Source organism: Trichoplusia ni, chromosome 11, assembly GCF_003590095.1.
Source record: "Trichoplusia ni isolate ovarian cell line Hi5 chromosome 11, tn1, whole genome shotgun sequence".
Lineage (NCBI taxonomy): Eukaryota > Metazoa > Arthropoda > Insecta > Lepidoptera > Noctuidae > Trichoplusia > Trichoplusia ni.
The window spans coordinates 6,327,534-6,399,622 of record NC_039488.1 but is presented as its reverse complement, the minus strand read 5'-3'; the positions used below and the strand labels follow the sequence as shown (position 1 = coordinate 6,399,622).

Below are 72,089 nucleotides of genomic sequence, written 5' to 3'. Positions count from 1 at the left end.
ATAACATTATTAGGTATACACAAATACATATTTTGTCTTCAACAGTAATCGAACTCTCAACACATCGTGTAGCGACCTTCACCTTAAGGTCAACATCGAAAGTCATTACGTTAAAATTGACCTTATTGACCTGAAGTTTCTAAAATTAATCAATGGAATAATCACTTCATCATCTGTCAAAGTAAATGTCAAATGTTAAAATAGGGCTGATTAATCATGCGTATTTTGATAGACCAAGTACCTTGGAAAACCAATATATAACTCTGCAAATTGAAACAGCATTTTAAGAAACGTAAAATTGATAATATTTTAACAATACACTACAATATTTTTTAGATCAAGTCGTAGTAAAATTATTAATTATTACTTTTGCCAGTCGATTTGTCTCTAAACCATTAAGGGCGCAATTCAAAAAGCAAACAACAAACAAAAAATCGAATCGGTCCAGCCGTTTAAGAGTTCAGTGACAGACACACATACAGAAAATTAAAATATAAGATAGGCCTAATTATCTACGTAAAAAATCATTATAAATTTTAATTACGTCATCTTCAGTGCATTACTTATTTTATATTTAAATTTCATACATTAGAAATTATACAAAAATAAATATTTATTTAAATACTGGTAATAAAAAAATTATGACACTATAAAGAAGTCTTAAATTAAAATTCGCGTCATTATTTAGAACCTAATGATCATTAATTTTGATTGCTCATATAAAAATAATTATAACTTACAACTCAAGTAGGTACTTTCTGTAAAGCTAAGAGATTAGTTTGGGTCATAAATTATTCTTAATACATAGTTAGATAGCAATATTAAGAGTAATTTAATTTATAATTTTCTGTTTTTTTTTATGTATTTGACAAGCAGGCATTGTCAAAAACGGTCAAGTATCAAATATGTATCCGTGTAAAGTGCGAATACGCTTAAGAAAAACAAATTGACGTTCTATCATTGAATTTGTAAAACCCTATAAATTTTTGACCCTTATTTTTTTCATCATCATCATCTCAGTCTATAGCTGTCCGCTGCTGGACATAGGCCTCTCCATACATTCCATTCTAATTTTTTTAACCACGATTTTTTTGTTCTGTACTTGTTTTTGTAGCTGCTACAGTCTAGCTATCACGGTTCATGAGATACTTCGGAGAGCCTCAGTAGGTTTTACACTTTAAGTACTTACGAAACAATAAAATAAGGTTATTTATCTGCTAGAAGACAAAGTATCTTCTAAAATAAATACAAAGAACTTACTATAAGTAGTTTATGTCTTAATATAAAATCTTTAGACAAATAATTAATTACCTATTCAGTTTTAATCGCTCTTATACCTAATTATTATGCTAACAATAATTAACATTAATTTGCATAAATTACGAGTATTCTGCGTCAAGTAAATATCACAAAGTAACATTTTAAAGATGGATTCATAATAATTTATTTTGACAACGGTTTAGTCACCCTTTATCATAGAAATGTAAATATATTATTAGATTTCTATGCTCTTTATGCATCTTAATTCGAAATACATCTTTTCTTTCTTTACAAAATATCAAAAGAACATTCAATGTTGTAACGTCGACATTTAATCGTTTTTACTGGCTCTGTCAAATCCATTTTTAACCGACTTCGAAAAGTAGGAGGTTTTCATTCGATTATTTTCGTTATTATGTTGTATATCGATAACGCCATGATTTTATCAAAGAAGCTTTTCTCAATTTCAAGTGTTAAAAAAAGACTAACAAAAAGTTTAAAATTTAGAAAAAAAACTAAAAAAGTAAATCAATGCACGATCAAAGTAAAATTTAAATTTATTTTAATTATTGGCAAAGGAATTTCAACACTGCCGTAAAAAAAATTATTTCCTTCGAATTATCCCAACAGACATTAATTTCATGGATTAAATATTATTGAACAGCCAATGTTTTATTATGAAAATAACTTAAAAAATACATCTACCTACCCATTCATGTAAGACATTTGCGTAACCAACATAACCTCACTTTTTGATTGACAAAGCAAAGAGTATTTATTTATCCAGCCTCTTTTGAACGAAGGCTGAACACATATATGTATAACAGCGGCCATGTTGGCACACATTCAATGTCAAATTGACTCAATAACGCTAAATAAATAAGAGCAAACTCGCTTTGCATATTTATTTATTATTCTTTTATTGATATTTATCTTGAATCTATGATTAAGACAACAAGTAGGTAATTAACCGTGAGTCGCGTCTTCGGTTTTTGTTTAATATTTTGCGAGATTCTTAAAATACTTTTCTATTAAGAAAAATTTCGAATCATATATTATGCTCTGTAATTCTTCCTATATACCAGTTAAAATTAATTATTGTCTGTCTAGCCTTTGTTAGCTGCTAGAGACATTCATAATATTAATGTGACCTAGTTCACACTATATTATGCTTATTTTTTTTATTTTATAGCAAAAATCTTTGAATTTCAATATGCATCTTTTAAACATTATTTGACTTTTTACCACATTTGAAGTGATGGTTAGGGGTTCCCCAGATTTGACCTAGTTTAGAGACCATCCAGATATCGTCCGGGGCTACATTTTTTTGTCCATTTTTAAACATTTAAAGTTTCCACTCACCGTACTCTTGACCACGATCAACCGACTCAATGACTATTTTTAGAAAAACCTGTCCAGGATCCGGACTTTAAAATCCAGGGCTTTCACGCGTCTCATCCTGGTTTACAAACTAAGAGATGTCAATCTTCTTTAATGTAACTAAAACAGTATAAGTGGGACGACTTATTTAGTTGAAAAAAGTTCAAAATTCAATTTGGTTTTAGTTGAATGCTTACTTTTATACAAAAGTACCGTAGCTACACAATCGGACAAGCTTACTTCCAATCGAACTAACCGATAATTAACTATACAGTTCTTATCACAATGGCGATTCGATTCTTCACAGTTAAACCGATCTTTCATAGAAAAAGAGATCTATGAATAAACATTATAAGAAAAAGTACCCCTTGAATCATCACTACCCTACCCTTTTCCCATATGAATAACAGCCGGGACCCACAATCCAACACGTGCTTTCCGAAACACTTCACGGTCACCCATCCATGTTCCGTCCGTGTCTAGCGTAATCGTCTTAACTTGTGCAGTTCTACTTTAGCCACGAGCTATCCGATTCAAGTGACCTTAAATAACTATAATATTGTCAATTTCTATATCTTTGGGATAAGAAATGTTAAATAGCTTTTGCTCTCAGCTTCGTTGGTTATATATCTAAAATCATTACTCTTCTTTAACGAAGTAGGATAAAAAAAGCCTGTATTAATCCAAGGTGACAGCAACCTATAGCATATAATTTCTAATATTAGTGTGATTATTTTTGAGTTTATTTTAATATTTCATTTTGACAGTAGAATTCTGTTTAGATATTTTTAACAATTTGTCTTTAAAAACGAGTCACCATAAACTATAGTTTCTCACCAATCTTGTTAATGACCTCTGCGAGCGTTGCTTTGTCTCAATTAAGCAATTTTCCAACTACGAATGTTTAACTATTTGAGTTTTTATCTGGAAAACATTCGGTCGCCAATCCACAAACTAAACTGACCCCGCAATCTTCGCTTAACCTGGATTTAAATCCAGGTTCCAGAATTAAGTAAAATACACAGCAGAACACAATAATTTATATATCTACGAACGAAAAAAGAATTAGTCACCATCACATTTCCAACCTTGACTCACATTGCTTAACTTCTCTATACATAATCCATAATTATTATCGATGGCCCTAAAAGTATGGAAGATTTTATATTCTTACCAAAATTACATGGCTATTAGCAATTGAGCAATACGCAATCAAAATGGTTAGTGGGACGCAAAACATGGAAAAACACGGACAACGTTACAAATTTACAATATAGTAAAATTCCATGTTATATTACCATATTTTTTTATGAAACAAACATAAAATTGTTATGACAGGTTATGGCAATGTCTATTAATAGATTAAATCTATTTATGGATTTTTGCGACATACCTATCAATGAATTTATTGTTTTATTTTTATCAATATCGCAGTAATTCTAGTATACATATAAATGAGTATGAAAGTTTATATGTATGGATGTTCCTATTTCACGCAAAAGCCACTGAACGGATTTAGATTTTAGACGAAACTTGGTATACAGATAGTTTATAACCGGGATTAATACGTAGGATAGTTTAGATCCTGATTTTATGTTACGTCAGTGCCGGCGTTAGGGGGGGCGTGATGGGGCGATGGCCTAGGGCGACAAATTCTGGGGGGCGCCAAGGTCTGAAGTTGGAGTGTCTTGCCTCTCCTGGCGCAAACCCTCAGAACTGTGCTCTACGCTAGAGGTGGAATACTTCCACCGCCAAACGTAACGCTAAAGGAAAGATGAAATTCTAAATATAATTTTACTTGGGATCAGCAAAAAACAAACACTTGATATTGCTTCCCTCAAGTGGGCGCCACAATATTTTCGCCCGGGGTGTCAGTGGCCCTTACGCCGGCACTGGTTCCCGTGGATTCATTTTCGATTTCTAGCGGACGGGCCTGTGGGCAATATAATAGGTAATAGCTAATAAGTTAAGTTGTGCCTGACTTTTAATGTCAAAAGATACAAAATGGCGGACAGGTACTTTCGTTTTTCGTAACATTATTGAGTAAGGAAAGCACTTTCTCTCTTGCACTTAGGTACTTACAGAATATAGGTAGACCAGGTACCTGGTACAAGTAGTTACCGAAGTCGTAATTACATAAAAATATTCTCTCATAATATTCTCGCACTAAGTGTGTTGCAACCTTTTTGGTAATTTTAAAACATTACTGTACTTGAATAAGTAAGTATCTGCTTAAGCATTTAAATGACAAAATAATTATAAGTAGAAAGTTTTGAAACATATCTAATTAGGAACCTACTTATTCATAAAATAAGAAGAAAAGTTAAAAATTCAGACCATTTTACACACCTAAAAACTATTCAAAAGAATAACCGCCTTTAAACTCCCTTTACAACACTCAAAAGGGAACGGAAGATAAAAACCTTTTTGCATAACGGTACTCTAAGGTTCTATAACATAAAACCTTTTTGGTTTCACTTGAAAACGACACGGATGCGTATGAGAATACCAACGCGTACTATTATACTGTGCGGTCGATGAACTCGCATAATTGCGTACGACTTTGATTTTAAGACTTTGGACTTCATTTGACTATGTTTTGCATGAAAACCGTTTAAGAAAAAAAGATTTTTTGGTATAAAATTAAGATTTATGATTTTAGGTACCTATCAATTGTTTTCTAAAACGGAAAGATAGTAGTAGAGTTTACGAAATAAAAGTTCTATCTAAAGAGGGTTATTTTCTTGAATCGTATTTACTTTTTAATTGAATTTAAGACTCGTTGAGAATTATTACTTATCAACAATGTTTCAAATAAAAATAACTTTACGAGGGTTATGTTTTCTAACCAAAGAAGACGCTTAATTTAGATTGTAACATGGGATGTATTTTTATTATTTTTAACTATTCTCAGTAGAAAAGGCCAGAAAAAAAAACATGCAAATCCATCAATTTACTACTATATAAAACTACTAGCTGTTGATCGCGACTACGTCCGCGTGGTTAGAAGATATAAACTATGATTTAAACCTGCCTCGTTTTTTCCAAATTTTCCATTGTATCTTCGCTCCTATTAGTCGCAGCCTGATGGTATATTAGACTAAAAAACCTACCTCGATGAATGGTCTATTCAACACGAAAAGTTTTTTTTTAATTTGAACCAGTAGTTTCTGAGATTAGCGCGTTCAAACAAACAAACAAACTCTTCAGAACTATAGAAGCAAAGATGTTTCATTATTACATTCTAACGTTTGAGACGTGAATGGACAGGTATAATTTATAGTGATGATGCATCTTATGAAAGTTTAAAAGTTGAAAACTGATCAGTAACCGTGACTTGACATTATTGCATAAGTACATTTCACTAAACAAAAAAAGAACAAACTTGTAAGATGCGGTGCATACCTATAATTTCATAGACTAAATCTAGACAACAGAAAAATAAGAGTGGTCCGCCGTTACCCGAAAATAAGTTACACAAAACGTTTGATTGACGTATGTACCTAATGTAATATATTTTAGATAAAAAAATGATGAGAAATATTATTTCTACATTCCCATATTGATTTGCTAACGTCCTTTGAAATTTAGAGGCTAGAATGTCTGTGTTAATAAATTATAAAACTAAATAAATATTGTGCCAGCTGTTTATGTGCTTACTTGGTTAAACATGACATGAAAAAAAAAATTCTGTCTTCTTGACTCCTTGATCCATTTTTATTTTAAATAATGTTAATTTAGTATTTTTCAAAAACGGAATTAACGGAAATTAAAGTAATCGTTACGTGCACATAAATCTTAAAAAAATATATCATATTACTTCGCCTGGTTTTACTCGGTAAACTTAAACTCGGACAAAGTTATGAAAAACATCACACAAAAAGTTTTAGCGTTTTAGTTTTTTCTGCTTACAGTGAATTTCCGAGCATTCATGATCAAAAATAATTCTCAATAACGTAATATTAAAATTGTCAATGTAAGTTTGTTTGTTACGCTTTCCCGCGAAAAACACTTAGGTAATCGGTCGTCGTCAAACTTTGCACGCAATATTAGTTAAATTGGGTTTATTTTAATCAACTTATAAAAGCAGTCCCACTCCGGCGGACCCACGGGCTACCACTAGTAATAAATCTATTGCCACAAACAAATCAAAGATAAAAACAGAATTAAAATCTTAAATGCATAGGTATTACTATTAATTATCGTGTGTCAAAACCGTATAAACATAGACTACGTAACATCATTCAATAATGTTTGCACAAAGCCACGGCCGTCGCCATTCAGCCAAAGAATTACGAAACGTTAACATAACCTTTTATTATTTCTCACGTTAAGTACCGAGCCAAAGTGATTTGTAATGATGACGAATGATTTTCAATAATTTTATTACGTAAGTTTATTTTGCTGACTATAGTTCAAGTTTATGCTTTAAGAGCTAAGTAAACAAGGTTAATTAAATTACTAAGGTAATTATTTACATTTTAAATTATGTTGTCCATTGGGAAAATTTGGGATTGTCCCAATGAACTATGAAGGCTTCCATTTTTTTTAAGTTTTATATATTTATTTATTTTACATGTTATTTAGCAAGATTACCCTATAGATGTTAAATATACTTACTTAATACCTAAAAATATAATATAAAACAGTTAGAAAACCCAACCATACAATAATTTTTAAATACCACATTATAAAACCTTGGTTTTACGTCGATCTACATTATTATAAAACCTGTCAGTACTAGCGTTACACAATAGGCAGTCGTTCCACAAATTACATATCATTTAGCAAAGAAACCGTCGATTGTTTCATTTGAATCCGTTAAGATTGGAAGCTGAGTCCAACATAGCTTGGAAAAAGACTACTCAGAACATAATTATAGATTTATAAAATGTAAATACTTACCCACGTTTTTAAATTTAATCACTCCATTTAAATTTAATCAAAATCGGTCCAGCCGTTTTTATAGTTGTAAATTGCATTGTCATAGGGTTTGAAATTACCCTGAAAATTTCAGCCTGCTAGCTTATCGGGAAGTGCCACAAAATTTAGTTGCAATAAAACAACTTTAACGACAAACAAACAAACATACAAGTGGAAAAAGTAGGACGAAGCAAATACAACATAATTATGTAGATTATAACCCAACTTCTTAGAGGTCTCTTAGACGCCGTGTAGAGAGCCATCCTTCTTCCAAAATTCCTAAAAAAATACTTTGAGCGTTGATAATGGGCTACCTGGCCAGTTTTCTAAAATTCCACATTTTCATTGATTATTTTTGCAAATATCCTGTATTATTATTCAAGGTATTTTAAGTGGCCATGTGCATTATTTGTTTACTATTAGTATAAACCGGTTGGATAATGTATGGAAACGTAGTGTCTCATAGTAATTTATGTAAAACAAGAACATTTATAATGATTCACCCGTATAATTATACGTGTGCACTAATATTTACCCTTTATTATTAAGTGGCAACTCAAGAGTGTTGCAGTTCAACTATTATTCTTGTTAAACAGATCACACTGAGTTATTAACAGTGTCAGTTAACTACAATCTTTACAAAGAGTTGTAATATCATTGTATGTATGTAGGTAGAGAATTGTCGTTCCTCTAGCTAATAGACTGTTCCCACTAAATAATATGCTGAACTGGAAAAAATAGTTAGCGATTCAATGTTCTACTTTATAATTTACATTCTAAAATAAACGCAAGCCTTAAATGAATGCGTCAATGGATGTCTGAATAAAATTCTGCACGCCAAAAAAAACATTGGACTTCAAACCGTTAATAAGTTTTTATCACAGTTCAGCGTACTATAATAGAGGCCGGTGCGTCCGAATGAAGATGAGTCCAAAGATAATATGAGAAAGTGACATTGACATTCAGTAGTAAAGTTTCTCCTGTCATGTCAAATTTACTAAACTTATTAAACTGTGCAAAAAGTTAACAAAACTCTTATTTACTTGCATGTTAAAACGTTTATTAATTTAATTACGTCTCTCTTTTCAGAATTTAGCTTAAAACTGGTTACGAGACCCTGAAAATGTCGGAAGAATCACAAGTGCGAGCGTTTTACGCGGGCAAAAACTTTTTTATTACCGGCGGCACGGGTTTCGTCGGATTATGTCTTATTGAGAAAATTCTGCGATGTATTCCTGATTCCGGCAAGATATATCTTTTAATGAGACCGAAGAAAGGCAAAGAAATATCGGAGAGACTTCAAGAATTCCCCAAAAACCCTGTAAGTTAAAAAAATATATCTCCAAATTAAAAAAAATCACTTTTTAATTAATAATTCATTTGGCATAGAAAGTTAGAAGTTAAGTGACGTGTAAAACAATTCTGATCTATTATTAGACAGAAAAAAATAATAAAGAAGGAACCAATCAGAAAGTTTAATTTACTTTTATGAGTATTTTATCTGCTTTATTGTGTGTATAGTTTTTTAGATTAATATATAACACTGAAAAAGACTACTGACAACAATCTATTACTAATAATACATAGTAAATAAATCATCATAACCAACTAAACACAACAGTAGACTAAACAACCATAAAACATTCATTATTATCAACAGCCTGCCTTTCAGCTAATAGTAATTTCCTTCCAAGGGTGTCACCAAAATCGAATTAATCCCTTCCTACTTGCAGGTCTTTGAAAAACTCCTAGAATCAAAATCTACTGACATATTTCAAAAATTAGTCCCCATTGCGGGGGATGTCGGAGAAGATGGACTCGGCCTCAGTCCTCAGGACCGGCAGACGTTGGTGGAGAACGTAGAGGTGGTCATCCACTCCGCAGCTACCCTGGACTTCCAGGAGAGCCTAAGGCCTACTGTGAAGATAAACTTACTAGGGACAAGACGAGTTATGGAGCTGTGTAAGGAGGCAAAGAAATTGAAAGTAAGAGGTTACATTTTATTTTGTAGCTGTATTAGGAATGTTATTATAAGTCATGTACAGTGACACACCTAACTTAGGTGCCACCCAGTGCAGAAATTGGTAGTAGCACCTCATCGAACGTAAAAAGCAATAAATTCTCTATAAAAGGTATGCACTGTTTTCATATTGAAGAAAACTGGAAGTATAAAATTTAACAATTCTACATAGAGCTGAGCTGAGCATGGATTACCCGACAAAATGCATTTTTGTGCTACAGTTTTGTTACAGCTGACATTATCACCTTTTTGAACATTGACTTATATTTGCAGGTGATGATCCATGTATCATCAGGCTATGTGAACTCGTTCCTCACGGAAGCTCATGAGAAGGTGTATGAGGCACCGGAAGACGCGGAGAAGGTTATCTCCCTGGTGGATACCTTATCTGATGATGCGTTACTGGAGATTGAGAAGAAGTGAGTTTTTTGGTAGTTTATTATATAATATAGTATAGGAGATATGTGTAATGCTCATGATAGCGACTGCACTAATTTGGTCACCACGCCAATTCACTGGCCGCGGGTTCAATCCTCAAGTGAGACATGTGTTTGTGTGATCCACAAATGCTTGTCCTGACTCTAGGTGTCTTTGTGCTTGGGATCTGAATGTTTGTAAAACCGCAATATAAGGTTTATAGACCTTAGTCCTTGCGCTGTTCTTTTTACAAATAAAAATACAAAATATTGAAACCTAATTAATGAAATTATTTCATCCAGTATCAGATCCATTATATTAAGCTGAAATAACAGAATGCCCAGCAAAAATACAAAATAGGTTCTACAACCACTGCGCTTTGAAAAAAATAATGTTTCAAAGATTCATAAATTTTTACTTAAGAGTTTTTATTTTCTAAATAATATATGTATAACAGAACTGAAAAGCAGAATATACTGATACCATTTACTATTCAATCATTTGTATGTAAAGCCATACTTCACAAATAAAGTGTTTGAGTTAAAATCGTCATCGACATAATAATATTATCATAATCACAATTTCTTCCGCAGACTACTGAAAAGCCACCCCAATACGTACACCTTCACGAAGCACTTGGCTGAACATGAAGTGGTTAAGTGTTCAGACCACTTCCCATGCACTATTGTCAGACCTACCATGAGTAAGTATGGAAGATAATATCAGACAGTTAAAATTCAACCATTATATATCAAAAAGCTTGCAAATTCATCCATTCCGGTAATACAGAATTAAATTAATAGAAACCCAAGTTTTTAAATGTCACTCCATTCAAAATCCATCAAAATCGGTCCAGTTTTCGTAGTTCTAAATTTCATTGTCATCGACTTTGAAGCTACTCTGAAAATTTCACCCTGATATCGGAACGTGCATCAAAATTAAGTTACAAAAAATATTGGATACTTATTAGTGGTTACTTTATTCCTTTTTACAATTCATTACGGAAATGTACATATTTTATTTATTTAAAGAATTTGCAAAGTTTCATATTATTAATGTTGGTTAGAAAGGAAGACACATACGGGCTTGCGGCAAATAAAGCAATTTATCAAGATCCATGATTACACAAACAAAATGTTTTGTAATTTTTTTGTTATAACATTAGTTTTATATGTATGTTGGCTGGTATTATTATTAACAATGCTGTTGTTATTGTTTTTCAGTTGTGGCCTCGTGGAAGGAGCCGGTACCCGGTTGGACTTGCTCTAAAGTCGGACCCCAAGGGTTCCTTATGGGAGCCGCTAAAGGTACATAGTATTTGTTAAAATAATTTGGACGTTTAATAAATAATATACTTTAATAGTAACTATCGTGAGAATGATTCATTATTAAATAATGGAATGGACGTATTTATCGGGGGTGCCCGACTAGATTCGGACCCAACCGGAGTTCTTAATTTTGAGCTGACGCGGCGGCAAGCGAGTCGAAACTCGAATAATATACATTCTACAACTTTAACACAACGCCATCTAGTGGCAAACTAAGCAAAGCATGTATTATGAGTACTGGACGACTGATAGAGATACTTATATATATATCAAAATACATACATATTCTAGATAAATTACACCCAGATACAGAAAAAACATTTGTCCTGAGTGGGGATCGAACTCACGACCTCTGGTATAGTCAGGACTACCAATCACTAGACCAAAAAACTATCACATCTGAATCATTCACCAGTACATCGAAAATTAAAGTGTTTTTTGTTTTAAATTCTAAATTCCAGGTGTCGTTCGTCGCTTACCTCTAGCTGAGAAGAACGTAGCAGACTATATACCTGTAGATGTGGTTGTAAATGAGCTGTTGGTCGCGGGCTGGGAGGCCGCCAAGACCAAGTGAGTTAATATGTAATAGGTTATTTGCACACATGGTATTTGAGGGTATACAAGTAACATAGGGTTTGTTTATATCAATTTGAAAAAAAAACACGATTATGCTTTTGAGTGATCTGATAATCTACGCGGGTAATGCCGCGGGATACAAGAATTAAATTCCTTTACGAATAAAGGTATTTAACGTTTTCCTTTTATTAAAAACTAGCTGTTGCCCGCGACTTCGTCCCCGTGGGTAGAAGATATGAGTTTTGATTTATACCTGCCCTGCTTTTTCCACATTTTCCATTGTATCTTCGCTCCTATTAGTCCTAGCGTGATGGTTAATAGCCTAAAGCCTTCCTCGATTAATGGTCTATTCAACACAAAAATAATTTTTCTATTTGGACCAGTAGTTCCTGAGATTAGAGCGTTCAAACAAACAAACAAACTCTTCAACTTTATATATTAGAATAGAGTATAGATTTACAAAATATTATGTTATCTTCGCCTTTATTATGTTAACCATGCGAACAAAGGTACTCGCTACACCTAGTCAATTATTCTAACTATTCCAGATCCGGTCTATCCGTTTATCACTGTTCTTCGTCCACCTGCAGACCGTTCAAATGGTCAGTGCTCGGTAACACAGTCAATGAAATGTTGCACAAACATCCCTTGAAGAGCGCTGTGTGGTGAGTACATTATTTATTTTAAAGGGTTTACTTAGTTTATCTTGTTCCCTTTGCGTGAAAACCATTTAAAAATATTTTTACATAACTGTCACAAGTTGTTACTACTGTATCTTTAAACATGACTGCACCTTAGGAGATGAATTTCGAAAAATCCTTTCTTAGTGCTCACTTACTTAGATAGATCTAGAAATTTGAAAGTCTGACAACCAGTCTAAGAGGTATCATGATGGCCAGGTACCGGGGGTTAAAGACGACAGATAGGCAGTCGCTCCTTGTAAAACACTGGTACTTAGCTGAATTCCGGTTAGACTGGAAGCCGAACCCAACATAGTTGGGGAAAGGCTAGGCCGATGATATATAGATTTTTCTTAATGTTCCTTGTTGTCATCAGGTACCCTCACCTCTCGTTCGTGCCGTCGCTACTGATGTTCCGTATCTCAGCTATATTCGTGCACTTCTTCCCCGCCATACTACTAGACATGATGCTGCGCCTGTCCGGCAAGAGGCCCATGTAAGTTTGGACTGCACGGATAGCCGAGTGGTTGAGGTCACACACCAAACCCACTGAGCGCGATTGTCGCGGGTTCGATCCCCGCAACCAAGCATTTGTGTGATCCACGAATGCTTGTTCTGAGTCTGGATACCTTGTGCTTGTGACTTGTATGTTTGTGAATTATTTAAATTATTTAAAAAAATAATGTTACATCATAATCGTAACTAAATTTTGAGGCACTTCTCGGTAAGCTAGCGCGCTGAAATTTTCAGGATAGCTTCAAACCCGATGACAATGCAATTTACATCTATAAAAACTGTCAAAATTTGATAAAATCTGTCATTTAAAACGTGGGTGTTTAGATTTTTTTAATCTACAAATTTTTTACTAATATTCTAGATTATTCCGTCTCCACAAGAACGTTTGGAACTCGCTGAACCGTCTGGAGCGGTTCATCTTCAGCGAGTGGAAGTTCTACAACCCCAACACCCTGGAACTCGCCAAGAAACTGAACGATGCTGATAAGAACCTGTTCTACATCGACATATCTACTTTACAAGTGAGTGTTATGCTGTATTTGGTTACACGATCCCCGTAATAAGGAATTCAGTCCTTGTGTTCCGGGAGTTTCACGAATTTTTAGTTTTAGTTACTAATTAGTTCTAGTTTTTGTCTAGATTTTATCAAAGCGCGGTATTTAAATCACTGGTTATAAAATGAGAATCTTTGGTAACGCGTAAAAAAAAAGATTTTCTTACTTTAATAAACACATATTTGGTATAGTAATGATATAAATCTATACTCTATACTAATATATAAAGCTGAAGAGTTTGTTTGTTTGTTTGAACGCGCTAATCTCAGGAACTACTGGTCCAAATTGAAAAATTCTTGTTGTGTTGAATAGACAATTTTAAATGTTAATCGAGGAAGGCTTTAGGCTATAAACCATCACGCTGCGACTAATAGGAGCTAAGATACAATGGTAAATGTGAAAAAAATCGGGCAGGTATACCTAAATCACAACTTATATCTTCTACCCTCGGGGACGAAGTCGCGAGCAACAGCTAGTTTATAAATATGAGAAAATCTGTAATCTGTCTTTAACTGTATTTTAGCAACACTTAACGATTTATGAAGCTCTTCAAAAGTCAAACATTTTTAACCATAATTTATGATATTTCAGTGGCTAGACTACTTCCAAACTCTTCATTTGGGAGTCAGACGGTATCTAAACCACGAGAAAGAATCCACGCTACCAGCCGCTAGGAAGAAGGATATGGTGTAAGTACACACACATCATTAAATGTTACAAGAAGCTTGAAAGTCTGACAACCAGTCCAACCAAGAGGTATCGTGTTGCCCAGGTAACTGGGTTGAGGAGGTCAGATAGGCAGTCGCTCCTTGTAAAACAATGGTACTTAGCTGAAACCGGTTAGACTGGTAGCCGACCAACGTCAGATATTACCAAAAAATATTGGATACGTATTTTTCGTTTATGTCTGAAGCTAGAACAGTTATTTTAAATCTCGTTTGACGTCACTTACCAGTGCGCTTTCTACTAGCCCCCACTACCGTTATCATCTTAAGTGCTTTTAACCTTTAATTTTTAATGTGTACAATATTTACACTGTTAGAAATTAAGAAATTAATCTATTTAAGATTCTGAAATATAGAGAACACTTAACTTGAAGACCTTGACTTAATTTAATTTTGTTTCAGCCTCCTAATGTTCCACGTTATCTGGCAGCTGTTCGTCCTAGGAATTTCGTGGCAGATCTTTGCCTGGACAACAGGCCTGACCCTCGCGCAGTCTGCCTGGATCGCACCCATCATATACGTTCTGTTCACTTATCTATAAACTTGTCTAAACCTGATCATATCGCTCAAATATATTGAACTGACAAGTCAAAGTCACTTGAGAAAAAGGAATGGAATTGATTCCATACTTATTTTTAATTGTTAAATTGACCAAGAATCTAAAAATGAATCTATATTTTTTTAGTATGTTAGTGAAGGATTTCTGAATTGATATAGGCAAATATATATTTTTTATTATTTTTGAACAAAGCTAGTAGTAAACTTCATTTTAGACAACTATTTAATATTTTTGTATTGATTAATAATGTAAGTATTATTGTTTATAAGGATTTATTATTAAATTGATTTAGAATTTTGCAAAGAAAGAAATATTTTTTGAGATTTTATATACAAAGATTGTAATGTATTACAAATGATAGTATTATAAAATCTTTTAGTTTCATAATCTACCCTAAAAACCTACTTTTAAAGTAAGACTTGCATTTGTGGGAGCGAGAAAGCACGCTTTCAGTCGTATAACCTCTCCTTTCCACAATAGCAAAAAAATCTTTCTTCACTACCTTGTATTAAGGATCTGATTTTGTATTTAGATATTAGGGTAGTATTTTTCTTTAAAATACCAATATCATTATTGTCTCTTAAAGCAAATAAATCCGTTATTCCCCATTATTATATATATCTTTGACAGTAGCCTTCGACCCGAAATTAGCATAATGTTAAGTGCAAAACATTCCCGTTGCCAGGGCCCCAATTCTGCTATTTACAATGGCCGATGAATGAATGAAAATTGGCTTAAAATGACACTGTTCGTATTCTCAAGCATTTTTCCTACACAATAAATATAAATTTATAATGGTACACTCAAGGTCAATACAATGAATTTTCGATTATTTTGTTGGCATAATCCTTAACAGAGTAGGAATAATTTTAATCCAATTGCCATTCGTTCATCGGCCATCGTAAATAGCAGAATTAGGGCCCGGGTAAATAACATTTCTACAAGTATTGTCAACAATAGAAAATACTCAAATGACATAAAATTGACTTTTTTGGTTAGTATTTAGTGCTTGTTGAGTTAATTGCCCTGCGCAGTATTGGTGGTATAATGTAAGCAATAAAGGTTTTGTTAAATTATTTTATGTATTGGTTTTATTTTAATAATAAGCGTATTATTTCAGTTTCTTTTTTCATCAGTTTGATAAGTTACTTTTCAGGTATAATAAGTATTATATTTATTTAAAGGTACCGCCATGCCAAATACTCTATTAATTCTTAGTATAATTTATTGATTTTTTCTTAAAGGCATAAAATTATCAGAAAAAAATATGCGGTTCGGCCCGGGCAGGATGTATCAGGATGGCGGCAAAATTGAGAAAAGGCGGCAAATTATCATGTAAAATTTCGATGTTCCGCGCGTGAACGAAACATCAACAAAGAGGTGTAACGTTACTTCGTGACACATTGAACGAGCTTTTTTAAATGCCTAGTTTGGGCGCCATATAAGCCCTTGGTACCCATATAAGCCTTTAAGGAGACCAGGTATCTTCCTAGAAGTTATCCCGTGAACAGTAAATGAAAAGCAAATATGTACAAATAACAACGAAAATAAAAATGCAAGAATAGGGTATACGGCCTTATTTAATTTTCTCACAATACATTAGCATAGTCACTCAATATTTTCATTTAACAATATTTTCTTTTATTTAAACTAAATAATAAATTGTGACAGCACCCTTCACACTTGAAATATATACAATTGACAACTTTTAATTGTTGTTTTAAACAAATGGAAAAGAATTATACTTCAGTTTTTACAAAAAAAAAAGAAACAAAAAGGTGTTTTTTTTACAGACAGAAATTTATAAATACTAGAATTTGTTAGCAAAATAGTCTTTAATGAGTAGTCGTTTAAATAAACCGCTTTTAATTACTTTCGTTAGGCTTTAACTTTCATTGTGATTATAATATTAACAAAGAGCTGTAAAATAAGCTTATAGTAATAAATTTCAATATAATTCATTTCCATTTGTTATAAAAATACTTTTACAACCAATAATAATCAAATACTCTCAAATAACATAAATCAAGTCATTAATTACTTATCCACTCTTCATTTATACCAAAGCAGTTGTAATACTAATCGCGTCGACTATTCGCAGCGATTGTCGCAAATTAAACTTATCCTCATGTCTTTTCCAAAGCATATTACTTTTATCTTAAATCTAACGTTTGTGGCCTGTATTATTATTTAGGATATTTTGGAAGCTAACTAAAATGTTAACAATTTAAAATGAGTAAATTGTGATGTTTTAAATGAATTATGCATATTTTTCAGAAAACGGTGTATTTTTAATTGTTTCTGTACATAAATTATTACATTACTACATATTTTTAACTTCTATATTTGTAAATACATAAAAACAATTATGATATTAGACTATTATTTCCATTTATTTATTTATTTATGCTTATACATGTTGGTAAGTAAGTTTTCTAGTAAGCCTTATTGCAAAAAATGATGAGGTCAGCTTCTAGTTTTATATAGACAACTGTTTAATTCTATTATTTAAATGTAATAATCTAGATTACCAAAAATAATGTTGTAAATGGCAAAAAAACCTGAAAAATAATATCACAGGCCTGAATTATTAAGTGAAAGCTTTGGGAAAGAAATAGTCAGTCAATACAACGGACTGTTAACCGAACACTGAAATACAACTCCGAGGATCTTTGAGATGGTTACACCGAAATTTAATCAAACTGAAAGTGATTTCCGTCAAACACCTTTTTATTCGTGTTTAAGCTAAACAAATTAAGTATGTGTCTTTGTGTAACTAAGGTTCAGAGAAAAGCGAAATGTTAGAGTCAACTTTTTGATCAGACAAGGGCCTACTTATCAGCTATTATAAGACTGTCTATCTCTACGTTAGATAGAAAGGTATGGAAGAAGAAGACATGTTGCGCCGACCTCAAATAAAATATATGGGATAAGGGCAGGGGAATGACGATGATGATCGCAGAGTGATAGAGATATAATATCATGTCATCTCTGTCACTCTAAGGCAACTTAAAACTGAGTTATATTTCAGAATTCGGTCATAGAAACAAAAAGTCAACTAAAAACGTCAATTCTACAAAAATCTGTTAATTTCACACATTGACCGGTTATTTCTAACAAATCTATACAAAAGCGTTTAAGTAACATTATTATTGTTTAAATTAATCACAACTTTCGGTAGTCTTCATAGGCTGTTAAACTTGCGATTATTTGTCACAAGTAGTTTTATTCTATTGCATGTATAATAATATATTTTATCTGCACACATATTATGTATTTTGCAAAAGCGATTTGAAAGCAAAGTATGACGATTATTGCAAAAAGTTTATAACAAAAAAGAAAAATTTAATTTTCGCTCGGTATTACGGATTGCAATAAACGACTTAGTAATAATTGTAGATGACAATAATTGTACAAATTTTGCTAACACATTGCTTCGACATTGCCTTTGCAAGTTACCTGATACATTTGCTAGTTTCTATTGAACCTGTTGACAAGTATTCTGATCAGAACTGTTATTGATTGATCAGTAATCTTTCATTCAGTCACAGCGGTTTCCGTGAGATTTTATTCTATCATTTTTGTATCAATTTATATTAAAGAAACAGTTTGTGAGAATAGCGATTATTCAATGTTTTATTGTACAGTACTATTGATATTTTAAATAATTTTTATTACCAGATAGATAAGGACTACATAAACACTATAAATTTTATTTAACTAAGACCAAATTCCTCTTGAATGACAACTATGTTAACATTTTTAATACTTATATTTGCGTATGAAAATAGCATAATTTTAGCTAGTATTATACAAAATATATATATTTTTGATGTGATAATTTCTTATGGGAGTATAAATCGCGTTACAACGCCACTAAGATTTTCTCAAGTTAAACAATTTTAGTATAAAATAATATAATATTGGACAAAATTCACACAACGCCATCTAGTCTCAAATTAAGCAGAGCTTGTGTTACGAGTACTAGACAACTGATAAACATACTTATATAGTTCTAAATACATACATAATATAGATAAATTACACCCAGAAACAGAACAAATGATCGTGCTCATCACACAAACATTTGCCCTGGGTGGGAATCGAACCCACGACCTCCGGTATAGCAGTCAGGGTCACTAACCACTAGACCAACAGGCCAGTCTACCAAACCAGTAGATCAAAACTACATTTACATAGTGATTAAATATTATATTCATTTTACATAAAGCTGGTTTTACAATGTTTTAGCAGACTTATTGTTAATTAAGTAAATGTTTTTATGTACAAGTATCTATTCGATACCTAGTTTTAGCACTAAATCTGATTGAATATCAGTGGTTAAAGTCTATGAGCTGTTTAGGCTCCTTCGAATTAGCATTTCTTCAGCGTAGATGTTGAAAAAGCTTTTGCCAAAACGGATAACGATTTTTCAGAGCGGAATTATGAACTTTAAGACACGGTAGTTAAGATTGCCTTTTGATAGTACCACTGATATTCAATCGTATAAATCCATGTTTATAAGTTACAAAGTTTGAGTCAACTTATATTGATGTGACTGGAAGTCAAATTTAATATAGATTTGGGAAATGTCTAGATTGTGAATAGTCTCAGTAATAAGACATTTGAGAGAATATATACCTATACGCAACATATTTATTTCGGTCATCATATATTTTTAATGGTGTGTATGCTTATGGTCACTATATCTATTCCAAAAATACTCAAAATATATTATATGGAAGGCCCAACCCATGTTAGTCAAGGAAGAAATTATGGAAATTAGACAGTGTAACTTATAAACGGATTTCTGCCAAAAAGTCTTAAAACTATTGCCGTCTCTCGCACTTACCATTCATATTCTATCTCACTCTTACCCAGGTCAAGTTATATTATCCTTAACATAATTACAACTAACTTAAAACTAATTATATTAATTGTGATTGCGAAATGGACATTAAAAATAATGTATAGAAAAAATAGACATGTTCTAGAAAAATAATAATTAGTAATTTTAATAATTTCCATTGATCTAAACAACAATTTTGATATAAATATTGTCTATAATTGAATATTGCGTACATTGCTTTTTTATATATTTTTCGATATTGTAAATCTAAATAAAAAATGCTTTAACATTTTGGGGTCAGGTATAGACGTCACTGAGTGGCAAAATATAGCAAGCAGTGACGTCATTCGTTTATATTTTCAAATATTTTGTAATTGATAATTTTATGCTTGTGGAACAAGCGTCGTGTATTATATCATTCATTAACTGAGGGCATTCAAATTGAGAACTTCTATCTGTTTAGACTCGGCTCACCTCGAAAACCTTGGACTGAGATTTTCCCCACAAGTTTTACACAACGCCATCTACTCCCAGACTAAGCTAAGCTTGTTTTATGAGTACGAGGCAACAGATAAACTTACTTACATATTTCTATACCAACCCAACATATTATAGATAAATTAAACCCAGACCCAGAATAAATGATCGTGCTCATCACACAAACAGTTGGTCCCGGATGGGACTCGAAACCACGACCTTCGGTTTAGCAGTCAGGGTTACTAACCACTAGACCAACTGGCAAGAATTGTTTTTTTATGCCTCAAACAATCTAGGAAAGGAAATTTTATGTTCAAATATTTTCTATATATCAAGTATTGTATAACTAGTTGAGACAGCAACTGGTATTAAATAATTAAGGTCGGTTTAAATACTTAGAATTTACAATATCGAAAAGTATAAAAACATAATTTGTCTTCAAATTAAAGATGTATGAATTTAACTCATCTTCACGTGGCGCCATCTGTGGGTGATACTTCTAAGTACGTTGTGTCCTTATTATCTACCAAACAACCTATAGACACTTCATATTAGACGACCGATGTCTGTCAAAACATCAGACTAGTAAATATTATATAGGTGGCTCGTTACTCAATAATTTTGAATACGTTTCGACCAGTACAGTGATTGTTAGCACTTCCGTTTTAACATAGACTGTCAATGGGTCAATTAAAGAAGTACCTCGCTTCGTCCAACCTTATTTTGTTCACTGTAACGTCGTTGTCTTGGGTTAGATAAGTCTCGTATACACGAGGTTGCAAGTTCGATTTCAACGAAGCATAGTACCAGTGAGACTTATTCAATTTATTAACTTTTCTAAGGACAAACGGTAAATGAAAACATCGTGAGGAAACCTAGATTCCAATAGGAATTTGAACTTATTTGCAGTGGGTGAACATTATCAATGCAAATATCAGTGTCTAGCAATGGGATATTACATAAGCTGATATTATAACTAAATATCTGTTTTATTAGACTGAGGATTAGCCCTAGTTCAGACATTCGGGAATCGCGCAGTTTGAAACCGCAAAACTGTGATGCTATTCAGACACCGACGGTTATTATGCGATTTAGTGCGAGGATAATTTCAGTTTGAAAATGGCGGTCGACTCAATAGTAATAGAAACGCGCGGGAGCAGCGCGATTCTATTTTCGCGGTTATGTCTGAACAATTACTTAATAACTCGTACAAATAAGACCCGCGCGATTTCCATGCGATTCTAAAATCGCGCGGTTCCCGCCGTGTCTGAACTAGACCATAGGCGTCTATAGGTTGTATGGTCATTGAACGCTAATGCAGCCTTCATTTGTGTGTTACACAAATTAAATGTTTCCTTATAAACACAGTCGCACGCACACATAGCGCCGCGCACATGAGTTGGACTATCTGTTAATATTTGTATCACGCTTGCCTTAAATCCAAGTTCCTATAAGTTAGCTTCAAGCCCCGACTTTGTTTCTCCGTTTGTTTAAAAGCGAATTGTTGCTCTGTTCTAGCGTTTTAATTTGAACCTGAAAATAAAGATTGTTATTAGTAAAGTTATTTGTTTAGACAAGATTGTTAATGCTGTGTCTGTGTTGTGTTTAGCTTTTTCTAATATAGTCATAAAAGATTTATAATATATTGAGAGTTTTCAACAATCATACAAACTTATTATAGATCCGATGATCAAAGAATAGTTTTGATCATCGGACTGTGGGCTGAAACAAGAAACTATTTTTTGTCCAATCTTTCTAATGCATATTTGTAAGCGAAAACAACTGGATGATCGTGCTTAAGGATGGACTGTACACGTCATTATTGTAGGTTTTGAAGGGTGAGTGCAAGCGTTGAAAAGTGTGATTGAGTATAAGTGATAATGTTGGTAAGTATGAGTGTTGATAAGTATGAGTGGTGAGTATGAGTGCGTGTGTATGTGCGTGTGGGTGTATCAGGCGACACTCGCCGTCACCTGATCGTAGTCGACGCGCATGGTGGCGAGCGAGCGCGTCATCTCGTCCTGCACGTCGGCCCAGGCGTCGCCGCCCTCGCGCAGCAGCGTGTGCGTGTACAGCGGCGTCTGCGGGACCTGCGTGTACGCGCGGACCCACGGGCTCGACATCACCTGGACGAGGGCGCACGAGATTATATGTGTGTGTGGAGGCCAACTCATTGAATTATATCAAACACATTGTTTTTGCGTTTTCGATAATAGAGGCTAATGTTTTTGATACTATAGCCGATACGCAGGCAGGCGAAGCTGCAAGCAGCAGCTAGTACTAATAGTCACATAATATAACAACATACACTTGTGAACTTCTGGCGTAGATACAGACACACCTGTTAGTAGTAGTACTCCCTTAGTAGCCCTAATTATTGTGATTATACAACTCAATTAAGGAGTTTATGTGAGCTGCGGCCCTACCAGCTACTGTCACTATTTTATGTCATATTAAAGCAGGAGTAGAGAGATGCCGGTCTATATCGTGTATTGAGCTATCACGTTTCCATTATATTAAAATTACTTGAAGATGTGGTGACAGACCCCCAGTACGTCAAAAATCGTAATATAACGAAACTAACCTGTTGAATAGTCAATCTTTTGGCGGGGTCGACGGACAGCATGCCCTTAATGAGATTCTTAGCTTCGGTGGATACGTTCGACCACTCGGGCTCCGGAAAGTCGTATTGGCCTAGTCTGATGCGCTGGAATACAAATATACATATTCAGTAATGCAGAAATGTTTGAAATAATTTAATTAGCTTATAAGATTTGAAATATAACATTCCATTTAAATTTAGCAGCGCCTGAAAAGGGCACGCACCAACTGTTTCGCAAACATCTATTAGTATGAATCTTTCACGCTTACATTGCAAATAAAATTACGACTTTGAAAAAAATAATATACTTTGTTTTTTTTTATCGAAAAAAAGCACTCATTTTAACTACTTAACCAAATTTAACTTTATTATATTTGCTTAGCTAAAATTAGTGTAATTTGTGAAAATTTCAAATGTCTAGTTATCATGGTTCATGAGATGGAACCTGGTGGCAGACTGTCAGACAGCGGAACCATAATAATAATTTATTTTTACCATAAAAAGGTGTTTTGACTTCTCAGAAGCGGCATTTGAAATATAAACAGGATCTTAGTCGTTGAGAAGAGTATGGCTTTGTTACCTTTTTCATCCCTGGTGATATAGCCAGTCCATGGTTGGAGTAGAAAGGCGGGAATCCACACAGCAGGATGTACATCACAACTCCTAAAGACCAGATGTCACAAGATTTGTCATATTTTTCTGGTCCAAGCACCTGTAAAAAAAAGATATCTTTTTTATTTCGTATACTTTTTGTTTTCTTTAAAATTTCTGTAACCCATGCCGAAGGGAAGGGATAAATTGGTCATATGACCAAATATATCTCTCTTTACGCTTTGGCGGATTAAAGGAATTGTTAATGTTCTTTTGGCTTATGTCTTATGCATAGATTTGAGAATGATTTTAACTGTAAAATACTGTATGTAAGTTCGACTCGCGATCGCCGCTTCAGCTCATGAATAAGGACCCCGGTTGGGTTCGAAACTATTCAGACAACCCCGAGAGTGAACCATTGCATCCTCACCTATGAATGATCCTCACTAAATTACAATTAAAACTTTCAGGGTAGATAAACAGAGGCTACAAAATCTTCAATATCAAATCTAAAAACTACCTTACCTCGGGAGCCACATAATAAGGTGTATAGCAAGGAGTCTGCAACGTATCAGCTGGCGTCAAGGTCTCCTTAGCGAAGCCGAAATCGGTCAGTTTGAGGACGGCGTTGGGCTGAGTGCTGGAGTACAGCAGGTTCTCGGGTTTGATGTCCCGGTGGGCGATGTTCGAATCGTGGAGGTGACGGACAGCTACACATATTGAGTGCATTATCTGAAAATAATGTTTTTGGTTTAGGTTGATGAATTTAGGTATATAATCAAATGATGACAGTGACTAATGGAGTTGTCAAACACAATCTGTCCTTCGTGTCGCGGGTTTGATCCCAGCGTAGGGCAAGGATTTGCGTGATCAACGAATGCTTGTTCTGAGTCTGGGTTTTAAACACTCTTGTTTGTATTTTTGTTTGTCGTTCCGGTTGGATTTTTGTAACTCAATTTTGAGACAATTCCCGATAAGCTAGCATGCTAAAATTTTCATGGCAGCTTCAAACTCGATGACAATGCAAGTTACAACTATAAAAACGGCTGGACCGATATTGATAAAATTTGAATGGTAAGTAAAACGTGGGTATTTCGTTCTTTAAGTATGTTTTTGCTTACCTCAGCAGCCTGTCGTTCAGTAAAAGCTCCTTCCCTATTATCCTGGATCCTCTGGAACAGCTCGCCTCCGTCCATGCACTCCATGACGACCAGGAGACATCCTCGGCCACCGTAGGAGTTCTCGTACACGTCTATCACCTGTAAAAAGATGATGATGATGATCATCTTAAGTATATGAAAATAAATAGGTAGGTAAACATTACTACAAGGATACACGTTTGATCCCAGCGTAGGAGAAGGTAGCATTGGTGTGTAATATGTATGATCCACAAATGCTTGTTCTGCGTATAGGTGTTTTGAGCGCGAGAGTTGAATGGTTGATTTTACTGTTTAGAGCGGGAATGGTGATTAAATGGGTAAATAGTGTTCTAAATCTATGATTAATACAGAAATATTCCGAAAACCTAACGTCGGAATGGCTAACCCGTTTGTCTTTAATATTAATTATTAAACGGTTTTCTCGCTCGCATTTATCAGACCCTATTTGGGCTATCAGGACAGAAGAATACTGGCTACTAAAAAAGTTCTATCAAATAATTATAAATCCGCCTGATGAAAGATAAGACAATCCTTCCTTTTCAATATCTCAGAAGCAGCATATATTATTGTACTATGTAACAATTTTGTGTATTTTATATGCTTTTATTGGTCTTGCCATCCTGATTGACACTATATTTCATATTTAAAATTATTGTTGTAAAAGTTGGCATAACTTTTTTTCGCTTAACGACAAATAAAAATATAATAATGAGGTTAACAATGAGTATCAGTAATAACCGCAAACCATTACCAATTCTCCCTGGGCGTGACAGTTAAAATTATGAGTTCGACATGGCGTTTCGAATTATTACGTTAATGTGTTTATGTCATTATTATCGGTGACTAAGGGAAAAATTTACTATTTATGGAAATGTATATATTTTTAAAACGAGTTTTTTAAAACCGCATTTCGGAATCTTCGTGCCACGGGAGGTTTTACAAACATTCAGTCACATGCTCAAATACACCCAGACCCAGGCCAAGCATTCGTTGATTACAAAAATGCTTGTCCTATGCGGGGATCGAACCCGCGTTACGTCGCTCTCAGTGGGTTTAGCGTTGTGACCTCAACCACTCGGCTATCCGTGCAGTCAAAATAAATGTAAAGTTCTATTTAATAATATTTTTTTTAGATATTGCTAATGTTTCAAATATTCACAAAAAAAACTGGCTTACCCTTATCAATGTCATTATTTTTATTTTCCTTACATTTCTTGCCATTATAATTCTTTACTTTACTCTGACACAAAAGTAATATCTTACATCTATTTAGCAATTGAATGACGATGTAAAATAACTTATCTCTACTAATATCAAGAGGAATGTGAGTTTATGTTGCTGTTTTTATCTCAGGGATTATCTCAGAACTACAAAACCGATTTTGAAAGTTCTTTTACCTATAGAAAGCCTCGTTATTTTTTAATAATTGCCTATATTAACCTGAGGGAGCTCAGGGCTAGATGAGTTCGTGGCTAAGCTATAACTGCATAAGTGAATCGATGACAGCTTAAGCTACGCTGGACACAGTTGGTCCGTAGATGGCTGACCATCATTGTCATAACGAGTTCCTCCGTGTTTCGGAAGGCACGTTAAATTGTGGGTCCCGGCTGTTCGTACATCTTTGACAGTCGTTACAAGTAGTCAGAAGAAAGTATGACAACCAGTCTAACGAAGGGGTATCGTGTTGCCTAGGTAAATGGGTTGAGGAGGTGAGATAGGCAGTCGCTCCTTGTAAAACACTGGTAAAAGGTTGGGAGGTTGGGAAAAGGCTAAGCCGATGATGATAGGCTATATTAACACGAAAATAGCCTTACGTCCTAGGACGTGGGCACGTGTCAGAAATATAAGAGGAAATACTTCGTCTTGGTTTATAAGGCACATGTAATATCTTAAGCTATAAAATGACTATGTAAATTTTTTTATCGGATATAAAATGTATTGTTGAATGATCGTCACGTGCCTGAAAGTATTATGTGATTCGTTTCTTTCTTATCAGATGCTTATTAACTATTGTTAAGTGGAGATGTAATCTGTGTGATAATGTAATGAAGTTTAATGATGAGTTTTTTAAGCTTTCTTTTTTAGGATTTCCGTACTTAAAAATGAAAAAGGTTTCCGCTTTATTTTCGTCTGTTAGTTGTGAGGTCGTATCACGTAAACTATAATGTCTAGACAGCTATAACAATAACGTTACGTACCACCATAAAGAAGGGCGACCAATTTTTGTTTCGAATATGATTTCATTTAGTTTTTTTAAGGAGTCCTAACTATTGTAAATCGGACTAGCACATGAAAGGTTTTTTTTAAACAGAACGCACAAGGTCAATAATAAAAAAGACAAAAACTATTCAAAGTAGGACTAGTAAGTAGCACATTTTGAAGGTCAAAATACAATGGGCAGCTCATAAAGTCACCCACCGCGCACCATTTCCTAAGTGCCCTTGCTGCCGGTAAAGACAACAACGAACTCCCTATGACAAAGAATGGAAGGCGGTGCATCATATTAACCTGATCAAAGAGTAAGGAGGGTTTAAGTGCAATCCAGTGAGTCATCTATGGATACACGAAATAACCAGCTATTCGTTCATTAGACAGCTAGTCTAGCCAGTCATTATATACCTTGTGAAGCTAAATGACAGGCAAAACTTGCAAACATATGTCGTTTTGTGATACATGTTGAAATTAATTTTCTTCAGTCATGGAGACAAACATAAAATATTTTGCTGCTAAAGAAAGATAATAAAGGCTGATAAATATGTTAGGGAGATAGGCTTTTAATGTTTACTGTAAAAGATATATTCTTTGCGTAGATTATACTCTCTATTTGGCACTTGACTGGCAAGAAAGCTCAACAGTGGAATTTAGATTTCGGGTTTTACGAAGTATTTTACTTACTAAAATAAAGCAAAAATAAATAAAATAATCTGATAACTGACTTTGTTTGCGGATTTTTGACTTGATTAACTCCAGCCAAACTCGGCTTTTATGATATAACAGAGCGATACAATTTTAAGAACTTATAATAAGAGCTTCAAATTTGAGTTTCAGGATTCGGCAATCATAAGCGATAGTCACAGATTACTAAATAGTTATGCGATAGTTTAGATTACAGTTCACATTAACTTATGACACCCATCATACCGCATGTCAAAAGAAAACAGCTGATAAATACAGATAATATAACCAAACCAGTATTATCCAGACAAGATAAGTGATAACCTATTAGCAAAGCCACGCTGTCTCACGGTAGCTCAAACTTCAAAGTGCCTAGTAATTAGCACGCTGTAGGTAGATGCAACAGAAACTGAAATTTGGACTTCAGATCTAAGTGTAGACTGGATAATGTATTTAATTGTACGTTTATGGACGTTATTGTACGTTTTTTCCAAAACCAGAGTATTTAGGAAGCGGGGAATATTGGACGATACGGGGTGCTTTTCAGAGTAAGTTTGTAGTTTTAAACTTGCTACTAGTAGATTTTTTGTGAATAAAGTTCTTAGAGGAAGAAGAGAGAAAGGTATATAAAGAAACTGAAGGTAAAGGTAGAAGTGACAACATATAAGGATGTGAAAGAAATGGCACAGGATAAAGAAAGATGGAAAACGCTACACCGACAAGTGTCTTTCATGATGGTAATGTTCCGTAAACTTGATATAATGTATTTTGTTAGTTCATATCACAAACCTGAACAACTTCACATTGCCAAAGATAAAAAAAAATCCTTCAATAGAACTTTTCTAAATGTGTTCTACAAACATAAATTTATTTTAATCCTTTCTGTCTTTCACAGATAAGCGGGGACACAGACTAACAAAAAACATAGATTTCAATCTATTCTTCTTTGGCAACAAAACTTTGTCATTCCAAGAATTTGCAAGACGTTTTTTCATCAACATCACCACACAATATACGTCCACATCTGAACATAGGCCTCCTCAATTGCACGCCATCGAGATCTATCTTCGGTTACTCGCATCCAGCTCCTGCCAGCCATATTTAGTATTGATAATTAACTCCTGTGGGTGGGATGTGCTGGCGAAATCTAGTGAAAAGGTACAACACATTTCACCACGTCATGGGGGCGTTACAAGTCCACTGCGTAATTGCTCTCTTATCGGCTGCTAATGAGTCATCGCTAATAGCTATTGTGATTGGGTTCATGTATTCGAGATTACGAGGTGATTTTCTAGGATTGGAATCCGATCGATAGATAAAAAGAGTTTTGTTCACTCAATGATCGTAAGGTCACAATTTTAAAAAGCGCTTAGTACTGCTTTTTCTTTAATGGAATGTTTGGCAGTATTTATTGAGTAGTGGGTGAGGATACGACGAAAAGGCCACTGCGAGCGACGTGTCACAGGGTCGAGAAAGTAGGACAAGTGTTTGTGTGATCCAAGAATGCTTGTCCTGAGTCTAGGTGTCTTTGTGCATGTGACTTGAATGTTTGTGAAATTCCCCGTGACACAAGAATATTAAAGACCATATTGAGAGTCGTTTCTTTAAAAAATACAGTCTTTATAATAATCTACTGCAGTATTATAACATTATAACAAACATACAATTCATAAACATTGTAACTACAATCGGTAGTGAGAGACATAATAGCCTATTGTTCAATAGTTATTGGCTAACGAGCCATTCATTTAAGGTCATTGTTTCAGACTAATCGATAAGTTAAGCTACGCCCATTGAGGTGTGGAATCGGATGGGTGACTTGCAGTTCGCAAAATATTTCAGATTGGGTTTTTTGAGATTAAAATGATAAAGCATCTTAGCTTGAGGAAAATTGTGTCACCATTCTATTATAGCTTTTTGTTTTGTTTTTTGTGAAACATAATTTGCGGTCTATTTGGTATTTGATCTGATTATTTTTACTATTTACCTTGGCCTATTAACAGAGGTCGGGGTTCGGCTTTCAGTCTTACTGGGTTAAGTCCAACACCAAATGGTCATAAATCGACCGACTGTCGTCTTTCCGAACTGTCTGACTTGAAAAACCAAAATTTTGATTCATCTATATGAGAGGTAGGTCAAGGTTTACAGGATGACCTCTATAGGCCATCTTGCTTTCACCACTGCGACAATTTTGGGAGTTTATGTCAGGCACTCTAGTCTACACGTATTATCTTAACTCATAATCAAAATTTATCACTTGAAACCTTTTTTACCCGGAGAAATCCACATGGACTTTCTCCGCCCTGGGGAAGACCGTCAATTATGCCGGAATCCTACCGGCTAAAAGTACAGGAGTGCTTCACCCTTCCCTTGTACCTGAGACCACGGTAACGCGATGCAAACTACTGCGATCCCAGGCAAGGACGCTCCTTTCTGAAGCCGCATTAACTGACACCTGTCTCACTAATATAATATCCTTATCAAAATCGTACAAATTATGCGGGTTTCAAGGCAGTTCATTGTTTCCACTGGGACACACCGAACTCAAGCGATTCGGTGGTTTTCGTTGGTTTCATTGTAGATCCTGGCTCACAGGAGTTGCAATGACGGGCATGTGTGGCGGGCTGGTCCCAATAAAAGATCCTTATCAAATTACGTATCGATAGGAGATTGTGGGTAAGTTCTAACGAGCGCTCATCGTTATTCACGATTTCGGCTGTTTGACGTGGATGATGAATCACTGATAATATTGGGCTGTGGACGTAGATTAGTTATCTGTAAGTGGGTTTTGATGTGGTTTGAAAAATATGACACTAACATTTTGGTTTCGCATCTAATTTATGACTGTACCAATCGTTGATTCTCGAGTTTTCATGTCTAGTTATCGCTGTTCGTGAGACACGGCCTGGTGACAGACAGAGTCAGTTGTAGACGGCAGAGTATTATAAAATTACCTACAGTAACCAAGGTATTTTTTATGCGGAAAAATACACCTAATCCTTCAAATACCAAGCTTGCGACATTTTAAGCAAAAGTAATGTCTAGAAGTAATACTCGGCAGCTGATGAAAGATGCATAAATAACAGCCGGGACCTATAAATTAACGTGCCTTCCGAAATACGGAAAAACTCGTTATGACATAGATGGTCACCCATCTACAGGCATACATACATACATCTAGTGTAGCTTAGCTTACCTAGTGATCGATCAACTTGTGAAGGTGTAGCTTAGCCAATACAACCCTTCTTTTTCGAAACAAAAAACACTGGCAAGTAAAGAAACAGGATCGGGTAAAGTGGCGCTCTTTCGTATCAGAGGCCAAGACACAATTTGGGTCGCTGAGCCAATGGAACAAGTATGAAGTGTATTTTTTTAATAACTATCGTGAGACTGAATCATTATTAAATGATGTAACGGTTTACTCACGCGTATTCATCGGGGGTGCCCGCACGACTTGCGACCCCGCCGCTTTAGCTCATGATTAAGGACTCCAGTTGGGTTCAAAACTAGTCGGGCATACCTGATACCCAAATACGCGTGAGTAAACCGTTACATCATTTAATAAAGTATGAAGTAGTTACCTGAACGATGTGAATACAGCCGCGCGCTCTCCAATGCAGCTCAACCTCCCGGCGTGCCTTTGTATTGTCATGCAAGACTTTCAATGCACGCTTAGCACCGGTCGTCTTCTCTTTGCATTCTACGACCTGTAAGGAACGAAAGGGATTTTTAGTACTAAGTGATTGGAAAGAAATTGGGGATAGAAAGTGACATCATTGAACGAAACTTTGTTGAATTGTTTTGCAGTGTATTTAGTGATAATTATTTATTTTGTAGTGGTTTAGTCAGTTCAAATCGAGAGCCTGCCGCCGCGTTCGGTCATGATTAAGAACTGCGTTTGGGCTCGATAAATACGCATAAATAAATAGTTATGAATCTGCCTCGAAACATAATAAAAATAAATGATGTTATAAATGTCGCTGTTGATGAAGGTGTACATCTTGCCACTTATTAAATAAACTTGAATCTTGCATGAGAAAGAAATTATGGCAAAATAACATCAACAGGTAAAATTATTTTAAAGTCATATCAATTAAGCTTATTCAATGTAAAGTCTTTCCAAAGGTCTTCGATTAAAGATCGCATTTAGTCATAAGACCGCATTTCACTTCAATAATCGTCAAATATGTATATTTTGCTTGAATATACGTCAAATAATGTAGAAAGAAAAGTCATGTACTTATGCAAAAAAGAGACGCTCTTTATTACAATAAATAAATGAGTAAATAAATTATCACAAAACACATTAATTTGATGTCCTTGTGAAAGTACCATATAATTAAAATTGAGTTGCTTTCGAAAGCTCAAATCAATCACCTTACAAAACCGTTTGCGTTGGCTATTAAAAACGCATATTAAATACGTTTCCAAATGCAGTGGGCATGTATGAACATGTATGTAATATATCATACCTTACATAAGCCGATAAATAACACGCCGACGCGTAAATTTTTGGCACGATATCTCAGTAAACTTGACCTGAATCGCGGCCCGTTGAAAACGACGCTTTCTTTGTTGATCGCTCATGAAGTTTTATGTCAGCGGCTTTCTATTTGCGTTAAATAGACTAAGGTTGATAGTCGTTCTAGATTTTAGACTTAAGTAATAAAATCCTAGTAATATTATAAAAGCAAGATGTATGTATGTATGGATCAATGTGCCTCTTTCAAAAACCAGAGAACGGATTTATACGAAACTTGGTAGACAGATAGTATAACACGTGGGAGTTTCAAGTTCCCGTGGGATCATTTCGATTCGTAGCGGGCGGGCCCGTAAGCAACAGCTAGTTTTAAATATTTCAGAACTTTGGAGAATTTTCATTTTACTGACATGTTCTCTACGAATTGTATTTGCCATAAAAGGCTAGATTCTAAGTAACCTTGACAAATTGTTACCCTAACAGATATTTTACTAGGACGAGTATGAATGTATTGAATGACTCTTATTTAAAGTATGCGCAAATCGTAACAGTTTTCAGAAGCCGTTAAAAAGGGGAAATCCTCTAAGAAGAAATTGTTATGTTTTAGGAAAACATACTGGAGTGATGCCAAGTTTATATCTCAGAGTTCACTAGAAACTAGATTAAACACAGAATGCAATAAATATGAATGAAGTTAAATCAAGACCGTAGCACCGGGAATATATTGTGATCACACGTGTTAAGCTAATAATTTAGCTATCGAAAATGTGGTAACTAGATGGGGGTCTATAATACCCGTAGCAAACTTCCCCTCTGCATCAATAAGGAAATTAAAAGTACTGGTCTCTGAAGTACAATTGTATGGCCCAGTCTCATTTTTGTCCAAGACCGAAGAAATATTAGCATCCCCAAGCATGCAGAAACTTGATAAGGATTGCTATTTGGAATAATGATAATCTTGAGGTCGTCCCGTTTCCGGAAAAAATACTTATTTTGTCTATTATATTGGAAGACACAAATCAATTGGAATTCTTCAAGAAGAAATAGCAGCAAATTGAATAAAACTGATTTTCCAATGGGAGCTTATAAGGAATGACGAGGATTAAATAATCTGTGGCATCAACCTCACATCCAAAAAACTAGCGTTATAATAATATCAGGAAACACCTGTTCTATTGTTTCTGAAGAGTGTCGAATCAAATTAGGTAATAGCCGAAAAACAAATAGGTACTTTTGCCATCAATCACAAAGTTACGAGAAGTTTTGTATTGGAAAAGATTACGAAGCAATATCATAAAGTGATTCAATTTGAGAGTAAAATGGTTTGTGGTTAGTTGAATGTTAGTTTGGATAATTATCATACATTTAAGGTACGCTCGATTTTGTCATTGTCAATAGAAATCTCACCAGAATCTGTAAAAACTAGACAAATCTCGATAGAGTTGTTTGTTTATCTTTAAAAAGTAATGAAATCTAGACAAAGTCGCGCTAAGTCTAATGTTCCTTACTGCGATTTCTTTATTATTATAGTTCGTTTTGTGACTGGTCCGTTGAAGGGAATAAAAAGATGCACCCTTCTAAGGGATTTGTATAATTTTGTACCCTTGAACGCCCAAGTCACATGTCACGGCACGTCCAGGGCGAAGGAAGTCCATTAGGATTGTCACCGAGGAACAGAGAAAAGTATATTGAGACCTTACAAGCAAAGAAACTCATCTAGAAGTTCATATAAAAGTATGGAGATTAAACACGAAAGCCAAGTATAGACCTTCATCACACCTACATAAGCATGCGTTATTGAAGACGAAAGTCGTTGGGTAGATAATACTCTCCTTATAAAGAAACTGTTTCGCCGAGCTACTAATAGGAGGATTACAACAACAAACAACAAGCTAATCGCTAACCTTCACTGGTTGGCACTGCTAGAAGATAAAGATCCTCGCAAACCAGATATAAAAATAGACTAAGCCACTTCCTAACCTTCGTTTAAGCTCACGTTCAAGGATGGAATCCAGCCAAAGCCGTTAAGTCGACAGAGCCTTGATAAAGTCGGCCAAGGACAGTCTGCGTCGAGTCAACAGAAGGAATTTACGGCATTTTATAATGGTTTCCTGGTTATTTTTACTTTATAATAAAGACTGATCCTTGGACAGGAACCGTGAGGGTTGAATGGTGAAGGTTGAGTTGATAATCGAGGTCAAATGTGCAAAAAGAGGAAGGGATGGTGTTTTTTACAACAAACGAAAAAACGTTATCTTTCAATTTTCTCTTTAAGTATTGTATTGTATTTTAAGTAGATTGATTTATCAATTTTACCGTATTGTACCAACATTCGGAGGACAATACACACAACGTGTAAATTACGTGAAAGCTGATACGAGGAAAAATAAAGAACGACCTTTATTCTCAAACGTAATAATGATGTAAATGAAAGGTGAAAAGAAGATGGTATCTTTTTGGGATAGAGAAATTGTAGCAAAATCTACATCTGCAATATAAGAGAAGTTTAATGGAGATATTTTATCTTTCGATCAAAGTTTTTGGTAGCTTAGTTGGTAAAGCGAATGGTGGAATTGAAACAGGTCGTAGATTTTAGTCTTATATAAGGTGCAAGAATTCTTCATGCACCCACTTACATTTATGTAACAAAAATGTAGTTTACAAAAGCTTGTCAAGATTAAACTGTAAAACAAAGCTGAAACATGGCTACTGAATTCCAGAAATATTCCCGAACACAATAATGAATGAACTAACACATATGAAATGCGTTGTGAATTGACTGACGTACGAATTACACACAGTTTATGTGCATAACATAGCCCTAATTAAACCGTGCGTATTGATAATATTTGTGACGTATATTCCTATGAATAACGTGTATGACGCAAGTGGTCATACATAAAAGGTACTGTTTTGCTCGGATTGTGTAGTTTGCGGATATGTTAAATTGTACGGACGTATGTCAAATGTATCTATTATGAGTTTTATTTTTCTTGACGACTTGACGCTGGGTTTTTCAACATGATAGGTGTTCCATGGGGATTTTGGAGTATTATGTTTTTAAGTTATGACGGCTCGCGTGCCCGGCTATAGCCGCTTCTCGAATCCACGTAGGACAAGCTTATCCTGAGCCAGAGTGTCATAAGAATGTGACTTGAATGATTGTGAAGGCCTGTACGAAACAAGGATTCATAGATTAGTGCGCGAAACGCTTTAAATCACTATTATGTGAGAGCACTATAAGTAGTGTAAGCACTGAGAGCATTGTTTCCAATTTTTTATTTATTTTGCACAAAACGCAACAACAATTCGGTTTAGGAAATTGTATGATTAATGTTATCCCCACAAATTCTTATTAAGTATGCATATACCGTAAAATTCTTAATAAATCTTCTTATCCCTGACCAGCAATATATCCATTCCTTCTTTATTTATGTAGCCTTTTCCATTAGCAGAAGTTTATTTATCGTCCGATGTTAAGTAAGTATCTACATTAACTACAAATTGCGACACAAGTATAATATGTGTTAATTAAAACGGGTTCTACATAACAGCGTATATTTGCAGTAAATTGCAAACAGCGATGCATTATCAGTTACGGGGTATTTGCCAATTGCGACGCAAAAGCTAATATTTATTTTGAATGGTAGATGATAAAGTGAAGATGATTTTTTATTAACTATTTTAATAGTTTTTAATCCTGACCGGTTACAACTTAATGGACCTATTGTCTGGATTCGTATTTCTCTGCCTGAAAACTTTCTAATCATACATTCATTTTTAAAAGAGGAGAAGGAGAATTTGGAGTTTCTTGCCGGCTCTTCCCCATAGGAATGACAATTTTGGAACCACGCAACGGCCTATATAAATAAAAACTTTTTGATTATGATTGTTTCTTAGCTGCAAAAGGTTTTGCACTATGATGTTTCAGGATTTCTCTCAAGAGACTACAAGAGATTAATATGTGAGAATTTGTGTAAATGTATTTGTCTTCACATAAACGGCTGGACCAGGCTCATTGGATTATTACATGGGCTTTCATCCAAATTCGTTAAAAGCGGGTATAGTCTTTGCTTCTATAAGCGACATTCAAGGGGCGAGCAACACGCTAATGTAATATAATTATTTTCCCTCTGTGTAAGTAAGATGCCATTAGACGGAGTTTACTTCTCGCTTTGACTGGTTCAGATTCAGGAAATACTTAAGGCATTTAAAGAGGGTAAATATTTAAATGTATAGGTATTTAATAATTATTTAAGTGGAATGCCATAAATGTCTTGCAAATTTTCCTCAACCGATATGACTAATTCATTTGCGGTAGGTCTAGCTGTATCATTTGTCCAATCATTTTAGCTTATGGTCACTGTATTTATAAGGGCAATTAGCTGCACGTTGCATTGTTTAATTATTATGTACCGGTTGGTCTAGAAGTTATCACACTGACTGCTATTAATCGGAGGTCGTAAGTTTGATTCCCACCCAGAATACGTGTTTGTATGATATAGTATCATTAGCAAGATCATCTTAGAGCCCGAGTATTATTTGCATAGCTTGAGTGTTTTTTTTGCCAAAAAAAAACCTATTCAAATAGCAAATTTTGGTGTAACGGACGGAATTTGCATTGCATTCGCAGTGTCTTTCACAAACTCTATAAATAACCTCTAGATTTTACTCGACATAGAGTCCCTGAAGATTTTGGATATTGCATTAACATTACGCTACATTCTTGTGGGAAAATACACATATTATGTCATATTTTAGGGTGCGTTTCCACCAGAGATGTGCGATGGAAATGTGTCGAGCGAGGCCGTCTGTTGAGCCGTGTCTACTCGAGCTATGCTGATCGTTGCGAGGTAAATGAAGCGATTCTATTAGCCTGGCCTGTTGGTATAGTGAACTGAACCCTAAGTGGGTTCGATTCTCACCCAGGAAAATGTTTGTATGATGAGCACGATCATTTGTTCTGTGTCTGTATGTATGTATTTAGAAACATATAATATTACTATCAGTTGTCTTGTACTCATAATACAAGCTTTGCTTACTTTGAGGCGTTGCGTGAAAGTTTAAGAATATCATTATATTAGAAATATAAACACATCCCTCGCTCCGCTTCCTCGCTCATCTCTGGTGGAAACGTAGCCTTAGAGAATGACGCGATGCGATTGTGAATTGATACGATAAGATCTGAATTGGGACTATGGTGCGTAAATGTGTAGGTGTGGGGCGTACGTTTATAAATACATGTTTGTGGTGGTTGATTGGGTGTAAATATAAATGCATATGGTTGTGGTCGTAGAGAAATTATATCGTGATATTCACGGGACACGAATGTTTTTGAGGTATTGGATATCCAGGAGAAGTATGTGGGCAGGAATATTTTGAAAATATCAAGCAATGAAGTATTGTAAAATAAATCTAGTGAGCGACACTCATTCAGACCAGCGGTTTTAGATTATAATGAGCTTATTATTTTCCACAGCAATAATGCGACCCTGCAGTCAGTAGCTTAGTTTTTATCCTACTACTGTAAAGCCGAATAGAAAATGTAATGGATTTGGCAAGCTGATTAAAGTTGTTCAAAATGTTTTTGAATGTTAGCACTGGTTCAAACGTATTACAACAACACAGAAATTAAAATACACGCGATGTAGCATGTTATGTCATCGGGCATTGTGTTTTAAAAAGAAACTGATTTATATTCGAAACAAAAAACTGTTAAAAGTCGCCTTGCATATGTTTCATAATACTCGGTCTTCAAAATATCAAATAAAAGCGAGATACAACATTAAGTGTATAGCTGTATCTCTTTCCAACAGTTACCGAAATATTGTTTCAAAAGCTCGTGGTACAGGGACTGACGTAATATTGTTGATGAATATAAGTGAAATGCGTCGTGAGCGTGATCAAAGGTGCCAAATATATCCGAAGATTAACCTAATTAAAAGGGTGTTCCGAACCCCGTAACCTTTACTTACTCGATCATATTTTAAAACGTACTCTGTTCACTGTTCACTGATATTAAAATAGCTTTACTCTTTTGGGGATAATTTCATTTTATCAATTTATGAGAGTATCAAAAGAAGGTTTAATTTAGGTATGTTTAGAGATGTGTGCAGTGGTGCAGTTTGATTCATATATTTCAGTTAAAGGCTTCTGTGATCTTAATTAATTAATATTTATAAAGTGATTAGATTAAGGATGCTTTTGGAGGTAATTTCTGTATCCACTGAAGAAATTTTAAATATCCCTTTTACCTGTAGAGATAGAAAGCATGCTATTTGCGAATGCTGTAACTAATAACCACTATTAACAAATAAAATGGTTTAGCGCCCATCGAAATGGACTGGGGTCTAGTTAAATATAAATGCTATGTCATTGGTTGGATGTCCAGGGCTCCAACTCCGCTATTAAGAGAATACGAATAGTATAATTTCAATTCAATATATCAATTCATTCATCGGCATTAGGGCCCAGATTTTAAGAGTAACTTGTCTCAAACGATACAAATACATAAAATAATGGTCCTTTGACTATATCACTTTGTAAACTATTTGTCTTGTGACTCAAACTCCATCCGTTCATGAGTTAAATAACTTTTACAGGTGTAAAGATTTTTAGCTATGCTATGACCTGGCAACGATGTGCTGCTAAAATATTTGAACTAGACTTTCAACAGGTGAGCTGCTGCCAAGTTTTATTGTTTACAGATTTTTTAATTAGAAGAATTTGTTAAGAGGATTTATTTATAGACTAGCTGTTGCTCACGACTTTTTCCTGCGATGTATGAAGTGTCAAGCAGGATTTTTTTGTTAAAGAGACGAAAACGATTTTTTTACCGTAATATTTTTTTTATAATAAAATTTATCTATGTTTCTTCTCATACCTCCTAGGTTCATGACGACCGATTCAGTAGTTTTCGCGTGAAAGCGTTGTGCAAACTTACATTGACATTTATAATATTAGTGGGGATAGGGATACAGCTAAGTCTGATAAAACTGAAAACTCCCACATAGATTGAGAAAATGTTAGCCAGATCGCACACAAACCTATTTGAAAAGCTATTCAGCTAACGTAGTTCGTAAAGTTTCGTTTAAATTCAAAGGAACGACTGCCTTTGAAGTTTGCTATGAAAATAACTAAAAAGCGCTAGTTTTGCTTCGGACCTCTTTCATTTGCTCCTTTCAAAGAAACTACTACTTTGTAATTGGCTTTGGGAATAGAAAAATAAATTGGACCGGCTTTGATCTCTCTAAGTTTTCAAATTAATGGAGAGAAACAAGCTGTTTACGGACACTCATCATCATCATCATAGCTTTTTCCTAACATAGTTAGAGCTACTTAACTTCCACTCCAACCAGATGCAGCTAAGTACCAGTGTTTCACAAGAAGCGACTAACTATCTGACCTCCTCAACCCAGTTACCTGGACAACCTGATACCGCTTAGTAAAACTGGTTGTTAGACTTTCCAGCTTATGACTACCCCTAACGACTGCCTATCTGAACTCCTCAACCCAGTTACCTGGGCAACACAATACCCCTTAGTAAGACTGGTTGTTAGACTTTCCAGCTTCTGGCTACCCATACCGCCTGCCTATCTGAACTCCTCGACCCAGTTACCTGGGCAACACAGTACCCCTTGGTAAGACTTTCCAGCTTCTGATTACCAGTAACGACTGTTAAAGACTAGATGACTATTTTACTATTGAGAAATTTTGTATTACCGAAATTTAATGTGTATCATATATGTATTAGTCATAGCTACAAGTATTTATCTTGGAGTTCTGCAATCATAACATATTCATTATCACATTTCTAGGTGTGAAGGTCGTCTCTGACATATTGATATTAATTGAATTTAATTAAGCGTAGGCAAAGATTAGTACCTCTTTGCTGTCCACTTGTACGTCACGCTATATTGATAGCGTTCTTATGACAGGGTAGTTAAGGTTGATTATTGCTTGTTTTTTAGTTGTAATGCTTGGTTTGATGTATCTGTGTGTAGTTAATGCGAAAAGTTGATGTAACAGATACTAAAGTTCATTATAATTATCAGGCAAATCTCTATTTGAGATGTTTTTAAGTTCCTAATAAAAGGTTTTCTACCTGAAGTTGAAATACTTGGTATAACAAAAATGTTACATAGAAACGAAACATTTTAATTTAAAGATAATCGCAATCTTTTCTCAATAAATCCCCTTACCTTACCTTGACTTGACTTAATACGGCATTATCATGAATTCAAAATTAGTGCGGAAAGGCAAATATTTCTCTTGGAAATAGGCTGTCAAACTTCAGAAGAAAGTTGTATACTTCTAAGGCAGAACAAAACAACTATTTAAACATGTGTACAAATTACTTACACTTCACCCTATATTAAGTACCTATCGATTAATAATGTTTCTGTCGCAGAGACGTTTTAATTTCAGAATTAGCCCTTTCATCATTACAATTTGTTTTTAGATTCGAGGTAGACCGTCTTATTTATCCCTTTTCCAACAAGAGTGATTGTTTTATCTCCCCATATTTACTTAGAGATAATGATTATGATGGCATGGCATTACGAAAAATATGCCTTTAGATATTATATGAAAACCGACGTTAGCGAGGCCGACCCAGACGGAGATGGCGGAATGACCTGGAATCGTTCTTACCGAACTGGTCACTCGCGGCTCATGAGAGACAAGTGAAAGAAGAGTGGGAGGAATGAAAAAGGAGGCCCTGAAAGAGACTATCCATTTCGATCTTTCACTCTCTTTGAATATATTACGAGGCTTGTGGAGGATGTTAAATTAACTAAGGTTTAAAGAGTTTTTGCTAAAATGAGGGTGTGTAATGTATCGGGGCTGAACTGACCAAAAAACCTTGGACTCGTGCTTGCCTTGGCCGGAGGTGCCGGAGAATGTCAACTCAATTGCAAAGACACATGCTCTGCACGCTTCCAGAGGAAAATACCAGATTCTCTATTACAGCGTAAATTCAAGGAATGCTTCAGATCTCAGTGGTATTTGAGACAAAGGGTTTTGCTCAGTAAATTAACAAGGACGAAATGGTGGTGTTATTTTAATCTCTATGAATGGATATTTAACTAAATCTAATAATGTAAATATAAGTCCGTCAGACAGATTTCAAAAAGTATTTAATCTCGTATTTTTCACTTTATCACATCATTAAAATTAAGGAAAATTAAAAGCACTTAGGATGATGAAATGTAAGAAATGTAGTAGGGGACTAGAAACATTAAATACTTGTTAATAAAAAACATACGTAGTAAATGAAGTTACAAAAGATTATAACTTACTCTATCCCTTTCACGAGATAGAATAAAAAATACGTACCAAATTTTTTTTGAAATTCTGTCTGACGGTCTAAACAGCGTTTTTGTCTGTCATATACCCTATTACAAATCTTCTGTACCAGCTGGTAGATCAAGATGGCGTACAACATTTCTCATCTGAACGTCTATACAATATACGTTTACATCAGACGTAATTTGTGTATTATGAAGATTACCATATGCGATTTTACGACGTAGATTAGATCTAGTTACGCTTAAATGAATATTATTATTCGCTTTGATGTCGATGGAGTAAATATTATACATAGTTAAAATTAGATTTTACGAAGGCTTATATTAATAGAAATTCATTATTACGCCATAAAACTGAGCCGTATACAGTGTGTACGACCCTTTATGGGAAGAGTATTGAGGATGTGTAAGAGAGAGCGTACTACATTGTGTTTTTGATGTCTTGTTCTCACAAGAGCTCTCTGTATGAACTAACGCGCAAAACACTGAATGCAATGAGGGCTCTCGATATAGCTTGAGCGCGTACGCTTGACAAATCCCAAGGCATGTGAGCGGTGAAGCCGTAGCCATTCAATAAATTTATGGCAACACATTTAAATTGTTACAGTAATGACTCTAGTTACACGGTTCTAAATTGTCATTAATATGGAAAAGACAACGCAGAAACTCCATAAATAACTGTTTCGAAAGTAAACATTAGTTATATATTATATTCGTCATACTTATAGTTATAGTATCAAATGGCAAAAAATATTTAAAAACCGGATGGTACAGAAACGTGACGCCATATTGCCGTAAGAGACTTCCATTCCATTGTTGTCCAGTTCTTAGTCGCGCCTAAGGAAGTTTTACTTCAAAAAGCCGAAACTTTGATGCACTTAACATCATCAATAGACTTCTATCTCATTCTCCCATCTTGCTGCTAGCCTCAGCAAGCAGTAGCACTTGAAAGCACGTTGTAGTTGCGATATCTTGCAGACACACTCAAATATTTACTTCATGATAATATTTTTGACTGATTACCTGACTCAAAACTGCAATTCATAAACAGTTTGCATCTGATATAAAAACGTGACTGGAAGTTAAAAACCCGTAGTCATACGGAAATGTGCTTAATATTTGATTGTAAGATTAACCTTGGTTTAATGTTTGGCAAAACACGTCAGTGCTTATGTATGAAGTTAAGTATAAGTATGAAACCTTTTGCAAAATTCAAAGCTTGACCAAAGACTTTTAAATTGTTTGGATTTAATTCCTTAGTGCGGGAGTCGTTTAAACAAAAAAAAAAAAGAAACCTGTCTGGTCTAGTCTTCTAGGGATCGCGTGGTAGCAGTGTCAGATTTCAAAAAAGTATATTTTTGTCAATTTATGATTATAATCTATGTAACAATATCTCGAAAGGCACTTGATAGTTATAAATTATGCCTTTGGCGCTAATATTGATGAAGACTCATGTTCTTGAGTAAGATAAGATTACAATAATTTACAGATAAGAGAGAAAACTTACGTTTAATATTCTTTAGATATCTTTTGACAAAGATTGACTGGCGGATAATACCTAGCAAAACGTCCATCTTAATTTTTAAGTAAAAAGTAATATTCAAAGGTTAAAGTATTACTAAAGATAATAACTGACACGTGCCCACTTGATTGGCAGTATTTTTGGGTTAATTTATACCCTGGAAAATAATGTGGCTTTTATTGGTAAAATAATGTTCAATATCAATCCAATAGTTCCCAAGATTACGCCTACAATGTCACGAACTTTACGTCTTTAAAACTTTAGTATAGATTTTCTTTCTGTTTTTTGTCCAATCATTTTTATTTACAGATTGTCGAGTTTTGCAGCACAAATTGTGAACAGTTTTTGTTCAGCAGTTGACCTCTACAGGCTGAATTTTTAGTTAAAGTTTAATTTTGGCTTTTTATACGCTTTGTTCGGTTAAGACAAATCTGTCGTATTTTGTGTATGTCAATCTCAGAGCGTTGTATTTTGGTGCCCTTTTAAAACAATACAGTTTTTTTATTTTGTAACTTTGATCAGAATTAATCGCCTGTCATTTCCACGTGTTTTAGAAGTAACTAATGTTTTAGAAGCAATGGGGTTTCTATTGTGTTTGATAACCGACTATGTTCGAATGAATGGTGGGCGAAACAGGGTGATGACAATTAATTGTTTGGTTGACCTTAAAAATTGATATATTCTAGCTAAGTTTTTATATTTAAACAAGTGAATGTTATATGTAGAAGTTTTGAACAGTTTTTTAAGCTAAGCTAAAACTCACATGTCGATTATTTATCACCGATCCTTGTTACTGATAAATTAGACAAGCCTATCGCTGCCAGATATTTGATGTTATATTAAAAATCACTGTAATTTTCATCCCAAATTAATATTTGACTTGAAAATCCAATCATTGGATGTCCAATTACTTATTATTTCACTGGAAACGAAAGTTTAACTCTAATTTTCTTAGATTGAATACTTTACTTTACTATTACAATAGAGGGTACCACCAAGTACCTACCACTACCTATTAAGAATCCCTACCACAACGGTAAGGTAAAGCATTCCGATGGTTTAGCCGATAAGTGTCCAAGAGGCTAAGTGAGTCCATGAGGATTACCCCGGGTAGAAAAGTGTCCTCTACAATACTATCAGGATACGAGGTCAGGTCAGATTTACCTAGTCCGTTATTAGTCTTTGTATTCTTGTTAAATGGCTAACTAAATGCATGTGCCCGATAAAGCTGTTTGGTTAACAGTGACGTACTTATGTTTTCTCTTTACTATCGCTAAATAAACATCGGCTAGAGATAACGGGTTAATTATATAATGGGGTTTTACTAAAATACAAAGTTAACTTTGTTTTAATATGGTAGGTACATAATTTCGTCTTTAGTAGACGTGAGTAACACTTTAAAAATCATAAATGGTTTGGTCATAAATTTATTTGTATAGTTACTTTCGTAAGGATGATTCATATTCTAATGATGCAATTAGTCGGGAAATCCTGATAAATACACGTGTGTTAACCGTTGCATCATCAACATCATTATCAGCCCATATTCGTCCACTGCTGGACATAGGTTTCCCAAATTGCACGCCATCGAGATCTATCTTCGGCTGCTCGCATCCAGCTCCTGCCATCCTGCGCAGACCATCACTCCACCGTGCCTGAGGACGTCCTACACTAACTTTGCCAACCGATGCATAATTTAAACATAATTTTATTGTTTGAAGTCTGAATCTTCGTATCAATCAAATCAATCAATTTAGCCTAACGAGGTCTACTGCTTTCCCCAATTTGCGTCACAACGACCTTCGCATTTCCGTTTCAGTGTAACTTTTTCCATTTAAAGTGATGATAAATGATCCAAGAAATACATTGTTTACCATAAAACGCCAGCTATTCACAGAAACCTACATCGTACGAAAGATGCTTGTATACAAAACGTTCGAAGAAAAGGTAATGATTCATTCTAGTAATTCATTATTATTTTACTAGTAAAAGAAATGATTGATGAACAAGAATACACATCAGACTTCGATCTATATTCTGTTGCAATCACTGTATGTGCCGATATAGTCAGAAGTAGTTGTAAACATGGTCTGTTTGGTACAAAGTCATAATGTTAAACGAATTTGTTACCACAGTCCTACGTCCTGATAAACCTGCTGATATCAAAAACGCAAAAGTGTGTATGAATGGCAGTTTGTTCCTCTTTCACGAAAAAACCACTGAACGGATTAAGATGAAACTTGGTAGACAGATAGTTTATAACCAGGATAACAAATAGGATATTGTTTATCCCGATTTTATGTTCCAGTGCGATCATTTTCGATCGGTAACACTGGCCGAGTCGCTCGACTATGACAACTGACAAGTCAAAGACGTCAAAGTCACGTCACTTGTCGAAAAGGAATGTCATTCCCATATTTAAGTTTTCGATTTGAGACTAAAGTAATGTTCCTTTACATTTTCTAGGCCTTATCATAACTAAACGATTATTATCGAAACTTTGTTAAAATATCTACAGCATGCCAATTAAAATACGCTAAAATAATCGAATACCTTCACGATTTCCAAAACACCAAAAATGTTAACAAACTATGTAATTGCGACTATGACGTAATTGATGACGTAGGCAGCCATAAATACGATCGTACTACTGTGAGAAAAATGTATTACTCATGCCCAAAATAGTAGTTTAAATCGAGAAACGAGCTGTGTTTTTGTGAATGGGTGGGTGTACTTCAAGGTATCAGGGAATATGTTTATACGCACGTTTATATTATTAAAAACAAACTCGACTAAATTAGAATTTGAACGCGTAGATCATTTTCCTGCTCCTATTTATTGCACGGATAGCCGAGTGGTTGAGGTCACCACGCCAAACCCACTGAGAGCGACGTATGGCGGCTTCAGTTAACATTTGTGTGGTCCAGAAATGCTTGTTCTGAGTCTGGGTGTCTTACTTCATGTTACTTGAATGTTTCTAAAACCCTCCGCGACACAAGGATTGAATTCCTTAATGCGGGAGTAGTTATTATCATAACTTCTGATCAATTTCGTTCCGGGTTTAAGACAGTCAATTGTTTCTGGACACATCAAACTCAAGCCTTTGTGGCTTACAGGAGTTTCAATGGCCATGTGTGGCGTGCTTGAGAGGGTAAAAATAGATTGCATTGCCACCATAAGATGCAGAGTCCTAATATAAATAGCTGGATCAATCGATTTAAGTATTTTTTGCGTACCTGTTTCTGACATGATAATATAACATTCCTTCATTTAGAAATAGTAGTAGTCCATTTTTAGAGGGGTGCCAAATTATTCTCATAAAATTGATTGGATAGATAACCAACTTATCATAAAAAGTAAGTATGTATTGTTCAAACATAGGCCGATTGTCAGACCACCTTAATTGAAATGAAACAGGAAAATGTTAAAGGAAAAACCAGCCAATTTTCTGATTTAGTACATCAATTTGTTGACAAAGAACAGCTGTAATTTCCGAACAATTATCCTGTTACTTTATTTTCTGATGTCACATAGATTGTGAATCACAAATTAGTTAATGTTTATTTAAAATCACATGATTTTGTAATGTAAAATACTGTTTCTTTAATGTGTTATTTTCGGGAATATTAGGCTCTCTAATATATTTACTTTTAAGTTATTTTCGTGGTCTTTAAATTCTTAATTGACATTTCTTTACGAACGGCAATGGCAGCGGCAGCGGAATACACGGCGTCGAGCGAAGTTTTTATACACTCACGTTTCTTGTTTGTTTGTTGTTTTGTGGTGTTGGTTGTTTCAATTTTGTGGCCCTTCCCGATAAGTTAGCAGGCTGAAATTTCCAGGGTAGCTTCAAACCCGATGACAAAGCAACTTACAACTACGGCTCGACCGATTATGATAAAAAATTGAATGGAGTGCCATTTAAAAAGGTGGGATTTTTAGTTTTTTTAAATCTATTTTCACACACGCAATAATATTACTTTAAGATGAGGCAATAGACCTGCGGACCAAGTTTTATAGAGTGAATTATTGCAGATTCACCTGAGATTACTTCATAATCATCTAGATACGGCATGGACCATTATATTTCGTCAGTTGACCTTACCATTTTAGATAGATCCTGATGAGTCTTTTGTCGTTATAATGGTTTCGGCATTGCAAGCCCATTATTATTGATATGAAGGTCATTTGTCGCGTTTGGATATGATTTTTTGGTTACATAAGAGTTAAGAGCAAATACCCTGAACGTCACGCTAATCTGTTATTTATGTGATAGTAATTTTAAAGTTAGAGATATTCTCGGTATTGTCACTGCCAAGCCTGGCGGGCCAGGACAAAGGCATAGTCACTAATTTATATATTATAATTTTCTGCAGGCGGATGCTGGATGCGGCAAGCCGAAGACAGGGCGCTATGGCGCACATTGGGGGAGGCCCATGTCCAGCAGTGGACTACTAAATGCTGATGCTGATGATGATGATATTTCTGATTACAGAAAGAAAGGTCCTACGCAAAATCTTGGGACCTATGTAGAGGCCCGATGGGAGCTGGCGAATACGAAAAACGCCGAAATGGAAGGTAGGAAGGCTCTAGGAAGTGAAGTGTATGTTGTCTAGCTTCCATAAATGCAACCACTCAGTATTTTAACAGGTGGTGACAGGACCCTGGGGCTGGAAGTATTCTTACACATCACTTAGGTAATTATCGGATGTCGTTACAAACAATTATCTTGAACATAACAATTAAGAACTTCTATTATTTTAAACGGATAATGGTCTATAGGTCAGGTCTGCATAATTTGTCTCGCGTGTGAATGCCTGACCTACGACAAACTATAAAATACAATGTCACGACATGGGAAAACCTTTCATTTATTCCTTTGAGTTTGAGTTTCGAGATACTGAGAGTTCTATACAATCAGACTAAACTAAAACAAAATTTCCAAAAAAAACTGGTCACCCATTAATTAACTGATTCCATTTTTAATTTTTAATGAACTCTTTGAAGACGGAAAATGTAAAAAAGAAAAAAAAACGACTACCGCATAAAGGAGCTGTCGCGGGGGTTTTACAAACATGCACAAAGACACCCAGACTCAGAACAAGGATTCATGGAACCGTCCTAAGCGGAAATGAAACCCGCGTCACGACGCGCATAGTGGGTTTAGTGTGGTGACCTTAACCACTGGGCTATCCGTGCAGTCAACAAGTCAACTTTAAAACCCTCAATACCCATAACTACGAATGTTTAACATCACACTTATAATATAAAGTAGCAGTATAAAACTAGAAGTTAATTCTGTATGTAGGCGTGTTTTACTATTAAAACTTGACGCTGCACTGCGGTTAAAAGGCTTTTATTAGACCATAATTGTGAGTAACAGTTGAGTTGTCCAGTTACGTGGGAGACACATTCTTAATGCTCATAATTTAAGTCCTAAGGGACAGGTTAAGTAAAAACTCTTACAAATATCTTTAATGTGTAGTCTTTTTCTGGGTATTCTTTGAAATAACTTGCTTCCAAATGTAAGAAGAATGAGTGCTTTTAAATGTACGTAACCCCGTTTACATAAGAAGACTATTCTTAAAGGAAAAGAGGTCGTATATGCATTTTAGATAGCAAATAAATGAAGCGTTGGGGACCTGGGTACTGATGATGGCGTTTAAAAGTTATATTTATTAGTCTCATGTGAATAATGCTATTGAATATTGGAATTAATATACTTCAAATACGCTTACAGATGTAAATCGGGCATACTTCAAATATTTGTTTATCTAGCATGGTAACATTTATATTATCTTTGATATTATATATTTCAATATTAGTAATCGCAAAAAACAAGTGCTGTTGGGTAGTTTTATAGGCGATTTTTCTCTAGAAGCAAAAGCACTTAGAAACCTTCGGAGGGTGGGCGAATCTAAGTGTTATCTTTTATAATTTGACATTAAAAAAAAGGCACTTAGTAGCCTAATTTGTATAAATGACTTGAGATTTTTTGTTTTCTAAACTTATTAGTTTCAAAGCATAAAGTAGCAAGAGAGACCAGGTTCAGAATATTTGTGTTTTTAGATGTCTCAAAGGTTAAGATAAAACTCAAGAACACAGTTTTCTACTTATTTCAGAAAACTTTTATTGTGGACAGTGCGTAGGTCTAGCTATAACTTTGGAATTAAACTTAACATTTGCTCTTAATGGACGGAGTGTTAGAACTTAAGTACTTTAAGTTCACGTTAAGTTAACTTTTAACTAGGTTTTAAGTATTACAATGACATTCGTGAAGCAGATTCTTATCTCATGGGTATTTATTGACTGCACGGATAGCCGAGTGGTTGAGGTCATCACGCCAAACCCACTGTGCGCGACGTGTCGCGTGTTCATTCCAGTAGGTCAAACGTCTTTGTGATATCCACGAATGCTTGTCCTGAGTCTGGGTGTCTTTGTGCATGTTTCTGAATATTTGTGTAAACCCCCGCGACACAAGGATTAAAATCCTCAGTGCGGGAGTTGTTTCGTCGTCGTCATTTTAAACCACAAACAAATTAAAATCTTATACTAGAACAACAATAATAACTATATTAATAGCACGTAATTACCTTTAACGCATTCCTATTTTTTTAATACCAGCCTTTATTTACACACCGGTAAAAACCAGTTAAAAAAACCCGATGAAGTAATTTGTATCGATTAGTCAACTTCTCGATAAATAGTTAATCGATTGCAATGGACATTACAAGCTCGCGATTGATTTAGTGATGTGACGTTGTGAATTTATATTGTATTGTAGGTGCACGACCCGAGAAGGTCGTTATAGTATTTACGTAATCGAGTTCTAATGAAATGGACATGTTCCGACCGATTTCGACCACGGTTGCTAGTGTCGCATAGGGCATATTTTGGTGCCGTGTGCGCCCACACAGGAGTACTCCCGGTTCCCTAACTAGACAATGGACTATGGACCATGGGGCGGCAATGCGTCCTGAACGGATAGAGATCAGGCCTCAGGATCCACAATGTTACGTGTCTCCAAAACACGGAAGCTGATATTTATCTATAAAACGTTTGTTACAGAAATAAATTTTATATCTTAATTATCATCATCATCATCAGACTATAGCTGTCCACTGCTGGACATAGGCATCTCCATACGTTTCTCCAGCGCGACTGGTTCATTGCCACCTGCATCTTAATAATACGCGATTTTAAATGTTTTACAAAGTCCTACTTCTTTTAATAAGTGAAATGAAATGAAATGAAATCATTTATTCTGTAAGTAGGATATATCATCACTTTTACATGTCTTTCTTATTTTGAGAACGCTGGAGTCGACATTTCCTATCTGACTACCCTGAGAAGAAATGTCGAAACAAACTCAAGGGGTCACAGTCTCTTTTAAAGTCCAGACAATTTCAATGTGAATAGATATGTATAAACCAATGCACCGGTATTTTTTTGGACTGGCCTTTTGAAGAAAGTACCAGATCGATCTGAGCAAGGGAAAAAAACAAATAATCTCACTCAAATCGCCAGTTTGAGAACTACAATTAACATATACCTGCATAAAGTTTATACTTACAATAAAATAAAATAAAAACAAAAAAGATTGAAAAATAAAAAAATAAAATAAAATTAATAATTTGGTAAACATTATATGCAAAAGCACAAAATATGTCAAAAATTGTATAAATGTATATGCAAAAGCACAAAACATGTCATCAATTAATTAAAACGTATCATATGCAAAATGCAAAACACATGTCAGCATGCAGAAGATAACCGGGCAGCAATAGACAGCTCTATTAGCGATCAGCTCAATCCCATGCGTTTTTATCAGTAAGATAGTCAGATATCTTGTAATATCCTTTTTTGGATAACTTAGCTTTGACATATACTTTAAACTTCTTAATAGGTAATTTACGAACGTCAATGGAAAGTTTATTGTAAAAGCGTATACATTGACCCATGAACGAGTTGCTAATTCTGTGGAGACGAGTGGAGTGAACAGCCAAATTATGTTTGTTTCTAGTGTTCAAGGAATGTACATCAGACATTTTTACAAATTCAGGCTCGTTTTTGAGAACATACATTAAATTTTCAAGTATATACTGTGATGTTACAGTCAGAATGTTTATTTCCTTGAATTTCTCTCGGAGAGAAACTCTTGGCCCTAAGCCGTAAATCGCGCGAATGGCTCTTTTTTGCAAGACGAATATTGAATTAATATCGGTACAGCTGCCCCAGAGGAGAATGCCGTACGTCATTAAGCTATGAAAGTAACTAAAATAAACTATTCTGGCTGTATCCACATCAGTTATCTGTCGGATTTTTTTCACAGCATATGCGGCTGAACTTAATCTTCCAGACAACCTTTCAATATGTGGGCCCCACTGCAATTTGGCATCAACAGTTATGCCAAGAAAAACAGTTGACTCAACAGGGTCCAACTCTACTCCGTTTAGTTGAACATTGGTATCTAGTTGCCTCACATTAGGCGTTGAAAATTTTATCAATTTGGTTTTAGCCGAATTCAAAAGTAGATTATTTACATTAAACCAATGGACAACCTTCGAAAGTGCATTGTTCACTTCATCGAAATTTAGGAGTTGACGTTTAATTTTAAACACAAGTGAGGTGTCATCTGCAAATAACAAAATTTTGTGATTTTCCCTTATATGAAAAGGTAAATCGTTTATGTAAATAAGAAATAAAAATGGTCCTAGAATTGAACCCTGCGGAACACCATTGTAACCACAGCACCTTCAGATCTTTTACCGTTCACATCCACTCTCTGAATTCTATTTTCTAAATAAGATCTTAAAAGACTAAGAGCATTTTTTTTAATACCATAATAGTGCAATTTGTTAATAAGCGTTTCATGACATACACAATCAAAGGCTTTGGACAAGTCACAAAACACGCCCAGAGCATCCTGTGAATTCTCCCAAGCCTCGAATATATTTTTTAGTAATTCCACACCTGCATCTGTAGTAGACCGACCCTTAGTAAAACCAAATTGTTTCGTATGAAACAAGCGGTGTTTATTAAAATGAACTAACATTTGATTTAAAATTAACTTCTCAAAAATTTTGCTCAGAGTGGGCAAATTGAGATAGGCCGAAAGTTTGTAGGATCGGTTGTACTACCTGATTTAAAGAGTGGAACCACCTTACTCAACTTCATTAAATTTGGAAAAACACCGGAAGTGACACAAGAGTTGAACACTACTGCCAGATGAGTGGAGATGGATTTAATTATTCAAGACACAATATGTACAGACATTCCCCAGAGATCAGCAGTCTTTTTACTTCTATTTGTCGAAATGACTCAAAAACATCTTTGCTACTAACAGTTGTAAATTCAAATCCTGTGCCACATTCCTCTACACATTCCTTGAGTATCGATAATGCGGCGGTTGGAGACGACAACAAGGTCTTAGTTGTTTCAAAGTCTCGCTCCCTCCCTCCCATACTAAATGAACGAAAAGTAATAAATACGATTACTTACCTACTTCTGAATGATTTCGGAATCCAGTTTTTATTTTTTTATATCATTTTCCTATTTATTTAATAAGTCACCCTCCCTCCCTCTGATATTAAATGAACTAAAAATAAACAATACGATTACTTACCTTTGAACGATTTCGAAATCCAGCTTTATGTTTTTATACTGTCTTATTATATCTAAGATTCGCACAATAGGTTGAATTTTTATTTAGTAAGAACGTAAATATTAATAAATCGAACATTTCTCTATAATAATCCATACGAAAATGTCTTTCATTGGAAATTCGCTCGCTTTTCTACCTTTTCTTAAGCCCCTATTCTAGGAATACCTTTTGTATTTTTATCTGACCTCAGTTTACTTTGAGTCAACGTCATGGATTTTCTTTGAGGTAAGATTTTTCTAACTTGAGTGGTTTCTAGCTAACATTTTCTCCCTAATTCCCTATTGTAGGTTTCAGTCAACCTTTGACATTGTAAGCTTTTGTAAGTTTATTCTTTCGAGCTAATATTTTGTGTTTAGTATCCTTTTGTATTTTGGATTTTTTTTAGTAGTTCGGAGTTTAATAAATACTATTTATTGAATTTGACATAAAAAGGTCTTAACAAAGATTATCTCGGTTAATTTTGATTATATTTGATGAGATTGTATTTATCGACGACCGATCTCACTAAATCATATTGTTTGCGATACGAAATACCATAGTATTGCGTAGAAAAAAAGGAAATCCTGTTGACTGTCTCTTTTTTTTTACTTCTAGACTTTACCATAAGACTAAATTATTGACGACAATATCTTCATTCCTACTTTTAATTATCCATCCCACTGTACCCTGTACTAGGCAAATCCTTCCACGATATTAACACTTTGGAACCAGTCCACGTGATAAGCGTCAATTCTGTCTAGATAACCAGACATTTACAGACAGACAATTACTTCGAAAAACATGTGCAACATAACAATATCTTTACACCATTATCGTAAATTTAAAATAACTCAGTTCTGAACCATTATAATTTTACTGCAAGTGATATACCGTCAGGCTTGACAGCTTGCAAATATAATAATATAAATATATGACCAACATCCAGTTTTATGATTATAGATGCTATAGAAATTGTGAGTGAGATTGAATTGTGCAGTAATCCTGTATTATTATTATTATAAACGCTTAAGTTTGTGTATATTTGATGTTATGTTAAGGAGCTAGACATCAGAGGCCAATATGGCTTGCCAAAAAAAGCTATGGATTGCAATCCGGCAGTGCCGTGAAAACGTAAGTAAAAACGTGAAGTCATAAGTGAAAACTTGAATATTAACGTTGTGCATTTTTGATATTCGGAATGGTTAATAATTGTGGACTAATTGTTTTAATTATCACTATTAAATTACTATAACTTATGTTCTAGAATACAATACTCATTTATTTCGCTATCGATTCAGTATTGTGCTACAGAAGTTTTCGTGTTACGAGTTTTCGATCAGGTCACGTGCCCTGACGCGAGTTTAACAGTTTTTACTCATTACAAATAAGTATTCAACGCCGGTAAAGAAGTTTTCACTTCAACAGGTTTAAAGGAAATCCAACGTTAAACTATACTCATCATATTAATAGTATCAGCAAAGGATAACTTCCTAATGTCCTAGGACATAGTTCACCCAAATACTAGGTCGACGAGTTATAGAATATGAACCAGACATACAAATATTGTAAACGTAAACATTCCGGCTAAACCGCACAACCTTGACTAAAGGCCGATATAAAATCAAAAGTTAAACAATGAATTTGGCGCATTTATTTTATTTTTACACAAAGGTCGTGTAGGGTTATCGAGAGGAAAGTCTTTGCTATTAAATAGTATTATAATCAGAATAATGACGTAATCAAATTATGAAAACAAAACAAAGCTTCATACACAAAGACTTGGTCCTCATATATTTATAACTAAACTATCAAATAATCTTCGCAAATAGCCATTTCTGAACGGAGTTTAACGCCTCAATTAATAAGGAATAATTCACTTGACTGACAAGTGTTAACCCTACAATTAAAGTACCTCTTAAGCGCAAAACGTTTCGTAGATTTCACGGTTAAACCTTTTAATAGCGTAAAATCCGCAACTGGGTACAACGAACAATGACATTCAGAGAATTAGTTGCTTCAACTAGTATTTAAAAGATACTTTGTTCAATGTATTTTAAGTTCAGCTCTTACCACGGAATCTCAAACTTACGACAGTCGCTATCGTGGAACAGGGACAAAGCGACACGTTACACAGCTCTGTCCCACTTGCACGATGGTAACAGACCCGCTATAAGCATCATGGCATAGGCAGAGGAATCTTTATCAAGAGTCATTTAAACTTTTAATAGGTTTCAGCATTTGTCGACTTACAAAGTTAATAAGTTATTTTAAGTAGAAGTGAGTTTTCCACGTAAATATTGTTTCTGATTAGTTTTTAATGAAATGCTGGAGGGACTTTTGATATTTTTAGATAAATAATCGTTATTTAAATAAGATTCGCGGTTGGTTGATGATGATCTCATTGTATTCAAATTTTGCATATAAATGTTTGTGATAACAGATATTTAAATAATTCTCACGTCCTTTACGTTAATTTTAGACATTAGTATGATAAAATCTTTTATCACTAAAATAAAACTTACTCCAGACTAACAATAGTTACTTATGTGTTTATTTTTGACAACTTTAAGCTTATGTAGGTACTAAACATTACATATAGGTAACTAAAGTTTACCATTTCTCCTAAAAAAATTTGTTCTGAGTCTGTGTGTCTTTGTGCACGTGACTTGAATGTTTGTGAAACCCCTCGCGAGTCGCGACACAAGCATTAGATTCCTTAGCGAGGGAGTCTCTTTTGTGAAGTCTCAGCCATACTACATTAGGCCTTTTCTGTTTATTTTCTTTCTAGATTATAGTGAATTATGTGCGAATGCTCTTAGACATGTTTAATAAAACTGGTTGAGAAGTTTTGAAAATAAGTTGTGGGGGGAGAAAATGGGGAATATCCGAATGTCTGCAAATAAATATACTCGAGTAGGGACTCAAATGAAAACGCACTAAAATAGAATATTGATGACTTAACCCCATTTAGACCTACCGTACCATATACGGTACACTTGTTATATTTTTTTTTTGCAGGTACTCGCATAATATTTTTAATATTATTTGGTATTTATGTCGAAAAGAAGAATAGTGCTCATCGGAAAAAATACGCCAGTGCAATTGAATGCTGATAATAGTGCAGATTTATTGAACAAGTTTCGTAAATTTATTTTTTCTGCGGAGACATGGCTTCCAACAGGTAAATATACTACAATTATATAATTTATACAAATAATTTCCATCTTTTTATAAAACTAAAATACTTCTTGTTTCATTGTGACATTTGAATATCCTAATTATTTATTTATTTTTTAGTTATTTAGACATGAATAATGGTGTACCCTATTTGGTACGGTAGGACTATATGCCATTTCAATTAACTTTTTTTTGCTTTTCAGACCATTATCCCTGAATGACATCTTATCTTTATTGGAAGAGGGGGATGTTGAGACAACCGAAGGTGAAAATGATGTATTCATACTTCCGCCTGATAATGCGAATGCAGAACTGACAGACGAGGACTCTGGAGACGAAGATCAGGTCAATGTCAATAATCTACCTCCCAGCTTGCTCAGAGCGGACGCAGAGCTACGTCAACCCGCTACAGTTAGTTTGGACAACATTGGGGATCCGGACACGAATGATGAGCCCCTTCATAAAGTTTTAAAAAAATATAACTGGAGGAAACGGGATTACGAAGGCTCACTATCATTATGGCGACCTGATTACCACGTCCCTCAGGAAAAATCACCACTAGAATGGTTTTCTTTGTTTTTTTCGGAGGATGTTTTTGATTTATTGACCACTGAGACGAACAGGTACATAGGAAGAAAAAACCTTGCTGCTGATATAAAAATAGAAGAGATGAAGTGTATGATTGGTGTTCTGTTAGTAAGTGGCTATTCCTCGGTAAATAGAAGACGAATGTATTGGGAGAACTCGCCTGACGTGAAGAATGAGCTCATTGCTAGTGCTTTATCGAGAGACCGCTTTTCCTACATATTTTCAAATCTACATTGTATGGACAACCATCAGTTAGATTCTTCTGATAAATTTGCAAAAGTTCGGCCACTTATGAGCAAATTATCTGCCAAGTTTCTAGACCACTGTCCCCACAAGAAAACCACAGTGTTGACGAAGCTATGGTGCCTTATTTTGGTCGACATGGATGTAAACAATTTATTCGTGGCAAACCCATACGGTATGGGTTCAAACTGTGGGTAGGAGCTACTGCGGGGGGCTATATAGCTTGGTTTGAGCCTTACCAAGGGGCCACTACAATTTTGAACGCCAGATATGCTGAATTAGGCCTTGGGGCTAGTGTAGTTTTGACATATTCAGATAAACTAATGAAACTTGAGCTTGGATCCAGATATCACTTATATATTGATAATTTTTTTACCGGGTTACCGTTGGTTGAAGAGTTAACAAAAAGGAATATGGGTGTAACGGGCACTATAAGAGAAAATCGAACAGGAAAATGTCCTTTGATAGCTAATAAAGAAATGAAGAAGAAGGAAAGAGGAGAGTATGATTATCGTGTTAGTGACTCCATTATAATCTGTAAATGGCATGACAACAGCATTGTTACAGTTTGCTCAAATTCAACGGGATATTACCGTGTCATAAGGCAGAGAGATACTCACAACAACTAAAAAAGAAAATTAGTGTATCTCAGCCTCACTTGATTCAGAAGTATAACCAAAATATGGGTGGTGTCGACTTATCTGATCAAATATTTCGTCAGTCAGAACTAGCATCCGGGGAAAAAAGTGGTACATGCCCCTTATTTTGCATTGTCTTGACATGTCAGTGCAAAATGCCTGGCTACTTTATAGATACAATGGTGGCAAACAAGATTTATTGTATTTTAGACGTCGCATAGCTATATCCATAATTGAATCGAATAAGTCTCGAAGCAAGCCTGGACCTAGCCGACAATCATCTCTAACTATGGATTCCCGATTTGATGACAAGGGTCATTATATAATAAAACAGCCCGATAATAAAAGAACGAGATGTGGACATTGCCACCGACAAAGCCCAGCAAGATGCATCAAATGTAATGTTGGATTGCATGTTGAATGCTTTCTTGCTTACCACACAAAATGCTAATTTAGTGTATGTTTTTCTTGTATTTTTAATAAGTTTTCATTTGCTGCGGTTTTTTTTATTCTGATTACATTTTAAATAACTATGAACAATAAACAACTTTTTTCTCATTTTTACGGTATTTTTCTTACTCCAAATCCTACTGTACCATATGTGGTACGGCTATTTCCCAGACCCCTTTTATTTCAGGATTTTAATTTTTTAGGTTTTCCTAATATTTAGACCCCTATCAACCTATATACTAAGAAAAAAACAAACATTTTAGAAAAAAATAGTTTCAGGACTAAATGGGTTAATCAAGAGAGTTCTTAGTGTCGTTTTATGAGATTCTTGGTTTTTTTTTATCTTGTAGTACCAAATACGACTCACCAGAGTTCCGTGTTCCCAAATTCAGGGAACTCAATGTTAACGAATCGGATCCTCAGAACGACTGCTCGTTAGCCACAAGGTTGCCAGTTCGAATCCGGATGTTGGCATCCGAGTTTAGTAGATTAGGATTTACTGCATTGTAAAACAGATGGGAGTAATATTAATGCGCTGTGATCTTCTTCATTGATTTATGTATAGTTATTTTAGTTATATTGCTGTTTTGTTATAATTATAGAACTAAACGTGATTTAACAGGCTGAAGAGCTAAGTTTCCAATCAAACAGAGAGCATATCAGGTACTTCAGAGATTCATAGATTATACCAAAGGTAAAAAGCTGGTTGATAGACACAGATTAGTCTTTAGACCTTGGTTGGAGTCACTAACATAGCACGCATGTTCTACTCAAAATAAATTAAAAAGCCCTTATTCTGAAAGACAGATTAAAATAATGTATTCTGAAAACCTCTGCTCGCGAATCTGACTAAGTACTCAAAATTATTGAAATATTTATACACGTAAATTACAGGTTTTCATGAGATATTGCATGTTCAATTTAAAAATACATTTGTTTCAGTCTAGACACTGAAAATGTATGTCTAGACTGGCAAAATGTAATTTCGTTTGTAAAACACCTCTAGACTGAATACAAATGGAATGTTTGCATGGAGTACAATGTTACTATCACAGGTAAAAGAAATTACATGAGTAATATGGAACAAAAAAAAAATAGGAACATAATTTCATATTTGAAAAACACATGCAATGGAGCATATAACCTTTTTTTTGTTAAGCGGGGAATCCTCGCACACTGGAGCAAATAACTTGCTTCTTTTTTGTAGTCGGTTGATATCAACCATCTTCCTAAAGCAGTTAGTTTAAGGAATCAAAACATTCAAAATAAAAGCATAAAATGACGTATACCAATTTCATATCTACCCACATCTGAAGCGTAAACAAAAACGGGATAAGAAGGTGAATATTGGAATCTATTTTTATATCTTACCCTCAAAATACAAAATATTGACGTAACGATATAAAGGTCGTGTAATCGTGTATGGGGATTCTATCGAAAGGTATTCAAGCGTAAAATGGGGTGAAAACATGAGATACGTGAATTTTATAAGGTTTCATAAAGGTGTTTATTTCAAGGCCACAGGGTTTCGATAAAAATAAACTAACAGCATCACGTGTATAGATAAAACATAACGTATGACGTAAAATATCGCCGTTAAGTGTTTTTTTTTATGGGAAATCATGAAATGACTCCTTGTGCTTTGAGTTGAGCGGAAGGGAGTGTCACTTTTACTGACTAAAAACCATGTTCTTTTTACCAGACGTTTTGGGGGCAACGGTAACCCTTCCGGACAATATACACAAATAGATGTTTTATAACAACACACTACTAAGATTCGTTCTTCCATAAGACTGAGGTAGACCTTATGCTATTGGTGTCTCAGAATAAACATTCGTGGATCACAAAAATGCTTGTCAAACGCCGAGTTCAAACTCACGACACGTCGCACAGTGGGTTTTGCGTGGTGACCTATGTAATACCAGTATTATCAGTGCAATCAAATCTTGCATACGATTCTTAGACATGTATGTCACAAGGAAAAATCTAACCGAACTAAACGTTTCGGATTCGTTGACACATCATCTTGGAACATAATGAGGTGTAGCGACCTTGAAGTAATCATATGTTTAGTATATTGCTTGGGTGATTAAGTAGCAAAGTCATAGTCAGTGTTGTATAATGTACTAGTTAACATGTTTTGTTAGGTCATACGAAGTCATGTTCAATGATTTTGTTACCCATTTTACGAAGTTAGATGGCAACTGCTCAAACTTGTAAACAAAATTTATTTCTCCGAGAGTCATAGCTGATTGAATCGTTCAAATGTTTTGAACTAATTGATATCTTCTCAACCTTGCTGTGGTCCACAGGATCCATACTGTTCTCTTATAACCTATCATATGTTGAATTTTATATGAGGCAATTAAGCATTTTAGTATTAATAAGTCAAAGCCATGTCACTTTTAGAAAGGGAATGGCATTCCGATAAATGTGATTTTTTTGTTTTCTATTTTAACACGATGGTTACACTGTCTAGGCCCAGAGAACTATCGAAGCAAGACAGTAAAATTTCATCTGAAATCTTCTAAAATGCATATTTTGTTAACTTACACAATGATTTATTTAGTTCCAATACATTGTGCAAGAATGCCAAGAATATATCTATCGTAGGATAAATAAATACATCGTGCTACGGAGAATGACATGAACAAATATTGAGTGTATATATGTCGACTTATCAGTACCAGAAAGTATGCCGTCACTGTCAAACAAATAGAACCGAGAATCGACTCTTTGAATATTCGAAATACAAGTATTTTGTCAATTGCCATCGTGGTAAGTTTGACAGCAGATTAGGTCAAAATAGGGACGATATTTTTCCAGTGTTCATCTTTTAGTTTAATGTATAATAATGGAGACGTATTTTTTTATCTATACCCCAAACATAAATTGATCTAATTACATTGAATATAACTTATGCGTCACGAGTTTGTATAAATTTTACGAAATCGTTAAGTCGCAAAACTTTGGTGCTTCAATTTTAGTTTTTCAGAACGATGAAAACATCGTGTGTTATATTTCAGAATTATCTAACTGGGGGAGTAAATAGTCTATTTTTATTTTTATTCCCTTAAGTTTCTGACCTCCACAACCCATCTTATAAAAATTAAGACTGTTTGACAGAATTATTACAAAAAGTAAATATAATTTTCTTCACGTATTTATACGCTATCATACTCCTATGATTATAATACGATACATTGATTTAGAATGACGCATGATTTACGAATTTGTCGCAGTGTGTGCAAAATAGTGACGTAAAAAAGTTTAAAAATTTCATTTGATCATGCGCCATTTTATTAGAATAACTTCGCATTACCTACTTGGTTTTGATTCATCAATTCAATAAGGAAGCGCATGGAAAAATAATCCATACTAATAGTATAAATGTGAAAATACCTCTGGTTGTCTTTGTAAGGCGGGGTAATGGAGGAGGGTAGGTGGCAGGTGGGGGTCAAAAACTATCCACGCTTTCCCACGGAAACGGGAGCCACCACGGGCTGTAAGCTAAAGTCCACACGGACGGAGTCGCGGGTAGTACAGAGTAATCGATTTTCCGTAGTATAAGGATTTATTTTTCTTTTCCCGTTTGCTATGGAGGGAAGTGGAACATTTTTTTCTTACTCCTCCTTTTTACTATTTCTGATTAATTTCGTTGCGGTTTCCAGGGCAGTTAATTGTTCCCCTTTGACACACCGAACTTAAGTGTTTCGGTGGTTTTCGTTGGTTTCATTGTGGGTCCTGATTACAGGAGTTGCAATGACGGGCATGTGTTGCGGGCTTGTCCGTTTTTTTTTAGTATTAAGATTTTGCTTTATAGAAGTATTGATAATAGCCAGTCATTGCACTCTTGATGACGTCATTAGATGACGGTATCGATAGATACGGTTCATTGGAAATACAAATAACTGTAAGTGTAAAGCTGTTTGATCTAGTAAGGTTGAGTGTTTATCTGTAACGATGATATTGCTAATTATAATGTAATTGCTAATTATCTTTGATTTTGAAGTTTTACTAGAAATGGGCTCATATCAGTATTTTGATCTGCCAGGATCCTGTTTTTAGGCATTTTGGTAATAGATTGATGAGATGATATAAGTTTTAGTTAATTTAACAAAAAAACCGTCTGTTTAAAAACAACTTAGGGGGTAGAAAATCAACAAGGAAAATTTATGTCCAAGTATTAAGTACGGTTCTGATAATCATGATAAAACCTTTTTGAAATATTTGTGGTTTTTTTTTCAAAGTCTCTATATATAATATCAAAAAACTATATCTAACAAATTTGAGCTGCTAAGGCTAAGCACACCTCAATTATGTAAATTAAATACATTCAGCGGTTCTAGACACTGGAGGTAATAAAATACAAACATACAAAATAACAGGCCACAAACATAAACCCTTCCCTTGCAGTTGAGTAAACATAACAGGCGGCTTCAGGGCATGCTTTTATTTAAAAAAAAAATGCGTATGATCTTAAAATGAACTTTATATATCCGTAGGCACATACATTTCCATCAACAATTTAGCTTCTTCAAGTTTTAAACTATAAAGACATTTCGTTTAATTAAATTTTCTGAATTCGCAAGTGAAATTGTTATTAATGTCAATTTCAAAGCATTCGCAAGAATTCCTTTGTGTCGAAACGTGGGCGAAAGCTTCCAACAATATTTATTGTAAAAGTAAGAATTTCCAATAAATTAGAAGGTCACGAAAGCTTTGCAAAACTAATAATTATCGAAGAAGCTTCCCTTGTTAATGGAAAACGATAGTCGTTAAGTGTAACGGTCTCATTAAAATTTAACTTTATAACTGTTAATTACGCATTTTTTTTTTTAATTTTAACTACAAAAAGATTTCGATCAATTGTACTTCTTCATAGGTTTTCTAGAGAATTTGTCGAAAAGTCTAAGTCAAGAATATATTCTGAAATCATGTCTTTGAAAATGAATGAATCAATCAAGCAACAGCCTATTGAGGTCCATTGCTAGACATAGGCCTCAATAAAGCCTCAGTCCTTCATCTTTACTCTCACCCAGATAACTTATTCAATTTAGGCATATACAAAGAACACAAATGAGTAATGGTCAACTATAAATTAAAAGATTGAAAAAATCTTGAAACCCACGTTTTAAATGTCCATTCAAATTTTATCAAAATCGGTTCAGCCGTTTTTATGCCGTTGTAAATTGCATTTTCATCGGATTTGAAGCTACCCTGAAAATTTCAGCTTATCGGGAAATGCCTCAAAATTGAGTTGCGAAAATCCAACTAGAACGACAAACAAGAAACTGAGTGTATAAAAGCGTGGGAAAATATTATCTTCTTTTGAAACCGAAAACAAAAACTTAAAATGACTGAATATTTTATACCTGTAAAACAACAATTTTAAAATATGGTGCAACACCACATCCGTGTGATATTGGGCAACAGCTCAAGCATACAACTCGCAGGCCGATAGTGCTGCTTATCAGCCCTTATCACATAAAATTTCAAGCCCCAACTACACTTTAATGCTGATAGCGATATAAAATGCGACTATACCTGATCGGAAATATCATTTGCTTGGTAAATTACAATGGAAATAACGAAATGAGCGTGTAACTCGCTTTGATTGTTAGCCGGGTGGTTGAGGTCACCACGCTAAACCCACTGTGCGCGACGTGTCGCTGGTTTGATCCCCGCGAAGGACAAGCGTTTGTGTGATACACGAATGCTTGTCCTGAGTCTGGGTGTCTTGGTGCATGTGACTTGAATGTTTGTGGAAAAACCCTTTTATGCCAATATAATTTCGAATCTTCGGTGAAGTAACAGGATATTTTGCCCCTTTGTTACTATAAAGGTCAACTAGGGTCAATAACGACTTTAATTAACTCGGTCGATAATATTATGTTTCGAGAATTCAAGAAAAAACCTGAAATTTATATTCTATGCCGTCTCACTTTAGCATCTGTTAAAGTCTTCCTTTAAAAGGTAGATACAAGGTACCTATAAGATTGTTGAGCAGTTGAAATCCTTTAGGTACGGTAATCTTTTAGTGATTTATATGAACCAAAACTGCATAAGGTTGCCGTCCTGATATGACCGGGTACATATATTATAGATTGTATTTTTCCATCTCTATTAAATATGGAAAGTAATAAATATTTGAGTGTCGCAAAAGTTATTCAAATATAACACAATACTTTCCTAAGTACACCCATAAAAAATTACCTTTAATAGTACCGATTAATAGCGCTTTCGTCCGCCATATTAGTCATTTTCTTAAAATCTTTCGTGAAGCAAAATTCTTTGTTTTGGCACGTAAAATGGAAACGAGCCAAGTTGGTCATTGAGACAAAATAAACCGCGATTCATCATCGTATATTATAATTCGTCTTTGGTTAACAGTTTGTCATGTTTTGCATTTATAATTTTGTTTTAAAATAAATTATTTGTTTAATTCAGCGAATAATGTCTTAATTTTGTTGTCTAATAAATTTATACAAATTCTGAAATGCCAATCAATTTTATATCGCTACTAATCACAAAATTAAGAATCATTTATTTTTGATTATGTATGAAATAGAAGAAGATAATCATTTAAAAACGTTTTAAAGTTCATTTTGTAGAAGTTTTTCATAGTATCATATAGTATCCTAAAAAGATTTTGCTAAATCAGTGTTGCAATTCATATAAATAGTTATTAAGTACGTAGTAATTGATAATATACAACATTTTTATAAAAAATACTAGACTACAAAACCCCATACATGCTAACTGTGTTTATAATAAACGCATAGCCTTTTAAAAATAGATTATTTTCTTATCTGTAACTGGCACCATACAGACAAACGAGATCATCGTAAAAACGTTTTAAGATCAGTGAACTTGTACCTCAAAGACGACTGACGTCATTAAATGACACTTATTGTCCCATGCAAATAGTGTGATGATTTCATACGCTTGTTTTAATCGTGTTAGTTTTTATGTGATGCTAAAAAGACGCAAATTAGTTCATCGGGTGCGCAATATCATATAACTAGTCGCTATCTTAATAGTATTATAAATATAACGCGAAAGTTTTTATACTTTTATGGATGGATATTTGTTACTCTTTTAGTCCAAAGCTACGTAAAAATGTAGAGAATAATTGGATGTTTTTGTGGGATTATTTTCGATTTGTAGCGGGCGGCGCTGCCAGCAACAGTTAGTAGATAATATTTTAAGTTTCTATTTTTTAGACTTTTTTGCACTTAGGTGGGTGCCTTTAAAAAACGTTTTAACAAACACGATAATCGGAACTAGCCAAACTATGCTCCATTGGTACTTTAAAAATTAAATCAAACTTGGTGTCTTTCCAAGTTTCCAGTATTTATTTATTAAAATAAGTTTGTTTAAAAACACGAAGAAAACGTGCTTTACAACCCAATATCAATAGTCTACTAAAATGGATGATGTTGCGATGTTGAAAACTAAATAGAAACATGACGTGATACTAAAAGATTGCAACATTAAGAAATGTTTAGCACATAATCTTATCAATATAATGTCTTTAATGCCTGTCAAGTCTTGTGTCTTAGATATACGCGCTTTTAATATCAAATGTTACAGCTACGTATAATAGATTGTTGGATTAGTTGATCTTCTGAAATATTCTTAAATTATATTGTACTTAGTCAGGATTAAACGTGACGGCAAGCAGAGTGGTTGAGTCTCTAAGCCAAAACCAAAGTGCGCGACGTGTACCGGGTTTGATACTCACGTAGGACAAGCTTTTGTGTGATCCACAAATGCTTGTCGAAAATCTGGGTGTCTTTGTGCATGTGACTTGAATGTTTGTGAAAAACTCCGCAATACGGAGTTATAAGTCGCTATTAAAAAAATAGTAACAATTTATAGAAAAAACCACATTATAATCACAATTAGGTTTAACTTAAACAACTTCTTTTAATATCAAGTCACCGGATAACGTCATTAAGACAATAAATACATGATTGATAATCACAATAACCTTGATTTGCAACAATTTTAATCGATTCCGTTAAGCATATTAAAGATAATTATATCTGAGCTATATTGGTAAAGCGATCAGACGTCACATTCATTGAAAGACTGCGTAACAACTTTTATAATTACGATATTTATTTTTGTTTTAGAAAAACCGGGTATTTACTTTTGTTAGGGGTTTCGTACAAGGGTAAAAACGGAACCCTATTAGGTAGTCTACCCTGTTTGTCCGTTTGTCACCAGGTTCTTAGACCGTGATATTTAGACAGAAAGACAATAACTTTCTATGACCGCTATAATAACAAATTACGGTCGGGTCGGCTCGGCAAATGATGATACCCAATTATTTTGAAAATCTAGAGTTCCGAGTCGAATTATTGTATCTCTATCTACCTGTCCAATTTCGGTTATGACATAAAGTTTTCGTGTTAAGTTTTTTGACTTTCAAGCTATTCTAGTGTTTAGCCTCCGAAACTATTGAATTTTTTTGGATTACACCAAATAAATTCAGTCAAAATTTAAAAAAATTGGCGATGCCATGTCATGACATGCCATAACGGACAAAAACTGATGTAATACAAAAAAAAACTAGCTTTACTAAATCATGTTTTTAGTTACGAAACTGGATTTGACGTGACCTAGCCTTTGAATAAAAATTTCGCTATGAAATTAACATATTTTCGTAATAATATGAGTCACTCTTAAATTTAAATACGTAACGTATTTTTTAATGTTTTCCTTTAAAAATAACATTAGAGTAAAGATATAATACTATAGTGATAACACTGTTTGTACTACAGAAAAAAAAAATTAAATGTTTTAATTAGTTAAATAAAATTATGGATACATTGTGCGTTGTGTTAATTGGATTTGATTGTTAAACAAGTGGAAGAATAAAACAATCTATTAACAATTTGGGCTATAGTATTTAGATAGTCCATTGAATACATTTCAAAATGATTTATATAATAAAAGATCATTTAAAACTATCCTTTTCATAAACTAAGAAATAAAAGTATGACAGTATGACACTGAAGCGCATTCAAAGAACACAATAAAAACAAACATTTAAATTCAGTATTCAGCCAATATTTTATCAAATTGATTTTGCAATATCTTTCTAATGCCCATTCCCATAAGACTGAAATTAAGTATATAATCTCTTTGATACAATGTTTCTCGTCCATTAAGATCAAGTCCTGCAACATTTCATCGCAAAAGAGGCTAGCACTTTACATAAGGATCTCCTTTGTGCAACATGAAAGCAAAGTTCAATAACATTCAATATTAATATAGATTGTGAATCATTTTAATTGGAATATCACCAACATTGCTTATAGTCGAGTATTTATTTATGTTTAGTAAAATGTAAACAGGTTTTATCATAAAAATGGCATGATTCACACTTCTTAAATTATTGGATGTGATGCCCTAGTGTTATAACCATTGGGCCTTAGAATTGATGTCTTTTTGAAATCATGTGTTTATGGTTAAATCTTCATGAAAATGGTTAAGACCTTCCGGAAAACAGTGTGATTTAACTAGCACACATAATTTTATTGTCTGTCCTGGGCTTTCTATTCAGCATCGCTTTTTGCCTTAAATATTAATTTTGTGTTCAGCCCCATATCATTTTCATTTCCAATTGGAAAAATTGCTGGCAAAAAGCTTAGGAGAATATAATTATACAAATAGTCTCAAATTCAATACAATTCTAATTCAATCATCGGCATTGTAAATAGCAGAATAAGCCCCGACTAGTATCTCATACATATACTAAATAATGGAAGTTAAAACACAATACATTCATAACTATTTTATCAATGTTAACAGATGTGAAACTACCAATCGCACAATTCATAATTAACTTGTGTAATTATATGTGTGAGTATTATGTGGGAAACATGATAAAATGATTGTATATTAACTATTTAAACCTTTTAAAGTGTGTATTAGCTAATTCAATTAAAAAAAAGGTTGATAAAAAAGGCACATTTTTTTAAGAATATTATTTAAAGTAGTTGGTTTTTTAAGTAATTCTTTTTGAAAATTGAAAATACTTTATTCCATAATTAGGAAATGAAAGCCCCTACAGCATGTGGTTAACTTTTTAAACCTTTTAAAACCGTTTGTGTAATAAGAAAGGCTTTTTATAATTTGATTAATGTGGAGTATTATTATAATATTAAAAAATGTTTTAAAGTTTTATACTTTTTATGACACACAATAAAAAAAAACATTTATTCTCTATTACTCTGTAACTGCTGTGAAAATATCACTATATAAATACAATGTTTTGCTATTCAAGTTAGAATTTTAATACTGCTATAAAGTTTTCTATTAAACTAATGAGATAAATCGTATTAAATCCACAATTATGGGCAAGGATTACGAATAATATATTACACATGTTTTAATATTGTTACGGTACCGAAACAGCAAAAACATACCTACTTCTAATTTCAAAACTTTCACACAAGAAACTTATTACTTTAAAACTGTAAACGACAGTAAAAACCCGGGAAAAACCGGTTTCATAACCTATTTTTGTCTTCCCCTTCATTCATAAGGGCATAAAAATCTTATCTTGAGTATTTTATATTTACAAAGATTTTACTAACAATGGTAAAAATTGCGCAATAATTTACAACTGAAAGTTTGTTTTGATTCAATATTTTATAATGCTGAATAGAATTCTATTGATCGTTATATTTAATAATAAATTAACGCACAATACGATACGTAATACATTCTTTTAGTTTTGTTTTATAACTACGTTAGAGGTTCCAGGAAGTACTTAGATTTGTAAATCAGGATGCATTTTGCATATTTTCAACATGGCGCAAACATGTGAATGAGAAAAATACTGGCCAGGACTAATTATAATTCTTTTGTCATTCAGCCGAGTCGAGATAAAAGTATTAACGGGTACAGGCTAATTTTAACAAGTGACGTCATATGTAAACAACTACTAAAGTCTTTAAAACAGTTTTTTTATTTAATTCTGAAATGATTTGCCCACCTTTCCGTTGATTCCGAGGCCGAGGACCGTGTTGGAGATTTCGTAGTCGTCAGTGATTGGCGTAGTTTTGATAAATTTCGTAAAATTACTCATCTTGAATCACTTCACTATTTTAAAACACAATAAAAGTAACTTTTAACACTTTGCTAACACAAAAACACTTTATCACTGTTTTAAATATTGGTCGATGTTGTAAGTTTCATTAATTAAGAATACACACAAACTTGTTAATTCGATTTATCTCAAATTTTTAACTAATTTCGTGTGTGACGACGACTAAACGATATCGCGGCGTACAACGTTCAGTCGGGCAATTACGCGACGCGACCGCGACCCAGTGCTGCTAACTGAAAAGACGGAGAAATCACAGTAAGTCTTCGTTTAAAAATTCCACGGTTGTTTCTTCAACTCAGTTTTTCACACATCATTTACAGTATTAAACTTTTTAAGTCTTAAGTCCATAATGGCGCATTTGGTAAAGACATCATACAATAATATGTCAATTTATTCCTCGTTAATCTGACGAAATAGTCGAGTTTTGTTATTTTATCACAAGATTTAATTCCTGAACGATTACAATAGCTTCAAGTAAAGAACTACTAAAATGACATGCAATCTTGTAGAACAAGCGTCCTTTTTAATTTGGCTGGTTTATAATAGCTTTTTGTTGGTGAAGTTGGTAGCTCTGAGTAATTTTGGCGCCGAATTTTAATACATCGACTTGTGCTGCCATCTGCTTGCTTTATTATCGTGAGAAGGTGAGAACTGTATGCAGTTATCAAAACCAAGTTTTTACCGTCTAGTAGTTACACAATTTTCCAATAGATGGCGGTATCCTTAGTTTCTGTTCATTTTTTTGCGTTTGTTACCATTTGTAATTGCAAAGTAAATACATATATTTCACGTAAAACGTGTATTATGTAGTTTTATGTATGCTGAACGTAAATCACTTGTTACAATTGCCATGTTAAATAGCACTTTTACTTTTATTCGCTTAGAAATGTCACATTATGTAATAAGAGCTGTTAATTCCTGTTTAACATTATGTAATTGGCTTATACCAAGTCAGCATTGAATAATTATCATTGCAAAACTGTTGCTAGTCAAATTGTAATGTTACGTATCAAGATTATGCACTCCTTCGAAGGAAGACTAGAACATTAAGATGTTATTAGGGTTGTCGACTACTACATAATATTTTTTTAGTAAGGTAGAAATTAAAAAAAAGTGGTGGCGTTGACTAAGGTGAGTTTAATACTATAAGCAGGGACAAAAAATATACTTGCGTACTTATAATTGAAATAGGTAACGAATTAATTTGATTTAAGAAAAAACACTTTTTTTAACATAACTTTTATTCAGTTGCATACTAACTTCGATAGATGGCAGCACTAGAGTAATCATCAGAAATTTCTATTTGATACATTAATTATTTGTTTTAATAGTTTTAATTATATTTTCAAACTTAAATAGTTGCCTAAGAATATAATAGGATTGAAAGTCCCGCGTTTATTGTACTTAGAAAGTTGCAAGTAGTATGCAAACCGAATTTATATCCGCAGTTTTACACCGAAAAGCAGGTAAACGGTCAAATAATATAAAAAAAGATTTCTTAATGTTAATTTAAATACATAAACAAAATAGTACATAGCAAACATGATGTAGGTACCTACAGCATGTTTTAAAGTAACAAAAAACATATTTTTCATACAACAGTGAACATTAATGTCAAGGTTTAAAATAATTCTGTTCGTCACCAAACACGAGCCTGAAGTTATAAAAAAAACAAGTTGGACTAGTGCGAGTCGGACTCTTTAGTTATGGTTCTGTATATTTTTGTTTTATTACGACTTAAAGACATTCTACTTTAAGTGTTGATTGTGGAAAGCTGGAGGTCTTTTATTTCTTAAAAAAAAATGCTTTAATGGGGAGTGGACTGGGTAGAAAAATCCCAAAAACGTTATAATACTGGTGAATAAACCGTTATTAAATAAATCATTATGAATTTGCCTCACGAAATTTATTGTAGTTATATTAAGTGGTTTCTTAGGTTTACGCGAATGTTAGACATTGAAACGCTGGTTAATTTTGGTTTTAATTCTCTCAGTCTGCCCGTGACCATGATACCTGCAAAGGTGTCGAAACGTCGCGTCGGGAACTTAAATCTAAAACTAAACCGCGATAAAATCCGTAAAAGTAGTTTCATTTTAGTAGTTATATTTTATATGGCAATTAAATAAAAAATTGGAGAAATTAGGAATGAGAAGGTGGTAAGATTTCAAAGTGGACGGAAACCTTTGCCTATTTATTGTTTTGATTTAAAAGAAAATAAATACAAAAGACAAAAAAAGCATCATTCCACTATGAAACCCCAAAAAGCACGAAATTTCCCCTAAATATGATTAGGCCTATAAAACTCGTCCTACTTAGTTAACAATAGAAAATGATTCAGTTGTATCATTTACGTAAGTAATTACAATCAAACATGACTTTCAAATAAAACTAGTTATATGCATAATAGACATACATCTGACAATTTAATAATACAACTTTAACGTATAAATCATAATACATAACGGAAAAAACAGCTAGAACTGATTTTTTGTAAAAGTTAAGCTACGGTGACTGAGGTTTGGAAATGGATGGGTGACAATGTTATTGTTAAGAACTTTAGAATTTTACCTATCCCGTTATCAAATCTTGTAAGGTGGTCAGATAGTACTGCTGTTTAACTATCACCATCTCTTGTAATACAGATGCAGTTTTTAGAGCTCCATGTAATTTATTGCACCGTATTCTTTCTACATCATCATCACGTCTCAGTCCTCTGCTGGACTTAGCACCCTTGGCACGCTACTGAGATCTCGATCTTCAGCTCTCCACCTCTATTCCCCGCCCCCTGCCTTACGAATATCATCGACCCACTCGGTTACGTGCCCCGTGTCAGGGTGCCTTCTTTTACTGTGGCTTATGTGTGTGGATCCAAGGTCATTTCTTCTACAAGTATCTTCTATTGTTTTCTTCGTTGAAACTCTAATGACTTCAACCCACGTCGAGGGAACAGCAGCAGGATATTCTTCAGGCTTTACCGACTTAAAACTCTGAAGACCCATCTTAGTGCTAACGCCAGAGCTATGAGATCGCTCTCGCATGCTCTCGTGACTCTGGCTAGCCTTTGTCCTGTTAGACTTCTTCTCGAGCTGTAAAGAGCCAACCCCTCCCTCCTCTAAAGAAAGGGTACGCAGGAAGACGGGCCCATTTCCTTCTTGGCCTGTTAGCTGATCGTGTGACAAGGGACGGGACTTCCCGCCACCAGGCCTTTGTCCTTGGTGAAACGCTAATCAACCAAGCATGGCGTGGGGATATGTTAGACTCACACCGACTAAAAACACCCCGGGTCCCTCCAATTGCCTGAGCCAGAGCCAGGGGATCGCTCGCACATACTCAACGCTACTCTGGCCGAGGCACCCGTGGGCCTAACCTGACGATGGCAGTCCTCCAAGCTTTCTTACTT

The 72,089-nt window shown here is 34.5% G+C and overlaps 2 protein-coding genes across 4 annotated transcripts in view; one reads left to right on the top strand and one right to left on the bottom strand.

The window, feature by feature from the left end:
- LOC113498612 (putative fatty acyl-CoA reductase CG8306) overlaps positions 1-15,695 on the top strand; it is a 21,778-nt gene extending 6,083 nt beyond the window's left edge. The window contains exons 2-12 of one of the 2 annotated variants that reach the window (XM_026878690.1): positions 8,653-8,884; positions 9,297-9,548; positions 9,857-10,002; positions 10,594-10,703; positions 11,224-11,307; positions 11,790-11,898; positions 12,453-12,569; positions 12,961-13,080; positions 13,462-13,621; positions 14,246-14,343; positions 14,782-15,695. In XM_026878690.1, coding sequence (XP_026734491.1) covers positions 8,687-8,884; positions 9,297-9,548; positions 9,857-10,002; positions 10,594-10,703; positions 11,224-11,307; positions 11,790-11,898; positions 12,453-12,569; positions 12,961-13,080; positions 13,462-13,621; positions 14,246-14,343; positions 14,782-14,920 — 1,533 coding nt within the window. In that variant the 5' untranslated portion in view covers positions 8,653-8,686 and the 3' untranslated portion in view covers positions 14,921-15,695. Of the gene's footprint in view, positions 1-8,516; positions 8,885-9,296; positions 9,549-9,856; positions 10,003-10,593; positions 10,704-11,223; positions 11,308-11,789; positions 11,899-12,452; positions 12,570-12,960; positions 13,081-13,461; positions 13,622-14,245; positions 14,344-14,781 lie in introns of those variants that run through there. The other variant, XM_026878689.1, reaches the window with a different exon arrangement.
- Positions 15,696-20,153: 4,458 nt separating this feature from the next.
- Positions 20,154-68,922, bottom strand: LOC113498486 (MAP kinase-activated protein kinase 2). Of its 2 annotated transcripts, none has more exons than XM_026878495.1 (8): positions 68,576-68,922; positions 31,094-31,219; positions 24,579-24,716; positions 23,983-24,189; positions 23,447-23,578; positions 22,849-22,971; positions 22,232-22,390; positions 20,154-21,797 (listed from the first exon to the last, which is right to left on the bottom strand). In XM_026878495.1, the coding sequence occupies exons 1-8, from the start codon at positions 68,666-68,668 to the stop codon at positions 21,726-21,728; spliced, it is 1,050 nt and encodes a 349-aa protein (XP_026734296.1). In that variant the 5' UTR covers positions 68,669-68,922; the 3' UTR covers positions 20,154-21,725. The 2 variants fall into 2 exon arrangements, with proteins under 2 accessions (XP_026734296.1, XP_026734297.1); XM_026878496.1 differs by having other exon boundaries at positions 22,238-22,390; positions 68,576-68,920.
- Between the last annotated feature and the right edge of the window lie 3,167 nt (positions 68,923-72,089).

Excerpts from the sequence above, each read along its gene's own strand:
- LOC113498486 (XM_026878495.1), bottom strand. The coding sequence starts at position 68,668 with ATGAGTAATTTTACGAAATTTATCAAAACTACGCCAATCACTGACGAC. Across the intron at positions 31,220-68,575 it reads GCCTCGGAATCAACGGAAAG|GTCGTAGAATGCAAAGAGAA; the intron begins GTGGGCAAATCA and ends CGTTCCTTACAG. Across the intron at positions 24,717-31,093 it reads GCTGTATTCACATCGTTCAG|GTGATAGACGTGTACGAGAA; the intron begins GTAACTACTTCA and ends ATCTTTTTACAG.